At 45.0% G+C, this 72,089-nt stretch overlaps 12 non-coding genes across 12 annotated transcripts; all 12 read right to left on the bottom strand.

Moving 5' to 3' along the window:
• Window positions 1-1,301: 1,301 nt before the first annotated feature.
• On the bottom strand, window positions 1,302-1,384 carry trnal-uaa (transfer RNA leucine (anticodon UAA)). Its single transcript has one exon. It is a non-coding gene; the product is annotated as a tRNA-Leu (tRNA).
• Window positions 1,385-10,233: 8,849 nt separating this feature from the next.
• trnal-uaa (transfer RNA leucine (anticodon UAA)) lies at window positions 10,234-10,316 on the bottom strand. Its single transcript has one exon. It is a non-coding gene; the product is annotated as a tRNA-Leu (tRNA).
• Window positions 10,317-20,233: 9,917 nt separating this feature from the next.
• Window positions 20,234-20,314, bottom strand: trnas-aga (transfer RNA serine (anticodon AGA)). The gene has a single exon. It is a non-coding gene; the product is annotated as a tRNA-Ser (tRNA).
• Window positions 20,315-20,533: 219 nt separating this feature from the next.
• On the bottom strand, window positions 20,534-20,605 carry trnan-guu (transfer RNA asparagine (anticodon GUU)). The gene has a single exon. It is a non-coding gene; the product is annotated as a tRNA-Asn (tRNA).
• A 1,578-nt stretch (window positions 20,606-22,183) lies between these two features.
• trnas-cga (transfer RNA serine (anticodon CGA)) lies at window positions 22,184-22,264 on the bottom strand. Its single transcript has one exon. It is a non-coding gene; the product is annotated as a tRNA-Ser (tRNA).
• Window positions 22,265-24,139: 1,875 nt separating this feature from the next.
• On the bottom strand, window positions 24,140-24,220 carry trnas-cga (transfer RNA serine (anticodon CGA)). Its single transcript has one exon. It is a non-coding gene; the product is annotated as a tRNA-Ser (tRNA).
• Window positions 24,221-26,089: 1,869 nt separating this feature from the next.
• Window positions 26,090-26,170, bottom strand: trnas-cga (transfer RNA serine (anticodon CGA)). The gene has a single exon. It is a non-coding gene; the product is annotated as a tRNA-Ser (tRNA).
• A 1,873-nt stretch (window positions 26,171-28,043) lies between these two features.
• trnas-aga (transfer RNA serine (anticodon AGA)) lies at window positions 28,044-28,124 on the bottom strand. Its single transcript has one exon. It is a non-coding gene; the product is annotated as a tRNA-Ser (tRNA).
• Window positions 28,125-29,971: 1,847 nt separating this feature from the next.
• trnas-aga (transfer RNA serine (anticodon AGA)) lies at window positions 29,972-30,052 on the bottom strand. Its single transcript has one exon. It is a non-coding gene; the product is annotated as a tRNA-Ser (tRNA).
• Window positions 30,053-30,271: 219 nt separating this feature from the next.
• On the bottom strand, window positions 30,272-30,343 carry trnad-guc (transfer RNA aspartic acid (anticodon GUC)). The gene has a single exon. It is a non-coding gene; the product is annotated as a tRNA-Asp (tRNA).
• A 7,822-nt stretch (window positions 30,344-38,165) lies between these two features.
• On the bottom strand, window positions 38,166-38,246 carry trnas-aga (transfer RNA serine (anticodon AGA)). Its single transcript has one exon. It is a non-coding gene; the product is annotated as a tRNA-Ser (tRNA).
• A 6,449-nt stretch (window positions 38,247-44,695) lies between these two features.
• On the bottom strand, window positions 44,696-44,767 carry trnad-guc (transfer RNA aspartic acid (anticodon GUC)). The gene has a single exon. It is a non-coding gene; the product is annotated as a tRNA-Asp (tRNA).
• Window positions 44,768-72,089: the final 27,322 nt, after the last annotated feature.

A 72,089-nucleotide genomic window follows, 5' to 3' on the forward strand; every position in this document is an offset into this window, starting at 1 on the left:
CCCCAGTCTCAGAATTAATTGTTTCACTCTCCACCTTAACAAAGAATTCTCCCTTATTATGGTTACTCTTCCCCAAGGGGCCTCGCACAACAAGATTGATAATTAGTCCATTCTTATTACACATCAAGCAGTCTAGGATAGCCAGCCCTCTAGAAGGTTCCTCGACATATTGGTCGAGTAAACCATCCCGAATACACTCCAGCTGTCCTCCTCCACCGTATCGCTACCAGTTTGGTTAACCCAATCTATATGTAGATTAAAGTCGACCATGATAACTTCTGTACCTATATTGCACACATCCCTACTTTCTTGTCTGATGCTGTCCCCAAACTCACTACGATTGTTTGGTGATACACAACTCCCATTAGCGTTTTCTTCCCTTTGATATTCCGCAGCTCAAACCACACAGAATCCACGCGAATGTCCTTCCTTACTATTGCGTTAATTTCCTCTTCAACCAGCAATGCCACCCCACCTCCTTTTCCTTTCTGTCTATCCTTCCTGAATGGTGAATATCCCTGGATGTTGCGTTCCCAGCCTTCGTCACCCTGGAGCCATTTCTCCGTGATGCCAATACATCATATTCATTAATTGCTGCCTGTGCAGTTAATTTGCCCACCTTATTACGAATACTCCTCGCATCTAGGCACAGTGCCTTCAGGTTTGTTATCTTAACACACCTTGTCCCTTTAGAATTTGGCTGCAATGTGGCCCTTTTTGATTTTTGCCTTGGGTTTCTCTGCCTTCCACTTTTACTTTTCAGCCCCCATTTTACTTCCCTCTGTCTCCTTGCATAGGTTCCCATCCCACTGCCATATTAGTTCAACCCCTCCCTAACAACACGAGCAAACTCTCCCCTGTGGACATTGCTTCTGCCCAGGTGCAGAGCGTCCGGTTTTCACTGGTCCCAGCTCCCCCAGAACCGGTTCCAATGTCCCAGGAAATTGAACCCCTCCCTTCTGCACCACACATTCATCTGAGCTATCCTGCGATTCCTACTCTGACTAGCAGGTGGCAGTGGTAGCTATCCTGTAATTGCTACCTTTGAGGTCCTATTTGTTAATTTAGCTCCCAGCTCCCTAAATTCAGCTTGTAATTCCTCAGACAGAGTCAGTCAGACTCAAACACAAACACATAAAGAGCTCTCTTAACACAGAGAGTGAGAGGCACAGAAACATTGCATAATCCCATTTCTTTGTCAGTTGAGAATGTTATAAAATTATCGACATGGACAGATTCAACAGAATACATTCGGATATAACTGAGCAGGATGGGAGGAAATCGGTTTGAACTTAAAAATTTACCAGGAGTGGGGTTCGAACCCACGCAGTTATACACCCATTGGATTTTACGTCCAACGCCTAAACTACTCGGCCATCCTGGTTTTGTCAGCATTCGGATTTTGTCTCTGTGAGAATATGGGCTGCAGCTCCACTCTCACATAGACAGGTTTTCAATGAGCATTTTCAAATATTAATCGTAATATTGACACAGGGCAACTCTCCTATTCTTTTTTGAGCAATGCTCTGGGAACTTTCACATCCACCCGAGGGTGCAGATAGAGCTTCAATTTAACATTTCATCCAAAAGTCAACAGCTTCAACAATGCAAAATTCCCCAAGTACTGCATTTGAGTGTCAGCCAAGATTATATGCTCAAGTCTCAGGAGTTGGACTTCCACACACAACCTCCTGATTCAGTCGAGAATGCTGCCACTGAACCAAAGCTCACATCCGTATTACTTTCCCCAAGTCTTTTTATAACTTTCCAGGACACATCAAAGTAATATTCAACATTTTGAAAAAGCTTCATCCTCGTCGGGGAATTGAACCCCGACCTCGCGCGTGAAAGGGAGGGATACTAACTACTACACTAACGAGGAACTGACGGGCATTTATTTTGTCAGAGCAGGAATCGAGCTGTGAACAGAAATGGACACCATGAGAAGTCGACAGGCACATTGAGAGACAGAGACAAACCGACAAACAGGGAGAGACAGACAGCGAGATAGAGACAACGTGAGACAGAAAGTATGAGACTGAGAAGGAGAGGCAGACTGAGTGAGAAAAAGACTCAAACACACACATATACAGAGGGGTGTGTGTGTGTGCTCTATAAAAAGAGAGGGAAAGAGTGAGAGAAAGACAGTGACAAATAAAGTGACAAAGAGAGAGACAAAGAGGGAGGCAGATAGAGAGAAAGACAGATATAGAGAGAGATAGAGACAATAATTCGGTTCTGTCCTTACAAAGGAAGCAACAAAAAACCTTCCAAATGTACTAGGGGACTGTGAGTCTAGTGAGAATGAGGAACTGAAAGATATCCTTATTGGCGGGAAATTGTGTTATGGAAATTGATGGGAATAAAGGCCGATAAATCCCTGGGTCCTGATAGTCTGCATCCCAGAGTACTTAAGGAAGTGGCCCTAGAAATAGTGGATGCATTGGTGATCATTTTCCAATAATCTATCGACTCTGGATCAGTTCCTACGGACTGGAGGGTAGCTAATGTGACGGCACTTTTTTAAAAAGGAGGGAGAGAGAAAGCAACTAATTATAGACCGGTTAGCCTGACATCAATAGTGGGGAAAATGTTGGAATCAATCATTAAGGATGAAATAGCAGCCCATTTGGAAAGCAGTGACAGGATCGGACTGAGTCAGCATATATTTATGAAAGGGAAATCATGCTTGACGAATCTTCTGGAATTTTTTGAGGATGTAATGAGTAGAGTGGACAAGGGAGAACCAGTGGATGTGGTGTATTTGGACTTTCAATAGGCTTTTGACAAGGTCCCGCACAAGAGATTGGTGCACAAAATCAAAGTGAATGGTATTGGGATTAATGTACTGACGTGGATAGAGAACTGGTTGGCAGACAGAAAGCAGAGAATCGGGATAAACAGGTCCTTTTCAGAATGGCAGGCAGTTACTAGTGGGGTGCCACAGGGCTCAGTGCTGGGACCCCAGCTCTTTACAATATACATTAACGATTTGGTTGAAGGAATAGAGTGTAATATCTCCAAGTTTGCAGATGACACTAAACTGGGTGGCGGTGCGAGCTGTGAGGAGGATGCTAAGAGGCTGCAGGGTGACTTGGAAAGATTAGGTGAGTGGGAAAATATATGGCAGATGCAGTATAATGTGGATAAACGTGAGGTTATCAATTTTGGGGGCAAAAACACGATGGCAGAATATTATCTGAATGGCGGCAGACTAGAAAAAGGGGAGGTGCAACGAGACCTGGGTGTCATGGTTTATCAGTCACTGAAAGTGGGCACGCAGGTACAGCAGGCAGTAAAGAAGGCAAATGGTATGCTGGCCTTCATAGCTAGGGGATTTGAATATAGGAGCAGGGAGACCTTACTGCAGTTGTACAAGGCTTAGTGAGGCCAGACCTGGTATATTGTGTTCAGTTTTGGTCTCCTAGTCTGAGGAAGGACGTTCTTGCTATTGAGGGAGTGCAGCAAACCAGTTGCCAAACAGTTCTCTATTCACGTCAGTGCATTAATCCCAATACCATGCGCTTGGACTTTGTGCACCAATCTCTTGTGCGGGACCTTGTCAAAAGCCTATTGAAAGTCCAAATACACCACATCCACTGGTTCTCCCTTGTCCACTCTACTCGTCACATCCTCAAAAAAATCCAGAAGATTCATCAAGCATGATTTCCCTTTCATAAATCCATGCTGACTCGGTCCAATATTGTCAACAGACTGATTCCAGGGATGGCAGGATTGTCACATGAGAAGAGATTGGATCAACTGGGCCTTTATTCACTGGCGTTTAGAATGATGAGAGGGGATCTCATAGAAATATAGAAGATTCTGACGGGACTGTATAGGTTAGATGCGGGAAGAATGTTCTCGATGTTGGGGAAGTCCAGAACCAGGGGACATAGTCTAAGGATAAGGGGTAGGCCATTTAGCACTGAGATGAGGAGAAACTTCTTCACTCACAGAGTTGTTGACCTGTGGAATTCCCTGCCGCAGAGAGTTGTGGATGCCAGTTCATTGGATATATTCAAGAGGGAGTTAGATATGGCCCTTACGGATAAGGGGGTGAAGGGGTATGGAGAGAAAGCAGGAAAGGGGAACTAAAGGATTGATCAGCCATGAACATATTGAATGGCGGCGCAGGCTCGAAGGGCCTAATGGCCTACTCCTGCAGCTATTTTCGATGTTTCTGTGTTTCTAAAACAGAAAATGATGAAAATACTCATCAGGTTAGAGACAGGGACAAAGTGAGACAGGCAAAGACATGGGCAGAGATGATGGGAAAGAGAGAGACAGTCAGACAGAGAGTCTGAGAGAATCCCATTGGAACAGACATGGGCACCGTGAGAAAGAGACAGATTGAGAGACAGAGACAAACAGAGAAACAGGCACAAACAGAGTGAGTCAGAGAGAGGCAGACTCAGACTCAAGCACACAAAAACATGCACAGCTCTCTAAAGACAGAAAGGCAGAGACTGAGATACACAGATACATTTCACAAGTTCATTTCATGATCGGCTCAGAGTGTCACAGAGTAACAGAAAATTGTTGATTCAACAGATGAAAATCAGGTGTCACTGATCAGCATGGGAGGAAATCAGTGATAAATTAAAGAGGTTCGAGGAGTGGGGTACGAACTCTCGTGGGAAAATATCAGTGAATTTTAACGCCAACGCCTTAACCACACGGCCATCCTGGTCCTTCCAGTGTTTCGATTCTGTCTCTGTGAGAATCTGGGCTTCAACTCCACCCCACAGACACACACATACACATCGGGTTTCAGTGAGCATTTAGAAAAATGTTTTACTAATATTGAGACGGGGGCAACTCTCCTATTCTTTTTCGAGTAATGCTGTGATCGACCCGAGGGTGCAGACAGAGCTTTAATTTAACATTTCTTCCGAAAGTCAACAGCTTCAACAATGCAAAATTCCCCAAGTGCTGCACTTGAGTGTCTGCCAAGATTATCTGCTCAAGTCTCAGGAGTGGGACTTAAACACACAAACTCCTGATTCAGTCGAGAATACCGCCACTGAACCAAAGCCGATACCAAAGTTCACAACCGTATTATTTTCCTCAAGTCTTTTTAAAAATTTCCATGACAACCAAATTCATGATGATGATCTATACAGACAGTTACACATACACAGATATATATACATACAGATAGATAGACACAGACACGCACACACATAAGTGAAAATATACTCGCACCAACCGACATGCACAGATGTCTTAGACATATAGAGGGATAGACAGGCTGAATCACTGTCGCAACTTTGGCTGATTTTTGCGTTTTTAAATACTTTAGTATCGTGAATATTGCAGTTTAATAAAAATGATTTAAAAAATGTCAGTTTTGAAAGGTGTGGGACTTTATTCCACCTATCTCAGGATGAGTTTGGCAGAGACCTGGTGAAGTTGTGAAATGGAATGTAAAATGCTGAGAATCGTAGTCGGCAGGATACGACCGGCACAGGGAAAATACAGATTGATTTTCTAGTCCATCGCTGTAACCTCTTGCCCACCACTACTGACTCGTTATTTCTTCAAATGTTACTCAGATAAAACTCAGTCATCCACCTCTCTGCAGCAGATGACACAGAATTCTGAAGAAATCTCCTCTTCCTGTATTTTTACTGTTCTGCATTGCACTGGAACTTTTTAATATGAATCTATACCAAGAAACAGAAGTAAAATCCTGCATTTGGAAAAAGCTTCCTGCCCGTTGGGGAATTGAAACCCTGTCTTCTGCATAACAGGCCGGGATACTAAGCACTATACAAACGAATGTGGGTTTGGTCAGAGCAGGAATCGAGCTGTGAAGAGAACTGGACTCCATGAGAAGTAGAGAGACACATTGAGAGACAGAGACAAACCGACAAACAGGGAGAGACAGACAACGAGATAGAGACAACGAGAGACAGAAAGTGTGAGACTCAGAAGGAGAGGCAGACGCAGTGAGAAAAAGACTCAAACACATACATATACCGAGATATGTGCGTGTGCTCTATAAAGAGAGAGAGGGAAAGAGTGAGACAAAGACAGTGTTAATGACAGTGACAAGGAGAGAGACAGATAGAGAGAGAGCGACAGATAGAGAGAGAGACAAAGATATAAACAAACAATGATGGAAATACTCAGCAGGTTAGAGACAGGAATTAACAGCGACAGGCAAAGAGATACAGACAGGCAGAGGCATAGACAGACAGAGATGATGGAAAAGAGAGAGACATTCACCCAGAGAGATTGAGAGAATCCCATTCGAACAGAACTGGACACCGTGAGAAAGAGACAGACACATTGAGTGACAGAGACAAACAGGGAAACAAGGAAAGACAGACAGCGAGATAGAGACAGAGAGAGACGGAAAGTTTTAGTCTGAGAGGGAGGGTCAGACTGAGTGAGACAAAGACTCAAATACTTACATACACAGAGATGTGTTTGCGTGCTCCATAAAGAGAGGGAGGCAAATAGTGATGGAATGACAAGAAAAAGACAGAGACAAAAAGGGAGACAGATGGAGAGAAAGACAGATAGAGAGAGACATAGAAACAAAAACAGAAAATGATGGAATGACTCATCAGGTTAGAGACAGGGACCAACACAGACAGATAAAGACATGGACAGAGATGATGGGAAAGAGAGAGACGGTCAGACAGAATCCCTTTGGAACAGAACTGGACACAGTGAGAAAGAGACAGAGGCAGACTTCGAGAGACAAAGACTCAAACACATGCACAGCTCTATCAAGAGAGAGAGAAGCAGAGACTGAGCGACACAGATACATTTCATGATCTGCTTAGAGTGTCACCGAAACATGCAAATGCAACAGATGAAAATCGGGTATCACTGAGCAGCATGGGAAGTAGTCTCTGTTTAATTAAGCAATTACTAGGCGTGGGGGTCGAACCCACGCAGTTATAATTCCATTGGAGCTAAGTCCAACACCTTAACCACTCGGCCATCCTGGTCCCGGCAGAAACGGGCTTTGTCTCTGTCAAAATTTGGGCTTCAACTCCACCCCCACAGACACACACGCACACAGAGGTTTTCAGGGAGCATTTCCGAACATTTTTCATGATATTGACACGCGGGCAACTCTCCTATTCTTTTTCGAGTAATGCTCTGGGACCTTTCACATCCACCCGAGGGTGCAGGCGGAGCTTCAATTTCACATTTCATCCGATGGTCAACAGCTTCAACAATGCAAAATTCCCTCAGTCCTGCATTTGATTGTCAGCCGAGATGATGCGCTCAAGTCTCAGGAGAGGGACTTACACACACGAGCTTCTGAATGGAGCCACTGAAAAAAGCCGATACCAAAGATCACAACCGTATTATTTTCCCCAAGTTTTTAAAAAAGTTCCAGGACATACCAAATTCTTGGTGATGATTTCCATAGACAGTTGCACATACACAGAGACATACATACAGATAGACATACACAGACACACACACACATAAAATATACACGCATCAACATAGAAACATAGAAATTAGTTGCAGGAGTAGGCCGTTCGGCCCTTCGAGCCTGCACCACCATTCAATAAGATCATGGCTTATCATTCAACCTCAGTACCCATATCCTGCTTTCTCTCCATACCCCTTGATTCCTTGAGCCGTAAGGGCCATATCTCACTCGATTTTGAATATATCTAACGAACTGGCTTCAACAACTTTCTGCGGTAGAGAATTCCACAGGTTAACCACTCTCTGAGTGAAGACGTTTCTCCTCATCTCGGTCCTAAATGGCTTACCCCTTATTCTTAGACTGTGACCCTGGTTCTCCAACTCCTCAGCAACAGAAACATTCTTCCTGCCTCTCACTTGTCCAATCTCGTCAGAATTTTATATGTTTCTATGAGATCCCCTCTCATTCTTCTAATCTCCAGTGGATACCAGCAGAGTTGATCCAGTCTCTCATCATATGTCAGTCCTGCCATCGCTGGAATCAAGCTGGTGAACCCTCGCTCTGCTCCTTCAATAGCAAGAACGTCCTTCCTCAGATTTGGAGACCAAAACTAACAAAATATTTAACGTGTGGCTTCACCAAGGCCCTGTACAACTGCAGGAAGACCTCCCTGCTACTATATTCAAAGCCCCTAGCTATGAAGGCGAACATGCGATTTGCCTTCTTCACCGCCTGCTGCACCTGCATGCCCACTTTCAATGACAGATGTACCATGACACGCAGATCAAGATATACACAGAGTGTCTTAGACAAATAGACGGATAGACAGGCAGGGTCACTGTCGCTACTTTGGCTGGCTTTTGCGTTTTTCCGTCGAGAGTGCTGCCACTGAACCAAAGCCGATACAAAAGTTCACAACCATATTGTTTTCCCCAAGTCTTTTGAAAAAGTTCCAGGACATACCAAATTCATGGTGATGATTTCCACAGACAGTTGCACATACGCAGAGACATATATACAGAGAGACAGACACAGCGACACACACACACATAACCAGAAATATACATGCACCAACGGACACACACAGATGCCTGAGACATATCGAGGGATGGACAGGCTGAGTCACTACTTTGGGTGATTTTTGCATTTTTCTATCCGTATGTCTCGTGAATATTGCAGACTAATGAAAATGTGAAAAAAATATCAGTGTTGAAAGGTGTGGGACGTTATTCCATCTATCTCAGGATCAGTTTTGCCAAAACCTGGTTAAATTGTAAAATGGAATGAAAAATGCTGAGAATCGTAGGCGGCAGGATTCTAACATACGCGCAGAAAATCCAAAGTGTTTCTAGTCCATCGCTTTAACGACTCGGCCACAATTACTGCGTCTCTGGCATTTTAAATGTTACTCAGAAAAAACTCAGTCGTCCATCTCTGTGCAGCAGACGGCCACAGAATCCTGAAAAATTCTCCGTTTGCTAAAAATCTGGACGAGGCAATCTCATCTACCTGTATTTTTACTGTTCTATATTGCTCTGGAACTTTTTAATAAAATCTATACCAAGAAACAGAAGTAAAATTCGACATTTTGAAAAAACTGCTGCGCCATCGGGAAATTGAACGCGGTTCTCCCGCATAACAAGCGGGGATAATCACCACTATATGGACGAGGTTGCCTAGAGCAGTAATCGAGCTGTCAACAGAAGTCGACAGACACAGTGATCGATAGAGATAAACCGACAAACGGGGATAGACAGCCAGCGAGAGAGAGACAACGAGAGACAGAAAGGGTGAGACTGAAAAGTGAGGCAGACTCAGTGAGAATAAGACTGAAACACCTACATATACAGAGATGTGTGTGTGTGATCTATAAAGAGAGAGAGGGAAAGAGTGAGAGAAAGACAGTGATAAAGACAGTGACAAGGAGAGAGATAGATAGAGAGAGAGCGACAGATAGAGAGAGAGACAAATATATAAACAGAAAATGATGGAAATACTCAGCAGGTGAGAGGTTGGAACTACCAGCGACAGGCAAAGAGAGACAGATCGGCAGAAACATCGACAGACAGAGATGATGCGAAAGAGTGAGACAGTCAGACAGAGAGACTGAGTGAATCCCATTCGAACAGAACTGGACACCATGAGAAAGACACAGACACATTCAGAACCAGAGACAAACAGGGAAACAGGGAGAGACAGACAGCGAGATAGAGACAAAGAGAGACAGAAAGTTTGAGACTGAAAGGGAGGATCAGACTGAATGAGAAAAAGACTCAAACACATACATACACAGAGATGTATTTGCGTGCTCCATAAAGGGAGGGGGCAAAATAGTGATGGAATGACAGAAGAAAGGACAGGGACAAAGAGAGAGAAAAAGAGGGAGACAGATAGAGAAAAAGACAGATAGAGAGAGCGACAGAGAGACAAAAACAGAAAATAATGGAAATACTCATCAGGTTAGAGACAGAGACTAACAGAGACAGGCAAGGACATGGACAAACAGAGATAATGGAACAGAGAGAATGGGACAAAGAGAGGCAGTCAGTCAGAGAGTCTGAGCGAATACCATTGCAACAGAACTAGACACCGTGAGAAAGAGACTGATTGAGAGACAGCGACAAACAGAGAAGCAGGGACAGACAGAGAGGGTGAGAGAGAGCCAAAGACTCAAATACATACACAGCTCTCCAAAGAGAGAGAGCGGCAGAGACATTTCATTATCGGCGCAGAGTGTCACATAGTTACAGAAAATTGGAGATTTTGCAGATGAAATTTGGGTATCACTGAGAAGGGTGGGAAAAATCTCTGTTTAATTAAGGAATTACCAGGAGTGTGGTTCGAACCCACGCGGGTATAAACCCATTAGATCTTAAGTCCAAAGCCTTCACCACTCGGCCATCCTGGGTCCTGATCCTGTCAGTGGTTGGACTCTGCCTCTCTGAGAATCTGGGCTTCAGCTCCACCCCCACAGACACAGACACATCGGATTTCAGGGAGCATTTACGAACATTTTTCTCAATATTGACACGGGCGCAACTCTCCTATTCTTTTTCGAGTGATGCTCTGGGAACTTTCACATCCACCAGAGGGTGCAGATGGAGCTTCAATTAAAAATTTCAGCCCATGGTCAACAGCTTCAACAATGCAAAATTCCCCAAATACTGCATTTGAGTGTCAGCCAAAATGATGGGTTCAAGACTCAGGAGTGGGACTTACACACACAACCTCCTGATTCAGTCGAGAATGAAGCCACTGAACCAAAACCGATACCAAAGTTCACATCCGTATTATTTTCCCCAAGTTTTTAAAAAAGTTCCAGGACGTACCAAATTCATGGTGATGATTTCCACAGACAGTTGCACATACACAGAGACATACATACAGGTAGACATACACAGACACACACACACATAAAATAACCAAAAATAATCACGCATCAACATAGAAACATAGAAATTAGGTGCAGATATATGCCATTCGGTCCTTAGAGCCTGCACCATCATTCAATAACATCATGGCTGATCATTCAACCTCAGTACCCATTTCCTGCTTGCTCTCCATACCCCTTCATCCCTTTCGCCGTAAGGACAATATCTAACTGCCTTTTGAATATATCTAACGAACTGGCTTCAACGACTTTCTGCAGTCGAAAGTTTCACAGGTTAACCACTCTCTGAGTGAAAACGTTTCTCCTCAGCTCGTTTCTAAATGGTTTACCCCTTACTCAAAGACTGTGATCCTTGGTCCCGAACTCCCCAGCAGCGAGAACATTCTTCCAGCCTCTAAGCTGTCCAATCTCGTCAGAATTTTATATGTTTCTTTGAAATCTCCTCTCATTCATCTAAACTCCAGTGGATACCAGCCCAGTTGATCCAGTCTCTCCTCATATGTCAGTCCTGCCATCCCGGGAATAAAGCTGGTGATCCTTCGCTGTACTCCCTCAATAGCAAGGATGTCCTTCCTCAGTTTCGGAGACCAAAACTGAACACAATATTCCAGGTGTGGCCTCACGGAGGCCCTGTACAACTGCAGTAAGACCTCCCTGCTCCTATACTCAAATCCCCTAGCTATGAAGGGGAACATGCCATTTGCCTTCTTCACCGCCTGCTGCACCTGCATATCAACAATCAATGACTGATGTATCATGACACCCAGCTCAAGATATACAAAGATTGCCTTAGACAAATAGATGGATAGACAGGCAGGGTCACTGTTGCAACTTTGGCTGTCTTTTGCGTTTTTCAGTCGACGATACTGCCACTGAACCAAAGCCGATACCAAAGTTCACAACCGTATTATTTACCCCAAGTCTTTTTAAAAAGTTCCAGCACATACCAAATTCATGGTGATGATTTGCACAGACAGTTGCACATACACAGAGACATATATACAGATAGACAGACTCAGAGACACACACACCCATACACTTAACCAAAAATATACATGCACCAACAGACATGCCTTTGACATATAGAGGGATAGACAGGCTGAATCACTGTCACTACTTTGGCTGAATATTGCGTTTTTCTATCCGTATGTAACATGAATATTGCAGATGAATAAAAATGAGAAATAGATGTCAGTGTTGAAATGTGTGGGACGTTATTGCGCCTATCTCAGGATCCGTTTTGCAAAAACCTGGTTAAATTGTAAAATGTAATGAAAAATGCTTTGAATTGCAGTCGGCAGGATTCGAACCTACGCGCAGAAAACCCATCGATTTCTAAACCATCGCTTTAACCACTCGGCAACAACTACTGCGTCTCTGGCACTTTAAATGTTACTCAGAAAAAACTCAGTCATCCATCTGTGTGCAGCAGATGGCCACAGAATCCTGCAAAAAGTCTGGAAGAGGCAATCTCCACTTGCTGTATTTTTATTGTTCGATATTGCTCTGGAACTTTTTAATATGAATGTATACCCAGAAACAGAAGAAAAATTCGACATTTTGAAAAAGCTGCTTTGCCATCGGGGAATTGAATCCGGTTCTCCCGCGTAACAGGGGGGCATAATCACCATTTTACGGACGAAGGAACGTGTTGCGTCAGAGCAGTAATCAAGCTGCGAACAGAAGTCGACAGACACATTGATAGACAGACACAAACCGACAAACAGGGATAGACAGACAATGAGAGAGAGACAACGAGAGACAGAAAGGGTGAGACTGAAAAGTCAGTCAGAGACAGCGAGAAAAAAACTCAAACACCTACATATACAGAGATGTGTAAGTGTGATCTATAAAAAGAGAAGGGAAGAGTGAGAGAAAGAGAGTGATAAAGACAGTGACAAGGTGAGAGACAGATAGAGAGAGCGACAGATAGAGAGAGAGACAAAGATTTCAACAGAAAATGATGGAAATACTCAGCAGGTTAGAGACAGGAACTACCAGCGACAGGCAAAGAGAGACAGACAGGCAGAAACGTAGACAGACAGAGATGATGGGAAAGAGTGAGACAGTCAGACAGAGAGATTGTGAGAATCCCATTCGAACAGAACTGGACACCGTGAGCAATAGACAGACACATTGAGAACCAGAGGCAAACAGGGAAACAGGGAGAGACAGACAGTGAGATAGAGACAAAGAGAGACATAAAGTTTGAGTCTGAAAGGGATGATCAGACTGAATGAGAAAAAGACTCAAACACATACATACACAGAGATGTATTTGCGTGCGCCATAAAGAGAGGGAGGCAAATAGCGATGGAATGACAGAGAAAAGGACAGGGACAAAGAGAGAGACAAAGAGAGCGACAGATAGAGAGAAAGACAGATAGAGAGAGAGAGACATAGAGACAAAAACAGCAAATAATGGAAATACTTATCAGGTTAGAGTCAGGGACTAACAGAGACAGGCAAAGACATGGACAGACAGAGATAATGGGAAAGAGGAAGACAGTCAGACAGCGAGTGTCAGAATGAGAGAGACAAAGACTCAAACACACAAACACAGCTCTCGAAAGAGAGAGAGCGGCAGAGACCGAGCGACACAGATACATTTCGCAATTTCATTTCATTATCGGCTCAGTGTGTCATATCATTACAGAAAATTGCAGATTCAGCAGATGAGAATCGGGTATCACTGAGCAGGATGGGAAATATCTACGTTTAATTAAGGAATTACCAGGACTGGGGTTCAAACCCACGCGGGTATAAACCCATTACATCTTAAATCCAACGCCTTTACAACTCGGCCATCGTGGTCCTGATCCTGTCAGAGGTTGGACTCTGCCTGTGAGAATCTAGGCTTCAGCTCCACCCCCACAGCGACACACAGACACACAGGATTGCAGGCAGCATTTACGAACATGTTTCTTAATATTGACACGGGTGCAGCTCTCCGATTCTTTTTCGACTAAGGCTCTGGGAACGTTCACATCCACCCGAGGGGGCAGATGGAGCTTCAATTTAAAATTTCAACCGATGGTCAACAGCTTCAACAATGCAACATTCCCCATGTACTGCATTTGAGTGTCAGCCAAGATGATGTGTTCTAGTCTCAGGAGTGGGACTTAGACACACAACCTCCTGATTCAGTCGAGAATGGAGCCACTGAACCAAAACCGATCTCAAAGATCACAACCGTATTATTTTCCCCAAGTTTTTTTAAAAGTTCCAGGACGTACCAAATTCATGCTGATGATTTCCACAGACAGTTGCACATACACAGAGACATACACAGACACACGCACACACAATAACCAAAGATAAATACGCATCAACATAGAAACATAGAAACATAGAAATTTGATGCAGGAATATGCCATTCGGCCCTTCGAGCCTGCACCACCATTCAATAAGATCATGGCTCATCATTCAACCTCAGTACCCCTTTCCTGCTTTCTCTCCATACCTCTTGATCCCTTTAGCCGTAAGGGCCCTTTTGAATATATCTAACGAACTGGCCTCAACGACATTCTGCGGTAGAAAATTTCACAGGTTAACCACTCTCTGAGTGAAGAAGTTTCTCCTCATCTCGGTCCTAAATGGTTTACACCTGATTCTTAGACTATGATCCTTGGTCTCGAACACCTCATCAAGGGGAACATTCTTCCAGCCTCTAAGCTGTCCAATCTCGTCAGATTTTATATGTTTCTACGAGATCCCTTCTCATTCTTCTAAACTCCAGTGGATACCAGCCCAGTTGATCCTCATATGTCAGTCCTGCCATTCCGGGAATCATGCTGGTGAACCTTAGCTGTACTCCCTCAATAGCAAGGACGTCCTTCCTCAGATTTGGAGACCAAAACTGAACACAATATTCCAGGTGTGGCCTCACCAAGGCCCTGTACAACTGCAGTAAGACCTCCCTGCTCCGATACTCAAATCCCCTCACTATGAAGGCGAACATGCCATTTGCCTTCTTTACCGCCTTCTGCACCTGCATACCAACAATCAATGACTGATGTACCATGGCACCCAGATTAAGATATACACAGGTTGCCTTCGACAAATAGATGGATAGACAGGCAGGGTCACTGTCGCTACTTTGTCTTGCTTTTTCGTTTTTCAGTCGAGGATGCTGCCACTGAACCAAAGCCGATACCAAAGTTCACAATCGTATTATTTTCCCCAATACGTTTTTAAAAGTTCCAGGACGTACCAAATTCATGGTGATGATTTCCGCAGACAGTTGCACATACACAGAGACATATATACAGATAGACAGACACAGACACACACACACACACACATAACCAAAAATATACATGCACCAAGGGACATGCACAGATGCCTTATACATCTAGAGGGATAGACAGGCTGAATCACTGTCTCTACTTTGGCTGATTTTTGCGATGTTCTATCCGTATATATCTTGAATATTGCAGATATTGAGATATTGCATAAAAATGAGAAATAGATGTCAGTGTTGAAAGGTGTGCGACGTTCTTCCGCCTATCTCAGGATCATTTTTGCAAAAACCTGGTTAAATTGTAAAATGGAATGAAAAATGCTGAGAATCGTAGCCGGCAGAATTCTTCATTTGCAGGGAAAACCCAAAGGATTGCTGGACCATCGCGTTAACCACTCGGCCACAACTACTGCGTCTCTGGCACTTTAAATGTTACTCAGAAAAAACTCAGTCATCCATCTCTGTGCAGCAGACGGCCACAGAATCCTGAAAAAGTCTCCGTTTGCAAAAAATCTGGAAGAGGCAATCTCCTCTTGCTGTATCTTTACTGTTCGAAATTGCTCTGAAACTTTTTAACATGAATCTATACCAAGAAACAGAAGTCAAATTCGACATTTTGAAAAAGCTGCTTTTCCGGTGGGGAATTGAACCCGGTTCTCCAATGTAACAGGCGGGGATACTCACCACTATACGGACGAGGGTACGGGTTGCATCAGAGCAGTTATCGAGCTGTGATCAGAAGTCGACAGACACATTGAGAGACAGAGACAAACAGTAGAGACAGATGGCGAGAGAGAGAGACAACGAGAGACAGAAAGGGTGAGACTCAAAAGTCAGGCAGACTCTGAGAAAAAGACTCAAACACCTCCATATACAGAGATGTGTGTGTGTGATCAATAAAGAGAGAGAGGGAAAGAGTGAAAGTAAGACAGTGATAAAGACAGTGACAAGGAGAGAGACAGATAGAGAGAGAACGACAGATCGAGAGAGAGGCAAAGATATGAACAGAAAATGATGGAAATACTCAGCAGGTTAGAGACAGGAATTACCAGCGACAGGCAAAGAGAGACAGATAGGCAGAAACATAGACAGACAGAGATGATGGGAAAGAGTGAGACAGTCAGACAGAGAGACTGAGAGAATCCCATTCGAACAGCACTGGACACCGTGAGAAAGTGACAGACACATTGAGAACCAGAGAAAAGGACAGGGACAAAGTGAGAGACAAAGAGGGAGACAGATAGAGAGAAAGACAGATAGAGAGAGAGACATAGAGACAAAAACAGAAAATAATGGAAATATTTATCAGGTTAGAGACAGCGACGAACAGAGACAGGCAAAGACATGGACAGACAGAGATAATGGGACAGAGAGAGACAGTCAGACAGAGAGTCTGAGAGAATCCCATTGCAACAGGACTGGACACCGTGAGAAAGAGACAGATTGAGAGACAGAGACAAATAGTGAAACAGGGACAGACAGAGTGGGTCAGACTGAGAGAGACAAAGAATCAAACACACAAACACATACACAGCTCTCTAAAGAGAAATAGCGACACAGATACATTTCACAATTTTATTTCATTATCGGCACAGAGTGTCACATAGTTACAGAAAATTGGAGATTCAGCAGATGAAAATCAGGCATCACTGAGCAGGATGGGAAAAATCTCTGTTTAATTAAGGAATTACCAGGAGTGGGGTTTGCAGCCCCGCGGGTATAAATCCATCACATTTTACGTCCAACGCCTGTACCACTCGGACATCCTGATCCTGATTCTGTCAGTGGTTGGACTCTGCCTCTGTGAGAATCTGGGCTTCAGCTCCACCCCCACAGCGACACACGGAGACATTGGATTTCAGTGAGCATTCACGAACATTTTTCGTAATATTGACACGGGCGCAGCTCTCCTATTATTTTTCGACTAAGGCTCTGGGAACTTTCACATCCACACGAGGGTGCAGATGGAGCTTCAATTTAAAATTTCAGCCGATGGTCAACAGCTTCAACAATGCAACATTCACCAAATAGTGCATTTGAGTGTCATCCAAGATGATGTGTTCAAGTCTCAGGAGTGGGACTTACACACACAACCTCCTGATTCAGTCGAGAATAGAGCCACTGTACCAAAACCGATACCAAAGTTTACAACCGTATTATTTTCCCGAAGTTTTTTTTAAAGTTCCAGGACGTACCAAATTCATGGTGATGATTTCCACAGACAGTTGCACATGCACAAAGACATACATACAGATAGACATACACAGACACACATAATAACCAAAACTTTGCACGCATCAACATAGAAACATAGAGACATAGAAATTAGGTGCAGGAATATGCCATTCGGCCCTTCGATCATGGCTCATCATTCAACCTCACTACCCCTTTCCTGCTTTCTCTCCATACCCCTTGATCGCTTTAGCCGTAAGGGCCATATCTAACTCCCATTTGAATATATCTAACGAACTGGCCTCAACGACTTTCTGCGGTAGAAAATGTCACAGGTTAACCACTCTCTGAGGGAAGAAGTTTCTCCTCCTCTCGGTCCTAGATGGCTTACTCCTTACTCTTAGACTGTAATCCTTCGTCTCATACTCCCTAGCAACGAGAACATTCTTTCAGCGTCTAAGCTGTCCAATCTCGTCAGAATGTTATATGTTTCTGTCTGATCCCCTCTCATTCTTCTAAACTCCAGTGGATACCAGCCCAGTTGATCCAGTCTCTCCTCATATGTAAATCCTGCCATCCCGGGAATCATGCTGGTGAACCTCCGCTGTGCTCCCTCAATAGCAAGGACTTCCTTGCTTAGATTCGGGGACCAAAACTGAACACAATATTCCAGGTGTGGCCTCACCAAGGCCCTGTACAACTGCAGTAAGACCTCCCTGCTCCTATACTCAAATCTCCTAGCTATGAAGCCGAACATGCCATTTGCCTTCTTCACCACCTGCTGCACCTACATGCAACTTTCAATGACTGATGTACCATGACACCCAGGTGTCAAGATATACACAGGTTGTCTTCGAAAAATAGATGGATAGACAGGCAGTGTCACTGTCGCTACTGTGGCTGCCTTTTGCGTTTTTCTATCCGTATGTATCGTGAATACTGCAAATTAATGAAAGAAAGAAAAAAGCGGCTGCGTCGAAAGATGTGGGACGTTGCTCCATCTATCTCAGAATCAGTTTTGCAGTAAAGTGGTTAAATTGTGAAACAGAATGAAATATGCTGTGAAACATAGTCGGCAGGATTCAAACCTGCTCAGAAAAACCCAGATAGATTTTTTGTCCATTGTCTAACCCACTCGGCCACGACTACTGGCTCGCTGCATCATTAATTGTTACTCAGAAAACTTAGTCATCCATCGCTGTGCAGCAGACGGCCACAGAATCCGGAAAAAGTCTCCGTTTGCTAAAAATCTGGAAGAGGCAATCTCCTCTACCTGTATTTGTACTGTTCTATATTGCTCTGGAACTTTTTAACATGAATCAACACCAAGAAACAGAAGTAAAATTCTGCATTTTGTAAATGCTGCCACTGCGTCGGGAAGCAGAACCACGGTCTCCGGCGGAACAGGCGGGGTTACTCACCACGATACTAACGAGCATGAGTTCTATCAGAGGAGGAATCGAGCTGTGAACAGAACTTGACACCATGAGAAGTCGACAGACACATTGAGAGACAGAGACAAACCGACAAACAGGGAGAGACAGACAGCGAGATAGAAACAACGAGAGACAGAAAGTGTAAGACTGAGAAGGAGAGGCAGACTGAGTGACAAAAAAGACACAAACACACACATATACAGAGATGTGTGTATGTGTGATCTATTAAGAGAGAGAGGTAGGAGTGAGCGAAAAACAATGATACAGTCAGTGACAAGGAGAAAAACAGGCAGAGAAAGAGAGCGATAGAGACTAAAACAGAAAATGATGGAAATACTTCTCAGCTTACAGGCAGGGACTAGCAGAGGCAGGCAAAGACATGGACAGACCGAAATGATGGGAAAGAGAGAGCCAGTCAGACAAAGAGTCTGAGAGAATCCCATTGGAACATGCGTGGGCAACGTGAGAAAGAGACAGATTGAGAGACAGAGACAAACAGAGAAACAGGAACAGACAGAGTGAGTCAGACTGAGAGAGACAAAGACTCAAACATACAAACACATACACAGCTCTCTGAAGAGAGAGAGAGAGGCAGAGACCGAGCGACACAGATACATTTCACAATTTCATTTCATTATCGGTTGAGAGTGTCACATATTTACATAAAATTGCTGATTCAACCGATGAAAATCCGTATCACTGATTGGAAAGGGAGGAAATCCGTGTTAAATTAAAGAGGTACCAGGAGTGGGGCACGAACCCACGGGGGAAAAAAAACATTGAATTTTACGGCCAACGCCTTAACCACTGGGCTATCCTGGTCCGCTGGGACCCTACATTCTGTCTCTGTGAGAATCTGGGCTTCAACCCCAACGCCACATACAAACACATACACATCGGCTTTCAGTGAGCATTTACGAACATTTTTCACAATATTGACACGGGGGCAACTATCCGATTCTTTTTCGAGTAATGACCTGGGAACTTTCATATCCACCCGAGGGTGCAGACGGAACTTCAATTTAACATTTCATCCGAAAGTCAACAGCTTGAACATTGCAAAATTCCCCAAGTGCTGAACTTGAGTGTTAGCCAAGATGATATGATCACGTCTCAAGAGTGCGACTTGAGCATACAAGCTCCCGATTCAGTCGCTAATGCTGCCACTGAACCAAAGCCGATACAAAAGTTCGCAACCGTATTATTTTCCCCAAGTCTTTTTTATAAGTTCCAAACGTACCAAATTCATGGTGATGATTTCCACAGACAATTGCACATACACAGAGACATATATAGAGATAGACAGATACAGAGACACACACACACATAACCAAAAATGTACACGCACCAACGGACATGCACCGATGCCTTAGACATCTCGAGGAATAGACAGGCTGAATCACTGTCGCAACTTTGACTGATTGTTGCGATTTTTTAAACGGATGTATCGTGAATATTGCAGGTTCATAAAAATGAGAAACAAATGTCAGCGTTGAAAGGTGTGGGAAGTTATTCCACTTATCTCAGGATCAGTTTGGCAGAGAACCGGTTAAATTGTGAAATGGAATGAAAAATGCTGAGAATCGTAGTCGGCAGGATTCGAACCTGGGCGGGAAAACCCAATGGATTTCTAGTCCATTGCCTTAACCACTCGGCCACGACTACTGTGTCGCTGTCTTTTTAAACGTTACTCAGAAAAAACTCAGTCATCCATCTCTGTGCAGCAGTCGGCCAAAGACTCCTGAAAAATTCTCCGTTTGATAAAAATCTGGACAAGGCAATCTCCTCCACCTGTATTTTTACAGTTCGATATTGCTCTGGAACTTTTTAATATGCATCTCTTCCAAGAAACAGAAGTAAAATTCGACACCTTGAAACTACTGCCTCCCCGTCAGGGAATTGAACCCCGGTCTCCCGCGTAACAGGCGGGGATACTCACCACTATACTAACGAAGAACTGACGGGCAACAGTTCTGTCAGAGCAGGAATCGAGTCACTCTGAACAGAACTGGACACCAGGAGAATTCGACAGACACATTGAGAGACAGAGACAAACCGACAAACAGGGAGAGACAGACAGTGAGATAGAGACAACGAGAGACAGAAAGTGTGAGACTGAGACGGAGAGGCAGACTGAGTGAGAAAAAGACTCAAATATATACATATACAGAGATGTGTGTGAGTGAACTATTCAGAGAGAGAGGGAAAGAGTGAGAGAAAGACAACGATAAAGACAGTGACAAGGAGAGAGACAGATAGAGAGAGAGCGATAGAGACTAAAACAGAAAATGATGGAAATACTTCTCAGCTTACAGGCAGGGACTAACAGAGACAGGCAAAGACATGGACAGACCGAAATGATGGGAAAGAGAGAGCCAGTCAGACAAAGAGTCTGAGAGAATCCCATTGGAACAGACGTGGCACCGTGAGAAAGAGACAGATTGAGAGACAGAGACAAACAGAGAAACAGGGACAGACAGAGTGAGTCAGACTGAGAGAGACAAAGACTCAAACATACAAAACTCTCTGAAGAGAGAGAGAGAGAGGCAGAAACCGAGCGACACAGATACATTTCACAATTTCATTTCATTATCGGTTCAGAGTGTCACATTGTTACAGAGAATTGCTCATTCAACCGATGAAAATCCGGTCTCACTGATCAGAATGGGAGGATATCCGTGTTAAATTAAAGAGATACCAGGAGTGGGGGACAAACGCACGCGGGACAAACCCATTGAGTTTTAATGCCAACGCCTCAACCACTCGGCTATTCTGGTCCTGTGAGAAGCTGGATTCTGTCTCTGTGAGAATCTGGGGTTCAACCCCAACCCCACATAGAAACACATGCACATCGGCTTTCAGTGAGCATTTACGAACATTTTTAGTAATATTGACACGGGGGCAACTCTCCTATTCTTTTTCGAATAATGCACTGGGAACTTTCATATTCACCCGAGGGTGCAGACGGAGCTTCAATTTAACATTTCATCCGAAAGTCAACAGCTTCAACATTGCAAAATTCCCCAAGTGCTGCACTTGAGTGTTAGCCAAGATGATATGCTCAAGTCTCAGAAGTGCGACTTGAACAGACAAACTCCCGATTCAGTCGAGAATGCTGCCACTGAACCGAAGCCGATACAAAAGTTCGCAACCGTATTATTTTCCCCAAGTCGTTTTTATACGTTCCAGGACATATCAAATCCATGGTGATGATTTCCAGTGACAGTTGCACATACACAGAGACATATAAATAGATAGACAGACACAGAGACACACATATCCAAAAATTTGCACGCACCAACGACAATGCACAGATGCCTCAGACATCTCGAGGAATAGACAGGCTGAATCACTGTCGCAACTTTGACTGATGTTTGCGATTTTTGAAACGGATGTATCGTGAATATTGCAGATTAATAAAAATGAGAAAAAAATGTCAAAGTTGAAAGGTGTGGGATGTTATTCCATCCATCTCAGGATCAGTTCGGCAGAGAACCGGTTAAATTGTGAAATGGAATGAAAAATGCTGAGAATCGTAGTCGGCAGGATTCGAACCTGCGCGGGATAACCCAATGGATTTCGAGTCCATCGCCTTAACCACTCGGCCACGACTACTGTGTCGCTGACTTTTTAAACTTTACTCAGAAAAAACTCAGTCATCCATCTCTGTGTCGCAGACGGCCAAAGAATCCTGAAAAATACTCCGTTTGCTAAAAATCTGGACGAGGCAATCTCATCCACCTGTATTTTTACAGTTTCAAATTGCTCTGGAACTTTTTAATATGCATCTCTTCCAAGAAACAGAAGTAAAATTCAAAATCTTGAAACAACTGCCTCCCCGTCGGAGAATTGAACCCCAGTCTCCCACGTGACAGGCAGGGATACTCAACACTATACTAACGAGGAACTGACGGGTACCATTTCTGTCAGAGCAGGAATCGAGTCACTCTGAACAGAACTGGACACCAGGAGAAGTCGACAGACACATTGAGAGACCGAGACAAACCGACAAACAGGGAGAGACAGACAGCGAGATAGAGACAACGAGAGACAGAAAGTGTGAGACTGAGAAGGAGAGGCAGACTGAGTGAGAAAAAGACTCAAATATATACATATACAGAGATGTGTGTGAGTGATCTATTCAGAGAGAGAGGGAAAGAGTGAGAGAAAGACAACGATAAAGACAGTGACAAGGAGAGAGACAGATAGAGAGAGAGCGATAGAGACTAAAACAGAAAATGATGGAAATACTTCTCAGCTTACAGGCAGGGACTAACAGAGACAGGCAAAGACATGGACAGACCGAAATGATGGGAAAGAGAGAGCCAATCAGACAAAGAGTCTGAGAGAATCCCATTGGAACAGACGTGGCACCGTGAGAAAGAGACAGATTGAGAGACAGAGACAAACAGAGAAACAGGGACAGACAGAGTGAGTCAGACTGAGAGAGACAAAGACTCAAACATACAAAACTCTCTGAAGAGAGAGAGAGAGAGGCAGAAACCGAGCGACACAGATACATTTCACAATTTCATTTCATTATCGGTTCAGAGTGTCACATTGTTACAGAAAATTGCTCATTCAACCGATGAAAATCCGGTCTCACTGATCAGAATGGGAGGATATCCGTGTTAAATTAAAGAGATACCAGGAGTGGGGGACAAACGCACGCGGGACAAACCCATTGAGTTTTAATTCCAACGCCTCAACCACTCGGCTATTCTGGTCCTGTGAGAAGCTGGATTCTGTCTCTGTGAGAATCTGGGGTTCAACCCCAAACCCACATAGAAACACATGCACATCGGCTTTCAGTGAGCATTTACGAACATTTTTAGTAATATTGACACGGGGGCAACTCTCCTATTCTTTTTCGAATAATGCACTGGGAACTTTCATATTCACCCGAGGGTGCAGACGGAGCTTCAATTTAACATTTCATCCGAAAGTCAACAGCTTCAACATTGCAAAATTCCCCAAGTGCTGCACTTGAGTGTTAGCCAAGATGATATGCTCAAGTCACAGATGTGCGACTTGAACACACAAACTCCCGATTCAGTCGAGAATGCTGCCACTGAACCGAAGCCGATACAAAAGTTCACAACCGTATTATTTTCCCCAAGTCGTTTTTATACGTTCCAGGACATATCAAATACATGGTGATGATTTCCAGTGACAGTTGCACATACACAGAGACATATAAATAGATAGACAGACACAGAGACCCACACACACATATCCAAAAATTTGCACGCACCAACGGGCATGCACAGATGCCTCAGACATCTCGAGGGATAGACAGGCTGAATCACTGTCGCAACTTTGACTGATGTTTGCGATTTTTGAAACGGATGTATCGTGAATATTGCAGATTAATAAAAATGAGAAAAAAATGTCAAAGTTGAAAGGTGTGGGACGTTATTCCGTTCATCTCAGGATCAGTTCGGCAGAGAACCGGTTAAATTGTGAAATGGAATGAAAAATGCTGAGAATCGTAGTCGGCAGGATTCGAACCTGCGCGGGATAACCCAATGGATTTCGAGTCCATCGCCTTAACCACTCGGCCACGACTACTGTGTCGCTGACTTTTTAAACTTTACTCAGAAAAAACTCAGTCATCCATCTCTGTGTCGCAGACGGCCAAAGAATCCTGAAAAATACTCCGTTTGCTAAAAATCTGGACGAGGCAATCTCATCCACCTGTATTTGTACAGTTTCATATTGCTCTGGAACTTTTTAATATGCATCTCTTCCAAGAAACAGAAGTAAAATTCAACATCTTGAAACAACTGCCTCCCCGTCGGAGAATTGAACCCCAGTCTCCCACGTGACAGGCGGGGATACTCAACACTATACTAACGAGGAACTGACGGGTACCATTTCTGTCAGAGCAGGAATCGAGTCACACTGAACAGAACTGGACACCAGGAGAAGTCGACAGACACATTGAGAGATAGACAAACCGACAAACAGGGAGAGACAGACAGCGAGATAGAGACAACGAGAGACAGAAAGTGTGAGACTGAGACGGAGAGGAAGACTGAGTGAGAAAAAGACTCAAATATATACATATACAGAGATGTGTGTGAGTGATCTATTCAGAGAGAGAGGGAAAGAGTGAGAGAAAGACAACGATAAAGACAGTGACAAGGAGAGAGACAGATAGAGAGAGAGCGATATAGACTAAAACAGAAAATGATGGAAATACTTCTCAGCTTACAGGCAGGGACTAACAGAGACAGGCAAAGACATGGACAGACCGAAATGATGGGAAAGAGAGAGCCAGTCAGACAAAGAGTCTGAGAAAATCCCATTGGAACAGACGTGGCACCGTGAGAAAGAGACAGATTGAGAGACAGAGACAAACAGAGAAACAGGGACAGACAGAGTGAGTCAGACTGAGAGAGACAAAGACTCAAACATACAAAACTCTCTGAAGAGAGAGAGAGGCAGAAACCGAGCGACACAGATACATTTCACAATTTCATTTCATTATCGGTTCAGAGTGTCACATTGTTACAGAAAATTGCTGATTCAACCGATGAAAATCCGGTCTCACTGATCAGAATGGGAGGAAATCCGTGTTAAATTAAAGAGATACCAGGAGTGGGGGACAAACGCACGCGGGACAAACCCATTGAGTTTTAAGGCCAACGCCTCAACCACTCGGCTATTCTGGTCCTGTGAGAAGCTGGATTCTGTCTCTGTGAGAATCTGGGGTTCAACCCCAAACCCACATACAAACACATGCACATCGGCTTTCAGTGAGCATTTACGAACATTTTTAGTAATATTGACACGGGGGCAACTCTCCTATTCTTTTTCGAATAATGCACTGGGAACGTTCATATCCACCCGAGGGTGCAGACGGAGCTTCAATTTAACATTTCATCCGAAAGTCAACAGCTTCAACATTGCAAAATTCCCCAAGTGCTGCACTTGAGTGTTAGCCAAGATGATATGCTCAAGTCTCAGAAGTGCGACTTGAACACACAAACTCCCGATTCAGTCGAGAATGCTGCCACTGAACCGAAGCCGATACAAAAGTTCGCAACCGTATTATTTTCCCCAAGTCGTTTTTATATGTTCCAGTACATATCAAATTCATGGTGATGATTTCCAGTGACAGTTGCACATACACAGAGACATATAAATAGATAGACAGACACAGAGACACACACACACATATCCAAAAATTTGCACGCACCAACGACAATGCACAGATGCCTCAGACATCTCGAGGAATAGACAGGCTGAATCACTGTCGCAACTTTGACTGATGTTTGCGATTTTTGAAACGGATGTATCGTGAATATTGCAGATTAATAAAAATGAGAAAAAAATGTCAAAGTTGAAAGGTGTGGGACGTTATTCCATCCATCTCAGGATCAGTTCGGCAGAGAACCGGTAAAATTGTGAAATGGAATGAAAAATGATGAGAATCGTAGTCGGCAGGATTCGAACCTGCGCGGGATAACCCAATGGATTTCGAGTCCATCGCCTTAACCACTCGGCCACGACTGCTGTGTCGCTGCCTTTTTAAACTTTACTCAGAAAAAACTCAGTCATCCATCTCTGTGTCGCAGACGGCCAAAGAATCCTGAAAAATACTCCCTTTGCTAAAAATCTGGACGAGGCAATCTCATCCACCTGTATTTTTACAGTTTCATATTGCTCTGGAACTTTTTAATATGCATCTCTTCCAAGAAACAGAAGTAAAATTCAACATCTTGAAACAACTGCCTCCCCGTCAGAGAATTGAACCCCAGTCTCCCACGTAACAGGCGGGGATACGCACCACTATACTAACGAGGAACTGACGGGTACCTTTTCTGTCAGAGCAGGAATCGAGTCACTGTGAACAGAACTGGACACCAGGAGAAGTCGACAGACACATTGAGAGACAGAGACAAACCGACAAACAGGGAGAGACAGACAGCGAGATAGAGACAACGAGAGACAGAAAGTGTGAGACTGAGAAGGAGAGGCAGACTGAGTGAGAAAAAGACTCAAATATATACATATACAGAGATGTGTGTGAGTGATCTATTCAGAGAGAGAGGGAAAGAGTGAGAGAAAGACAACGATAAAGACAGTGACAAGGAGAGAGACAGATCGAGAGAGAGCGATAGAGACTAAAACAGAAAATTATGGAAATACTTCTCAGCTTATAGGCAGGGACTAACAGAGACAGGCAAAGACATGGACAGACCGAAATGATGGGAAAGAGAGAGCCAGTCAGACAAAGAGTCTGAGAGAATCCCATTGGAACAGACGTGGCACCGTGAGAAAGAGACAAATTGAGAGACAGAGACAAACAGAGAATCAGGGACAGACAGAGTGAGTCAAACTGAGAGAGACAAAGACTCAAACATACAAAACTCTCTGAAGAGAGAGAGAGAGAGGCAGAAACCGAGCGACACAGATACATTTCACAATTTCATTTCATTATCGGTTCAGAGTGTCACATTGTTGCAGAAAATTGCTGATTCAATCGATGAAAATCCGGTCTCACTGATCAGAATGGGAGGAAATCCGTGTTAAATTAAAGAGATACCAGGAGTGGGGGACAAACCCACGCGGGACAAACCCATTGAGTTTTAAGGCCAACGCCTCAACCACTCGGCTGTTCTGGTCCTGTGAGAACCTGGATTCTGTCTCTGTGAGAATCTGGGCTTCAACCCCAACCCCACATACAAACACATGCACATCGGCTTTCAGTGAGCATTTACGAACATTTTTAGTAATATTGACACGGGGGCAACTCTCCTATTCTTTTTCGAGTAATGCACTGGGAACTTTCATATCCACCCGAGGGTGCAGACGGAGCTTCAATTTAACATTTCATCCGAAAGTCAACAGCTTCAACATTGCAAAATTTCCCAAGTGCTGCACTTGAGTGTTAGCCAAGATGATATGCTCAAGTCTCAGGAGTGCGACTTGAACAGAGAAACTCCCGATTCAGTCGAGAATGCGGCCACTGAACCAAAGCCGATACAAAATTTCACAACCGTATTATTTTCCCCAAGTCGTTTTTATAAGTTCCAGGACATACCAAACATGGTGATGATTTCCAGTGACAGTTGCACATACACAGAGACATATAAATAGATAGACAGACACAGAGACCCACACACACATAACCAAAAATTTGCACGCATCAACGGGCATGCACAGATGCCTCAGACATCTCGAGGGGTAGAAAGGCTGAATCACTGTCGCAACTTTGACTGATGTTTGCGATTTTTGAAACGGATGTATCGTGAATATTGCAGATTAATAAAAATGAGAAAAAAATGTCAAAGTTGAAAGGTGTGGGACGTTATTCCATCTATCTCAGGATCAGTTTGGCAGAGAACCGGTTAAATTGTGAAATGGAATGAAAAATGATGAGAATCGTAGTCGGCAGGATTCGAACCTGCGCGGGATAACCCAATGGATTTCTAGTCCATCGCCTTAACCACTCGGCCACGACTACTATGTCGCTACCTTTTTAAACTTTACTCAGAAAAAACTCAGTCATCCATCTCTGTGTCGCAGACGGCCAAAGACTCCTGAAAAATTCTCCGTTTGCTAAAAATCTGGACGAGGCAATCTCATCTACCTGTATATTTACAGTTCCATATTGCTCTGGAACTTTTTAATATGCATGTCTTCCAAGAAACAGACGTAAAATTCGACATCTTGAAACAACTGCCTCCCCGTCGGGGAATTGAACTCCGGTCTCCCGCATGACAGGCGGGGATACTCACCACGATACTAACGAGGAACTGACGGGTACCAGTTTTGTCAGAGCAGGAATCGAGTCACTGTGAACAGAACTGGACACCAGGAGTAGTCGACAGACACATTGAGAGACAGAGACAAACCGACAAACAGGGAGATAGAGACAACGAGAGACAGAAAGTGTGAGACTGAGAAGGAGAGGCAGACTGAGTGAGAAAAAGACTCAAATATATACATATACAGAGATGTGTGTGTGATCTATGCAGAGAGAGAGGGAAAGAGTGAGAGAAAGACAATGATAAAGCCAGTGACAAGGAGAGAGACAGATAGAGAGAGAGCGATAGAGACTAAAACAGAAAATGATGGAAATACTTCTCAGCTTACAGGCAGGGACTAACAGAGACAGGCAAAGGCATGGACAGACCGAAATGATGGGAAAGAGAGAGCCAGTCAGACAAACAGTCAGAGAGAATCCCATTGGAACAGACGTGGCACCGTGAGAAAGAGACAGATTGAGAGACAGAGACAAACAGAGAAACAGGGACAGACAGAGTGAGTCAGACTGAGAGAGACAAAGACTCAAACATACAAAACTCTCTGAAGAGAGACAGAAACCGAGCGACACAGATACATTTCACAATTTCATTTCATTATCGGTTCAGAGTGTCACATTGTTACAGAAAATTGCTGATTCAACCGATGAAAATCCGGTCTCATTGATCGGAATGGGAGGAAATACATGTTACATTAAAGAGATACCAGGAGTTGGGGACACACCCACGCGGGACAAACCCATTGAGTTTTAAGGCCAACGCCTCAACCACTCGGCTATTCTGGTCCTGTGAGAACCTGGATTCTGTCTCTGTGAGAATCTGGGCTTCAACCCCAACCCCACATACAAACACATGCACATCGGCTTTCAGTGAGCATTTACGAACATTTTTAGTAATATTGACACGGGGGCAACTCTCCTATTCTTTTTCGAGTAATGCACTGGGACCTTTCATATCCACCCGAGGGTGCAGACGGAGCTTCAATTTAACATTTCATCCGAAAGTCAACAGCTTCAACATTGCAAAATTTCCCAAGTGCTGCACTTGAGTGTTAGCCAAGATGATATGCTCAAGTCTCAGGAGTGCGACTTGAACAGAGAAACTCCCGATTCAGTCGAGAATGCGGCCACTGAACCAAAGCCGATACAAAATTTCACAACCGTATTATTTTCCCCAAGTCATTTTTATAAGTTCCAGGACATACCAAACATGGTGATGATTTCCAGTGACAGTTGCACATACACAGAGACATATAAATAGATAGACAGACACAGAGACCCACACACACATAACCAAAGATTTGCACGCATCAACGGGCATGCACAGATGCCTCAGACATCTCGAGGGGTAGAAAGGCTGAATCACTGTCGCAACTTTGACTGATGTTTGCGATTTTTGAAACGGATGTATCGTGAATATTGCAGATTAATAAAAATGAGAAAAAAATGTCAAAGTTGAAAGGTGTGGGACGTTATTCCATCTATCTCAGGATCAGTTTGGCAGAGAACCGGTTAAATTGTGAAATGGAATGAAAAATGCTGAGAATCGTAGTCGGCAGGATTCGAACCTGCGCGAGATAACCCAATGGATTTCTAGTCCATCGCCTTAACCACTCGGCCACGACTACTATGTCGCTGCCTTTTTAAACTTTACTCAGAAAAAACTCAGTCATCCATCTCTGTGTAGCAGACGGCCAAAGACTCCTGAAAAATTCTCCGTTTGCTAAAAATCTGGACGAGGCAATCTCATCTACCTGTATTTTTATAGTTCCATATTGCTCTGGAACTTTTTAATTTGCATCTCTTCCAAGAAACAGAAGTAAAATTCTACATCTTGAAACAACTGACTCCCCGTCGGGGAATTGAACCCCGGTCTCCCGCGTGACAGGCGGGGATACTCACCACTATACTAACGAGGAACTGACGGGTACCAACTCTGTCAGAGCAGGAATCGAGTCACTGTGAACAGCACTGGACACCAGGAGAAGTCGACAGACACATTGAGAGACAGAGACAAACCGACAAACAGGGAGAGACAGACAGCGAGATAGAGACAACGAGAGACAGAAAGTGTGAGACTGAGAAGGAGAGGCAGACTGAGTGAGAAAAAGACCCAAATATATACATATACAGAGATGTATGTGTGTGATCTATTAAGAGAGAGAGGGAAAGATTGAGAGAAAGACAATGATAAAGACAGTGACAAGGAGAGAGACAGATAGAGAGAGAGCGATAGAGACTAAAACAGAAAATGATGGAAATACTTCTCAGCTTACAGGCAGGGACTAACAGAGACAGGCAAAGACATGGACAGACCGAAATGATGGGAAAGAGAGAGCCAGTCAGACAAAGAGTCTGAGAGAATCCCATTGGAACAGACGTGGCACCGTGAGCAAGCGACAGATTGAGAGACAGAGACAAACAGAGAAACAGGGACAGACAGAGTGAGTCAGACTGAGAGAGACAAAGACTCAAACAAACAAAACTCTCTGAAGAGAGAAGAGAGGCAGAAACCGAGCGACACAGATATATTTCACAATTTCATTTCATTATCGGTTCAGAGTGTCACATTGTTACAGAAAATTGCTGATTCAACCGATGAAAATCCGGTCTCACTGATCAGAATGGGAGGAAATCCGTGTTAAATTAAAGAGATACCAGGAGTGGGGGACAAACGCACGCGGGGCAAACTCATTGAGTTTTAAGGCCAACGCCTCAACCACTCGGCTATTCTGGTCCTGTGAGAACCTGGATTCTGTCTCTGTGAGAACCTGGGCTTCAACCCCAACCCCACATACAAACAGATGCACATCGGCTTTCAGTGAGCATTTACGAACATTTTTAGTAATATTGACACGGGGGCAACTCTCCTATTCTTTTTCGAGTAATGCACTGGGACCTTTCATATCCACCCGAGGGTGCAGACGGAGCTTCAATGTAACATTTCATCCGAAAGTCAACAGCTTCAACATTGCAAAATTCCCCAAGTGCTGCACTTGAGTGTTAGCCAAGATGACATGCTCAAGTCTCAGGAGTGCGACTTGAACAGACAAACTCCCGATTCAGTCGAGAATGCGGCCACTGAACCAAAGCCGATACAAAACTTCACCACCGTATTATTTTCCCCAAGTCGTTTTTATAAGTACCAGAACATACCAAATTCATGGTGATGATTTCCAGTGACAGTTGCACATACACAGAGACATATAAATAGATAGACAGACACAGAGACCCACACACACATAACCAAAAATTTGCACGCACCAACGGGCATGCACAGATGCCTCAGACATCTCGAGTGATAGACAGGCTGAATCACTGTCGCAACTTTGACCGATGTTTGCGATTTTATGAAACGGATGTATCGTGAATATTGCAGCTTAATAAAAATGAGAAAAAAATGTCAAAGTTGAAAGGTGTGGGACGTTATTCCATCTATCTCAGGATCAGTTTGGCAGAGAACCGGTTAAATTGTGAAATGGAATGAAAAATGCTGAGAATCGTAGTCGGCAGGATTCGAACCTGTGCGGGATAACCCAATGGATTTCTAGTCCATCGCCTTAATCACTCGGCCACGACTACTGTGTCGCTTCCTTTTTAAACTTTACTCAGAAATAACTCAGTCATCCATCTCTGTGCAGCAGACGGCCAAAGACTCCTGAAAAATTCTCCGTTTGCTAAAAATCTGGACGAAGCAATCTCATCGACCTGTATTTTTACAGTTCCATATTGCTCTGGAACTTTTTAATATGCATCTCTTCCAAGAAACAGAAGTAAAATTCAACATCTTGAAACAGCTGCCTCCCCGTCGGGGAATTGAACCCTGGTCTCCCGCGTGACAGGCTGGGATACTCACCACTATACTAACGAGGAACTGACGGGTACCAGCTCTGTCAGAACAGGAATCGAGTCACTGTGAACAGAACTGGACACCAGGAGAAGTCGACAGACACATTGAGAGACAGAGACAAACCGACAAACAGGGAGAGACAGACAGCGAGATAGAGACAACGAGAGACAGAAAGTGTGAGACTGAGAAGGAGAGGCAGACTGAGTGAGAAAAAGACTCAAATATATACATATACAGAGATGTGTGTGTGTGATCTATTAAAAGAGAGAGGGAAAGAGTGAGAGAAAGACAATGATAAAGACAGTGACAAGGAGAGAGACAGATAGAGAGAGAGCGATATAGACTAAAACAGAAAATGATGGAAATACTTCTCAGCTTACAGGCAGGGACTAACAGAGACAAGCAAAGACATGGACGGACCGAAATGATGAGAAAGAGAGAGCCAGTCAGACAAAGAGTCTGACAGAATCCCATTGGACCATCGTGACACCGTGAGAAAGAGACAGATTGAGAGACAAAGACAAACAGAGAAACAGGGACAGACAGAGTGAGTCAGACTGAGAGAGACAAAGACTCAAATATACAAAACTCTCTGAAGAGAGAGAGAGCGAGGCAGAAACTGAGCGACACAGATACATTTCACAATTTCATTTCATTATCGGTTCAGAGTGTCACATTGTTGCAGAAAATAGCTGATTCAACCGATGAAAATCCGGTCTCACTGATCAGAATGGGAGGAAATCCGTGTTAAATTAAAGAGATACCAGGAGTGGGGGACGAACCCACGCGGGACAAACCCATTGAGTTTTAAGGCCAACGCCTCAACCACTCGGCTATTCTGGTCCTGTGAGAACCTGGATTCTGTCTCTGTGAGAATCTGGGCTTCAACCCCAACCCCACATACAAACACATGCACATCGGCTTTTAGTGAGCATTTACGAACATTTTTAGTAATATTGACACGGGGGCAACTCTCCTATTATTTTTCGAGTAATGCACTGGGAACTTTCATATCCACCCGAGGGTGCAGACGGAGCTTCAATTTAACATTTCATCCTAAAGTCAACAGCTTCAACATTGCAAAATTCCCCAAGTGCTGCACTTGAGTGTTAGCCAAGATGATATGCTCAAGTCTCAGGAGTGCGACTTGAACAGACAAACTCCCGATTCAGTCGAGAATGCGACCACTGAACCAAAGCCGATACAAAAGTTCACAACCGTATTATTTTCCCCAAGTCGTTTTTATAATTTCCAGGACATACCAAATTCATGGTGATGATTTCCAGTGACAGTTGCACATACACAGAGACATATAAATAGATAGACAGACACAGAGACCCACACACACATAACCAAACTTTTGCACGCACCAACGGGCATGCACAGATGCCTCAGACATCTCGAGGGATAAACAGGCAACTTTGACTGATGTTTGCGATTTTTGAAACGGATGTATCGTGAATATTGCAGATTAATAAAAATGAGAAAAAAATGTCAAAGTTGAAAGGTGTGGGACGTTATTCCATCTATCTCAGGATCAGTTTGGCAGAGAACCGGTTAAATTGTGAAATGGAATGGAAAATGCTGAGAATCGTAGTCGGCAGGATTCGAACCAAACGGGATAACCCAATGGACTTCTAGTCCATCGCCTTAACCACTCGGCCACGACTACTGTGTCGCTGCCTTTTTAAACTTTACACAGAAAAAACTCAGTCATCCATCTCTGTGTCGCAGACGGTCAAAGACTCGTGAAAAATTCTCCGTTTGCTAAAACTCTGGACGAGGCAATCTCATCTACCTCTATTTTTACAGTTCCATATTGCTCTGGAACTTTTTAAAATGCATCTCTTCCAAGACACAGAAGTAAAATTCGACATCTTGAAACAACTGCCTCGCCGTCGGTGAATTGACCCCTGGTCTCCCGCATGACAGGCGGGGATACTCACCACTATACTAACGAGGAACTGACGGGTATCAGTTCTGTCAGAGCAGGAATCGAGTCACTGTGAACAGAACTGGACACCAGGAGAAGTCGACAGACACATTGAGAGACAGAGACAAACCGACAAACATGGAGAGACAGACAGCGAGATAGAGACAACGAGAGACAGAAAGTGTGAGACTGAGAAGGAGAGGTAGACTGAGTGAGAAAAAGACTCAAATATATACATATACAGAGATGTGTGTGTGATATCTATTAAGAGAGAGAGGGAAAGAGTGAGAGAAAGACAATGATAAAGACAGTGACAAGGAGAGAGACAGATAGAGAGAGAGCGATAGAGACTAAAACAGAAAATGATGGAAATACTTCTCAGCTTACAGGCAGGTACTAACAGAGACAGGCAAAGACATGGACAGACCGAAATGATGGGAAAGAGAGAGCCAGTCAGCCAAAGAGTCTGAGAGAATCCCATTGGACCAGACGTGGCACCGTGAGAAAGAGACAGATTGAGAGACAAAGACAAACAGAGAAACAGGGACAGACAGAGTGAGTCTGACTGAGAGAGACAGACTCAAACATACAAAACTCTCTTAAGAGAGAGAGAGGCAGAAACCGAGCGACGCAGATACATTTCACAATTTCATTTCATTATCGGTTCAGAGTGTCACATTGTTCCAGAAAATTTCTGATTCAACCGATGAAAATCCGGTCTCATTGATCGGAATGGGAGGAAATACGTGTTACATTAAAGAGATACCAGGAGTTGGGGACGAACCCACGCGAGACAAACCCATTGAGTTTTAAGGCCAACGCCTCAACCACTCAGCTATTCTGGTCCTGTGAGAACCTGGATTCTGTCTCTGTGAGAATCTGGGCTTCAACCCCAACCCCACATGCAAACACATGCACATCGGCTTTCAGTGAGCATTTACGAACATTTTTAGTAATATTGACACGGGGGCAACTCTCCTATTCTTTTTCGAGTAATGCACTGGGAACTTTCATATCCACCCGAGGGTGCAGACGGAGCTTCAATTTAACATTTCATCCGAAAGTCAACAGCTTCAACATTACAAAATTCCCCAAGTGCTGCACTAGAGTGTTAGCCAAGATGATATGCTCAAGTCTCAGGAGTGCGACTTGAACACACAAACTCCCGATTCAGTCGAGAATGCGGCCACTGAACCAAAGCCGATACAAAGGTTCACAACCGTATTATTTTCCCCAAGTCGTTTTTATAAGTTCCAGGACATACCAAATTCATAGTGATGATTTCCACAGACAATTGCACATACACAGAGACATATAAATAGATAGACAGACACAGAGACCCACACACACATAACCAAAAATTTGCACGCACCAACGGGCATGCACAGATGCCTCAGACATCTCGAGGGATAGACAGGCTGAATCACTGTCGCAACTTTGACTGATGTTTGCGATTTTTGAAACGGATGTATCGTGAATATTGCAGATTAATAAAAATGAGAAAAAAAATTCAAAGTTGAAAGGTGTGGGACGTTATTCCATCTATCTCAGGATCAGTTTGGCAGAGAACCGGTTAAATTGTGAAATGGAATGAAAAATGCTGAGAATCGTAGTCGGCAAGATTCGGACCTGCGCGAGATAACCCAATGGATTTCTAGTCCATCGCCTTAACCACTCGGCCACGGCTACTGTGTCGCTGCCTTTTTAAACGTTACTCAGAAAAAACTCAGTCTTCCATCTCTGTGCAGCAGACGGCCAAAGACTCCTGAAAAATTCTCCGTTTGCTAAAAATCTGGACGAGGCAATCTCCTCCACCTGTATTTTTACATTTCCATATTGCTCTGGAACTTTTTAACATGCATCTATTACAAGAAACAGAAGTAAAATTCGACATCTTGAAACAACCGCCTCCCCGTCGGGGAATTAAACCCTGGTCTCTTGCGTGTCAGGCGGTGATACTCACCACTATACTAACGAGGAACTAACGAATATCAGTTCTGTCAGAGCAGGAATCGAGTCACTGTGAACAGAACTGGACACCAGGAGAAGTCGACAGACACATTGAGAGACAGAGACAAACCGACAAACAGGGAGAGACAGACAGCGAGATAGAGACAACGAGAGACAGAAAGTGTGAGACTGAGAAGGAGAGGCAGACTGAGTGAGAAAAAGACTCAAATATATACATATACAGAGATGTATGTGTGTGATCTATTAAGAGAGAGAGGGAAAGATTCAGAGAAAGACAATGATAAACACAGTGACAAGGAGAGAGACAGATAGAGAGAGAGCGATAGAGACTAAAACAGAAAATGATGGAAATACTTCTCAGCTTACAGGCAGGGACTAACAGAGACAGGCAAAGACATGGACAGACCGAAATGATGGGAAAGAGAGAGCCAGTCAGACAAAGAGTCTGAGAGAATCTCATTGGAACAGACGTGGCACCGTGAGAAAGAGACACATTGAGAGACAGAGACATACCGACAAACAGGGAGAGACAGACAGCGAGATAGAGACAACGAGAGACAGAAAGTGTGAGTCTGAGAAGGAGAGGCAGACTGAGTGAGAAAAAGACTCAAACATATACATATACAGAGATGTGTGTGTGTGATCTATTAAAAGAGAGAGGGAAAGAGTGATAGAAAGACAATGATAAAGACAGTGACAAGGAGACAGATGGAGAGAGAGCGATAGAGACTAAAACAGAAAATGATGGAAATACTTCTCAGCTTACAGGCAGGGACTAACAGAGACAGGCAAAGCCATGGACAGACCGAAATGATGGGAAAGAGAGAGCCAGTCAGACAAAGAGTCTGAGAGAATCCAATTGGAACAGACGTGGCACCGTGAGAAAGAGACAGATTGAGAGACAGAGACAAACATAAAAACAGGGACAGACAGAGTGAGTCAGACTGAGAGAGACAAAGACTCAAACATACAAATCTCTCTGAAGAGAGAGAGGTAGAGACCGAGCGACGCAGATACATTTCACAATTTAATTTCATTATCGGTTCAGAGTGTCACATTGTTACAGAAAATTGCTGATTCAACCGATGAAAATCCGGTCTCACTGATCAGAATCGGAGGATATCCGTGTTAAATTAAAGAGACACCAGGAGTGGGGGACAAACCCACGCGGGGCAAACTCATTGAGTTTTAAGGCCAACGCCTCAACCACTCGGCTATTCTGGTCCTGTGAGAACCTGGATTCTGTCTCTGTGAGAACCTGGGCTTCAACCCCAACCCCACATACAAACAGATGCACATCGGCTTTCAGTGAGCATTTACGAACATTTTTAGTAATATTGACACGGGGGCAACTCTCCTATTCTTTTTCGAGTAATGCACTGGGACCTTTCATATCCACCCGAGGGTGCAGACGGAGCTTCAATGTAACATTTCATCCGAAAGTCAACAGCTTCAACATTGCAAAATTCCCCAAGTGCTGCACTTGAGTGTTAGCCAAGATGACATGCTCAAGTCTCAGGAGTGCGACTTGAACAGACAAACTCCCGATTCAGTCGAGAATGCGGCCACTGAACCAAAGCCGATACAAAAATTCACCACCGTATTATTTTCCCCAAGTCGTTTTTATAAGTACCAGAACATACCAAATTCATGGTGATGATTTCCAGTGACAGTTGCACATACACAGAGACATATAAATAGATAGACAGACACAGAGACCCACACACACATAACCAAAAATTTGCACGCACCAACGGGCATGCACAGATGCCTCAGACATCTCGAGTGATAGACAGGCTGAATCACTGTCGCAACTTTGACCGATGTTTGCGATTTTTGAAACGGATGTATCGTGAATATTGCAGCTTAATAAAAATGAGAAAAAAATGTCAAAGTTGAAAGGTGTGGGACGTTATTCCATCTATCTCAGGATCAGTTTGGCAGAGAACCGGTTAAATTGTGAAATGGAATGAAAAATGCTGAGAATCGTAGTCGGCAGGATTCGAACCTGTGCGGGATAACCCAATGGATTTCTAGTCCATCGCCTTAACCACTCGGCCACGACTACTATGTCGCTTCCTTTTTAAACTTTACTCAGAAATAACTCAGTCATCCATCTCTGTGCAGCAGACGGCCAAAGACTCCTGAAAAATTCTCCGTTTGCTAAAAATCTGGACGAGGCAATCTCATCGACCTGTATTTTTACAGTTCCATATTGCTCTGGAACTTTTTAATATGCATCTCTTCCAAGAAACAGAAGTAAAATTCAACATCTTGAAACAACTGCCTCCCCGTCGGGGAATTGAACCCTGGTCTCCCGCGTGACAGGCTGGGATACTCACCACTATACTAACGAGGAACTGACGGGTACCAGCTCTGTCAGAACAGGAATCGAGTCACTGTGAACAGAACTGGACACCAGGAGAAGTCGACAGACACATTGAGAGACAGAGACAAACCGACAAACAGCGAGATAGAGACAACGAGAGACAGAAAGTGTGAGACTGAGAAGGAGAGGCAGACTCAGTGAGAAAAAGACTCAAATATATACATATACAGAGATGTGTGTGTGTGATCTATTAAAAGAGAGAGGGAAAGAGTGAGAGAAAGACAATGATAAAGACAGTGACAAGGAGAGAGACAGATAGAGAGAGAGCGATATAGACTAAAACAGAAAATGATGGAAATACTTATCAGCTTACAGGCAGGGACTAACAGAGACAAGCAAAGACATGGACGGACCGAAATGATGAGAAAGAGAGAGCCAGTCAGACAAAGAGTCTGACAGAATCCCATTGGACCATCGTGACACCGTGAGAAAGAGACAGATTGAGAGACAAAGACAAACAGAGAAACAGGGACAGACAGAGTGAGTCAGACTGAGAGAGACAAAGACTCAAATATACAAAACTCTCTGAAGAGAGAGAGAGCGAGGCAGAAACTGAGCGACACAGATACATTTCACAATTTCATTTCATTATCGGTTCAGAGTGTCACATTGTTGCAGAAAATTGCTGATTCAACCGATGAAAATCCGGTCTCACTGATCAGAATGGGAGGAAATCCGTGTTAAATTAAAGAGATACCAGGAGTGGGGGACGAACCCACGCGGGACAAACCCATTGAGTTTTAAGGCCAACGCCTCAACCACTCGGCTATTCTGGTCCTGTGAGAACCTGGATTCTGTCTCTGTGAGAATCTTGGCTTCAACCCCAACCCCACATACAAACACATGCACATCGGCTTTTAGTGAGCATTTACGAACATTTTTAGTAATATTGACACGGGGGCAACTCTCCTATTATTTTTCGAGTAATGCACTGGGAACTTTCATATCCACCCGAGGGTGCAGACGGAGCTTCAATTTAACATTTCATCCGAAAGTCAACAGCTTCAACATTGCAAAATTCCCCAAGTGCTGCACTTGAGTGTTAGCCAAGATGATATGCTCAAGTCTCAGGAGTGCGACTTGAACAGACAAACTCCCGATTCAGTCGAGAATGCGACCACTGAACCAAAGCCGATACAAAAGTTCACAACCGTATTATTTTCCCCAAGTCGTTTTTATAATTTCCAGGACATACCAAATTCATGGTGATGATTTCCAGTGACAGTTGCACATACACAGAGACATATAAATAGATAGACAGACACAGAGACCCACACACACATAACCAAACTTTTGCACGCACCAACGGGCATGCACAGATGCCTCAGACATCTCGAGGGATAGACAGGCAACTTTGACTGATGTTTGCGATTTTTGAAACGGATGTATCGTGAATATTGCAGATTAATAAAAATGAGAAAAAAATGTCAAAGTTGAAAGGTGTGGGACGTTATTCCATCTATCTCAGGATCAGTTTGGCAGAGAACCGGTTAAATTGTGAAATGGAATGGAAAATGCTGAGAATCGTAGTCGGCAGGATTCGAACCAAACGGGATAACCCAATGGACTTCTAGTCCATCGCCTTAACCACTCGGCCACGACTACTGTGTCGCTGCCTTTTTAAACTTTACACAGAAAAAACTCAGTCATCCATCTCTGTGTCGCAGACGGTCAAAGACTCGTGAAAAATTCTCCGTTTGCTAAAACTCTGGACGAGGCAATCTCATCTACCTCTATTTTTACAGTTCCATATTGCTCTGGAACTTTTTAAAATGCATCTCTTCCAAGACACAGAAGTAAAATTCGACATCTTGAAACAACTGCCTCGCCGTCGGTGAATTGACCCCTGGTCTCCCGCATGACAGGCGGGGATACTCACCACTATACTAACGAGGAACTGACGGGTATCAGTTCTGTCAGAGCAGGAATCGAGTCACTGTGAACAGAACTGGACACCAGGAGAAGTCGACAGACACATTGAGAGACAGAGACAAACCGACAAACATGGAGAGACAGACAGCGAGATAGAGACAACGAGAGACAGAAAGTGTGAGACTGAGAAGGAGAGGTAGACTGAGTGAGAAAAAGACTCAAATATATACATATACAGAGATGTGTGTGTGATATCTATTAAGAGAGAGAGGGAAAGAGTGAGAGAAAGACAATGATAAAGACAGTGACAAGGAGAGAGACAGATAGAGAGAGAGCGATAGAGACTAAAACAGAAAATGATGGAAATACTTCTCAGCTTACAGGCAGGTACTAACAGAGACAGGCAAAGACATGGACAGACCGAAATGATGGGAAAGAGAGAGCCAGTCAGCCAAAGAGTCTGAGAGAATCCCATTGGACCAGACGTGGCACCGTGAGAAAGAGACAGATTGAGAGACAAAGACAAACAGAGAAACAGGGACAGACAGAGTGAGTCTGACTGAGAGAGACAGACTCAAACATACAAAACTCTCTTAAGAGAGAGAGAGGCAGAAACCGAGCGACGCAGATACATTTCACAATTTCATTTCATTATCGGTTCAGAGTGTCACATTGTTCCAGAAAATTTCTGATTCAACCGATGAAAATCCGGTCTCATTGATCGGAATGGGAGGAAATACGTGTTACATTAAAGAGATACCAGGAGTTGGGGACGAACCCACGCGAGACAAACCCATTGAGTTTTAAGGCCAACGCCTCAACCACTCGGCTATTCTGGTCCTGTGAGAACCTTGATTCTGTCTCTGTGAGAATCTGGGCTTCAACCCCAACCCCACATGCAAACACATGCACATCGGCTTTCAGTGAGCATTTACGAACATTTTTAGTAATATTGACACGGGGGCAACTCTCCTATTCTTTTTCGAGTAATGCACTGGGAACTTTCATATCCACCCGAGGGTGCAGACGGAGCTTCAATTTAACATTTCATCCGAAAGTCAACAGCTTCAACATTACAAAATTCCCCAAGTACTGCACTAGAGTGTTAGCCAAGATGATATGCTCAAGTCTCAGGAGTGCGACTTGAACACACAAACTCCCGATTCAGTCGAGAATGCGGCCACTGAACCAAAGCCGATACAAAAGTTCACAACCGTATTATTTTCCCCAAGTCGTTTTTATAAGTTCCAGGACATACCAAATTCATAGTGATGATTTCCACAGACAATTGCACATACACAGAGACATATAAATAGATAGACAGACACAGAGACCCACACACACATAACCAAAAATTTGCACGCACCAACGGGCATGCACAGATGCCTCAGACATCTCGAGGGATAGACAGGCTGAATCACTGTCGCAACTTTGACTGATGTTTGCGATTTTTGAAACGGATGTATCGTGAATATTGCAGATTAATAAAAATGAGAAAAAAATGTCAAAGTTGAAAGGTGTGGGACGTTATTCCATCTATCTCAGGATCAGTTTGGCAGAGAACCGGTTAAATTGTGAAATGGAATGGAAAATGCTGAGAATCGTAGTCGGCAGGATTCGAACCAAACGGGATAACCCAATGGACTTCTAGTCCATCGCCTTAACCACTCGGCCACGGCTACTGTGTCGCTGCCTTTTTAAACGTTACTCAGAAAAAACTCAGTCTTCCATCTCTGTGCAGCAGACGGCCAAAGACTCCTGAAAAATTCTCCGTTTGCTAAAAATCTGGACGAGGCAATCTCCTCCACCTGTATTTTTACATTTCCATATTGCTCTGGAACTTTTTAACATGCATCTATTACAAGAAACAGAAGTAAAATTCGACATCTTGAAACAACCGCCTCCCCGTCGGGGAATTGAACCCTGGTCTCTTGCGTGTCAGGCGGTGATACTCACCACTATACTAACGAGGAACTAACGAATATCAGTTCTGTCAGAGCAGGAATCGAGTCACTGTGAACAGAACTGGACACCAGGAGAAGTCGACAGACACATTGAGAGACAGAGACAAACCGACAAACAGGGAGAGACAGACAGCGAGATAGAGACAACGAGAGACAGAAAGTGTGAGACTGAGAAGGAGAGGCAGACTGAGTGAGAAAAAGACTCAAATATATACATATACAGAGATGTATGTGTGTGATCTATTAAGAGAGAGAGGGAAAGATTCAGAGAAAGACAATGATAAACACAGTGACAAGGAGAGAGACAGATAGAGAGAGAGCGATAGAGACTAAAACAGAAAATGATGGAAATACTTCTCAGCTTACAGGCAGGGACTAACAGAGACAGGCAAAGACATGGACAGACCGAAATGATGGGAAAGAGAGAGCCAGTCAGACAAAGAGTCTGAGAGAATCTCATTGGAACAGACGTGGCACCGTGAGAAAGAGACACATTGAGAGACAGAGACATACCGACAAACAGGGAGAGACAGACAGCGAGATAGAGACAACGAGAGACAGAAAGTGTGAGTCTGAGAAGGAGAGGCAGACTGAGTGAGAAAAAGACTCAAACATATACATATACAGAGATGTGTGTGTGTGATCTATTAAAAGAGAGAGGGAAAGAGTGATAGAAAGACAATGATAAAGACAGTGACAAGGAGACAGATGGAGAGAGAGCGATAGAGACTAAAACAGAAAATGATGGAAATACTTCTCAGCTTACAGGCAGGGACTAACAGAGACAGGCAAAGCCATGGACAGACCGAAATAATGGGAAAGAGAGAGCCAGTCAGACAAAGAGTCTGAGAGAATCCAATTGGAACAGACGTGGCACCGTGAGAAAGAGACAGATTGAGAGACAGAGACAAACATAAAAACAGGGACAGACAGAGTGAGTCAGACTGAGAGAGACAAAGACTCAAACATACAAATCTCTCTGAAGAGAGAGAGAGAGGTAGAGACCGAGCGACGCAGATACATTTCACAATTTAATTTCATTATCGGTTCAGAGTGTCACATTGTTACAGAAAATTGCTGATTCAACCGATGAAAATCCGGTCTCACTGATCAGAATGGGAGGAAATCCGTGTTAAATTAAAGAGATACCAGGAGTGGGGGACGAATCCACGCGGGACAAACCCATTGAGTTTTAAAGCCAACGCCTCAACCACTCGGCTATTCTGGTCCTGTGAGAACCTGGATTCTGTCTCTGTGCGAATCTGGGCTTCAACCCAATCCCCACATACAAACACATGCACATCGGCTTTCAGTGAGCATTTCCGAACATTTTTAGTAATATTGCGACGGGGGCAACTCTCCTATTCTTTTTCGAGTAATGCACTGGGAACTTTCATATCCACCCGAGGGTGCAGACGGAGCTTCAATTTAACATTTCATCCGAAAGTCAACAGCTTCAACATTGCAAAATTCCCCAAGTGCTGCACTTGAGTGTTAGCCAAGATGATAGGCTCAAGTCTCAGGAGTGCGACTTGAATAGACAAACTCCCGATTCAGTCGAGAATGCGGCCACTGAACCAAAGCCGATACAAAAGTTCACAACCGTATTATTTTCCCCAAGTCTTTTTTATAAGTTCCAGGACATACCAAATTCATAGTGATGATTTCCACAGACAATTGCACATACACAGAGACATATAAATAGACAGACAGACACAGAGACCCACACACACATAACCAAAAATTTGCATGCACCAACGGGCATGCACAGATGCCTCAGACATCTCGAGGGATAGACAGGCTGAATCACTGTCGCAACTTTGACCGAAGTTTGCGATTTTTGAATCGGATGTATCGTGAATATTGCAGATTAATAAAAATGAGAAAAAAATGTCAAAGTTGAAAGGTGTGGGACGTTATTCCATCTCTCTCAAGATCAGTTTGGCAGAGAACCGGTTAAATTGTGAAATGGAATGAAAAATGCTGAGAATCGTAGTCGGCAGGATTCAAACCTTCGCGGGAAAATCCCAATGGATTTCTAGTCCATCGCCTTAACCACTCGGCCACGACTAATGTGTCACTGCCTTTTTAAACTTCACTCAGATAAAACTCAGTCATCCATCTCTGTGCAGCAGATTGCCAAAGACTCCTAAAAAATTCTCCGTTTGCTAAAAATCTGGACGAGGCAATCTCATCGACCTGTATTTTTACAGTTCGATATTGCTCTGGAACTTTTTAACATGCATCTCTTCCAAGAAACAGAAGTAAAATTCGACATCTTGGAACAACTGCCTCCCCGTCGGGGAATTGAACCCCGGTCTCCCGCGTGACAGGCGGGGATACTCACCACTATACTAACGAGGAACTGACGGGTGCCAGTTCTGTCAGAGCAGCAATCGATTCACTGTGAACAGAACTGGACACCAGGAGAAGTCGACAGACACATTGAGAGACAGAGACAAACCGACAAACAGGGAGAGACAGACAGCGAGATAGAGACAACGAGAGACAGAACGTGTGAGACTGAGAGAGAGAGGCAGAATGAGTGCGAAAAAGATTCAAATATATACATATGCAGAGATGTGGTTGTGTGATCTATTAAGAGAGAGAGGGAAAGAGTGAGAGAAAGACAATGATAAAGACAGTGACAAGGAGAGAGACAGATAGAGAGAGAGCGATAGAGACTAAAACAGAAAATGATGGAAATACTTCTCAACTTACAGGCAGGGACTAACAGAGACAGGCAAAGACATGGACAGACCGAAATGATGGGAAAGAGAGAGCCAGTCAGACAAAGAGAGAATCCCATTGGACCAGACGTGGCACCGTGAGAAAGAGACAGATTGAGAGACAGAGACAAACAGAGAAACAGGGACAGACAGAGTGAATCAGACTGAGAGAGACAAAGACTCAAACATACAAAACTCTCTGAAGAGAGAGAGAGGCAGAAACCGAGCGACACAGATACATTTCACAATTTCACTTCATTATCGGTTCAGAGTGTCACATTGTTACAGAAAATTGCTGATTCAACCGATAAAAATCCGGTCTCACTGATCAGAATGGGAGGAAATCCGTGTTAAATTAAAAAAGATACCAGGAGTGGGGGACGAACCCAAGCGGGACAAACCCATTGAGTTTTAAGGCCAACGCCTCAACCACTGGGCTATTCTGGTCCTGTGAGAACCTGGATTCTGTCTCTGTGAGAATCTGGGCTTCAACCCCAACCCCACATACAAACACATGCACATCGGATTTCAGTGAGCATTTACGAACATTTTAATAATATTGAGACGGGGGCAACTCTCCTATTCTTTTTCGAATAACGCACTGGGAACTTTCATATCCACCTGTGGGTGCAGACGGAGCTTCAATTCAACATTTGATCCGAAAGTCAACAGCTTCAACAATGTAAAATTCCCCAAGTGCTGCACTTGAGAGTTAGCCAAGATGATATTCTCAAGTCTCAGGCGACTTGAACACACAAACTCCCGATTCAGTCGAGAATGCGGCCACTGAACCAAAGCTGATACAAAAGTTCACAACCGTATTATTTTCCCGAAGTCTTTTTTATAAGTTCCAGGACATATCAAATTAATAGTGATGATTTCCACAGACAGTTGCACATACACAGAGACATATAAAGAGATAGACAGACACAGAAAAACACACACACATAACCAAAAATTTGCACGCACCAACGGGCATGCACAGATGCCTTAGACATCTCGAGGGATAGACAGGCTAAATCACTGTCGCAACTTTGACTGATGTATGCGATTTTTGAAACGGATGTATCGTGAATATTGCAGATTAATAAAAATGCGAAAAAAATTTCAAAGTTGAAAGGTGTGGGACGTTATTCCATCTATCTCAGGATCAGTTTGGCAGAGAACCGGTGAAATTGTGAATGGAATGAAAAATGCTGAGAATCGTAGTGGGCAGGATTCGAACCTGCGCGGGATAACCCAATGGATTTCTAGTCCATCGCATTAACCACTCGGCCACGACTACTGCGTCGCTGCCTTTTTAAACTTTACTCAGAAAAAACTCAGTCATCCATCTCTGTGTAGCAGACGGCCAAAGACTCCTGAAAAATTCTCCGTTTGCTAAAAATCTGGACGAGGCAATCTCATCTACCTGTATTTTTACAGTTCCATATTGCTATGGAACTTTTTAATATGCATCTCTTCCAAGAAACAGAAGTAAAATTCGACATCTTGAAACAACTGCCGCCCCATCAGGGAATTGAACCCCGGTCTCCCGCGTGACAGGCGGGGATACTCATCACTATACTAACGAGGGACTGACGGGTACCAGTTTTGTCAGAGCAGGAATCGAGCCACTGTGAACAGAACTGGACACCAGGAGAAGTCGACAGACACATTGAGAGACAGAGACAAACCGACAAACATGGAGAGACAGACAGCGAGATAGAGACAACGAGAGACAGAAAGTGTGAGTCTGAGAAGGAGAGGCAGACTGAGTGAGAAAAAGACTCAAACATATACATATACAGAGATGTGTGTGTGTGATCTATTAAGAGAGAGAGGGAAAGAGTGAGAGACAGACAATGATAAAGACAGTGACAAGGAGAGAGACAGATAGAGAGAGAGCGATATAGACTAAAACAGAAAATGATGGAAATACTTCTCAGCTTACAGGTAGGGACTAACAGAGACAGGCAAAGACAGGGACAGACCGAAATGATGGGAAAGAGAGAGCCAGTCAGACAAAGAGGCTGTGAGAATCCCATTGGAACAGACGTGTATTTAGATTTACAGAAGGCATCGATGAGGTGCCTCACAAGAGATTATTATACGAGCAAGGATTAAGGATTTGTTAATTGACAGAAAACAGAGAGTAGGAATAAACGGGTGATTTTCGGGTTGGCAGGCTGTAACTGGTGGGGTGCTGCTAGAATCGGTGCTTGGGCCCCAGCTATTCACAATCTATATCAATAATTTGGATGAGGGGACCAAATGTCATATATCGAAGTCTGCTAAGGCTACAAAGCTATTTGGGGATGTAAGTGTGAGGAGGATGAAAAGAGGTTTCAAACGGATATGTACAGGCTCAGTGAGTGGGCAAGAACATGGCAAATAAAATATAACGTGAAGAAATGTTAAGTTAGACACTTCTAGTAAAAATAGAAAGGCAGAGTATTTTTTTTAAATGGTGAGAGTTTGGGAAACATTCTGTTCAGAGGGGCGTGGGTGTTCTTGTACACAAATCGCTAAAATTAATATGCAGGTGCAGCAAGCAATTAAGAAATCAATAGGTTTATTGGCCTTTATTAAAAGAGGATTTGAGTATTTACGTCTTACTGCAATTATACAGGGCCCTGGTGAGACCACACCTGGAGTATTGTGTGCAGTTTTGGTCTCCTTATCGAAGGAAAGATAAACTTGCTATAGAGGGAGTGCAATGAAGATTCACCAGACTGATTGCTGGGATGGGGGGATTGTCCTATGAGAGATTGAGTAGACTAGGCCTATATTCTCCAGCCTTTAGAAGAATGAGAGGTGAGAGATGAGACACACATCCCCTGAACAAATTTTTAAAAAGAGATGTGAGGTGCTTAAATTTAATCAAGGGCACCAGCTAAATTATTAGAGACACTCCCGGTCCTTCAGGGCCTGTGTCCAGGGGAGAAGCTGATGGGTTTATCTGATCATCTTTGGGTAAAATGTTGTGTTCATTGAGCTGAGCACCTCGTGCCAGCATCAAACACTCTCCAGTCGGGCACAGCATGGGTTAGATACAGATTGAACCCATTGGTCGCTCCTCGACACAGATACTGAGGGACAGGGAGTGTCTGGGACACTGACATTTCTCACTCAATAAGGTATAAATTGATCCTGTACGTCTCCCCATTAATCCTGGGCTCCACACGGCTCGAATCCTGCTCCTGTTGCCCTTCCTGTGACAGCACTGAGCTCAACCCAGCCCATAATGAGCAGGGCTCAGGGAGGGTGGTTGCTAGGCGCTGCAGTGATGTCACTAAGCAGGGCCATTCAGCCAAGCTGGTCCTCTCCTTGTCCCTTTAAAGGTGGAGAGCTGGGACATCCTGTCTCAACACACACACCCTGTTCATACTGAGAATCCCTAGGGAAGGCCCAAGGCCCAGAATGTGCAACACAACCAAGGGGGAAAGAGGAGGAGAGAAGGGGATGTAAATCAAGGAGTAGGGACTGAGGGCCACCAAGCTTCAGTTTTAGAGCCTGTAGAATTCAGGAGGGGGAAGAGTTAGTTAGAAATATAGAAACATAGAAAATAGGTGCAGGAATAGGCCATTCGGCCCTTCGAGCCTGCACCATCATTCAATAAGATCATGGCTGATCATTCACCTCAGTACCTCTTTCCTGCTTTCTCTCCATACCACTTGATCCCTTTAGAGGTAAGGGCCATATGTAACACACTCTTGAATATATGTAACGAACTGGCATCAACAACTCTCTGCGGCAGAGAATTCCACAGGTTAACAACTTTGAGTGAAGAAGTTTCTCCTCATCTCGGTCCTAAATGGCTTACCTCTTATCCTTAGACTATGTCCCCTGGTTCTGGACTTTCTCAACATCGGGAACATTCTTCCTGCATCGAACCTGTCCAGTGCCGTCAGAATCTTATATGTTTCTATTAGATCCCCTCTCATTCTTCTAAACTCCAGTGAATACAGGCCCAGTCGATCGAGTCTATCATCATAGGTCAGTCCTGCCGTCCCAGGAATCAGTCACGTGAACCTTTGCTGCACTCCCTCAATAGCAAGAATGTCCTTCTTCAGATTAAGAGACCAAAACTGAGCACAATATTCCAGGTGAGGCCTCACGAAGGCCCTGCACAACTGCATTAAGACCTCCCTGCTTCTATACTCAAATCCGCTTGCAATGAAGGCCAACATACCATTTGCCTTTTTCACCACCTGCTGTACCTGCAAGCCAACTTGCAATGACTGATGTACCATGACACCCTTGTCCCATTGCAACTCCCCTTTTCTTAATCTGTCGCCATTCAGATAATATTCTGTCTTCATGTTTTAGCCATCAAGTGGATAACCTCACATTTATCCACATTATACTTCATCTGCTATGCATTTGCCTGTCCAAGTCACCCTGCAGCCTCTTAGCATCCTCCTCACAGCTCACACCGCGATCCAGCTTAGTATCATCTGCAAATGTGGAGATATTACACTCCATTCCTTCATCTAAATCATTGATGTATATTGTAAATAGCTGGGTTCCCAGCACTGAGCCATGCGGCACCTCACGAGTAACTGCCTGCCATTCTGAAAAGTACCCGTTTATCCAGACTTTATGCTTCCTGTCTGCCAACCAGTTCTCTATCCACATCCATACTTTAACCCGAATACCATGTGCTTTAATTTTGCACACCAATCTCTTGTGTGGGACCTTGTCAAAAAACTTTTGAAAGTCCAAATACACCACATCCACTGGTTCACCCTTGTCCACTCGACTAGTTACATCCTCAAACAATTCTCGAAGATTTGTCAAGCATGATTTCCCTTTCATAAATCCATGCTGACTTGGACCGATCCCGTCACTGCTTTCCAAATGCGCTGCTATTTCATCTTTAATAATTGATTCCAACATTTTCCCCACGACCGATGTCAGGCTAACCAGTCTATAATTACCCGTTTTCCTCTCCCCCCTTTTTTAAAAAGTGGTGTTACATTAGCTACCCTCCAGTTCATAGGAACTGATACCGAGTCGATAGACTGTTGGAAAATGATGAGCAATGCATCCACTATTTCTCGGGCCACTTTCTTAAGTACATTGGGACTGTAGTTTCAGGATCCAGGGAGAGAACAAGGAGCAGATGGGGAGACTGGCGTGGCATCCAGCACAGTGAGGATGTCGGGGGAGGGAGATTGTGTCGGGTCGTGTATTAAGGGTGAAGGAGGGAGAAGAGAGGAAAAGTCAAAGGAGCAATTACTGCAGCAGTGTCCATCAATAGTGATAGAGAGAAGGTGGGGTCAGAGTGGGCCTGGACTGGCAGGTAAACTGTTTGTTTGCTGTGCGCAGCTCTCCTTCTGCCACAAATAGCCTCCTGTAGCCCAGTGACACAAACAGCCCATTAAACGCCTCCAATGTCCTTTGGTCTGGTGAGGTCTCCCTTTGTGAAACATCAGCTGTTGTTAAAGCTTCTCATTCTGAATCGCTTACAGTGAGACAGTATCCACTGTCCGTTTTATTCCATGGGCTTCATCTTTGCTGGTATTGGTAACACGCCCGGGATCACTAAACACAAAACCCAGTCTGTGAATCACTTTCAGCTACTGGACTTAGTATGTTCCCCACTGCACCTCTCTCACCTTCTATGTGTGAATAGAGCATCACGTCTGCAAAGCTGGTTTAAGTTTATATCCAGGCAGAAAATATAATTAAGAAAAGCCTGTACGCCGATGAGACAGTGCTCAGGTGCCAGTATGCTGCTGGTTTGCCCGGCATTTTGCCTGTAATGGAAGATAACTGAACATGTCTCCCAGTGTAACCTTTGCTGTAATGAAATGTGTCTTTTAATAAGCCTCATGTCCTTGCTCATGTCTGCTGCAATTGTGTAGAAAGGGGATGTGTGAAGTGATGGTGTTTGTATGGAGATGTGAAACAAGGAAACGGTATCTGTGTGTGGCAGTGACACAGCCTTGTGGTCACAGGCAGAACCATGCACCGATAGCCTTGTGGTTATGGTTTGAGCAGGGTCAGTTCATGAATGCTCAAGCTAAGAGGTGCCACAGATCGGGAGCAGAGGCAGTAAATCAAATCTACATGTAAATTCCGATGTAGTTTACTTCATGTATTCCTATTTTAATAGCTTTTTCTGAATGTGGCCTATGCCAAGTGCCAGGATATTGGATCAGGCCCACCATAGAAAATGAGTTTGACACCTTGAGGTAGACAATGTCAACCAGATTCCCCCATCCACCAACCGAACAACTTCTTTACAAACTCAAGCTAGCTTGTAAGACGTGACCATGTTTACCGGAATCCATGTTCAGTATCTCTAATGGCCCCTTCCCTTTCCCCATGATGGAAAACAGCATCTCTCAGGATCAAGCACCTTCCCGGTGATTGAGGTCACGTTGATGGGCCTTCAATTCCCGAGCTCTGACTTGTGCCCAATTTGAAAAATGGGAACTACGTGTGCTACCTTCCAATCTCAGGGAACAACCCATGATTCTACTGAGCTGTTGGAGATATGGGCAAGGGGCTAACAGAGCACCCATCCCATCTCTTTAAACACCCTTGGGTGGATATCATCCGCACCTTACACCATCAAGATTACCCCGCACGGTGACTTTGCTGACAGTGAAGTGTGATGAGAAAGACCAAAGTGCCGTTTGCCCCTCTCAGTGTGACCCTGAAGGACTGTGCCCATGCTGAAGTTCTCCCCCCATACAATCCTCCCCACAGATTGTCATCACTGAGCTCCAGCCAGATGATGCTAAACACTCCCGCATGGTAAAGACAAAAATCCACAGCAATATGTTGAAAGCAACACTAATTTATTTGTCTATATCGCAAATATTAAACTGCAGTCAAGTTACAGGAGTTATTAGCATCAGCAGAAACAAACCTCAACTGTCAGAATGAACATGGTTCAGTCGGGATGTGATTAACAGCAGCAATAATAGCAGAATCCCACCCCTGCAGTCACTTGTGAACTCTCTGGTGTTTCAGCAGGGTGGATGACTGAGTGAATCCCGTCCCACACTCAGAGCAGGTGAATGGCCTCTCCCCAGCGTGAATTCGCTGGTGCCTCAGCAGGTGGGAGGACAGAGCGAATCCCTTCCCACAATCGAAGCAGGTGAACGGCCTCTCCCCAGTGTGAACTCGCTGGTGTATCAGCAGGTTGGATGGCTGAGTGAATCCCTTCCCACAATCGGACCAGCTGAATGGCCTCTCCCCAGTGTGAACTCGCCAATGTGTTCCCAGCTTGAAACATTTCCCACAGTCCCCATATTTACACAGTTTCTCCCCAATATGACTGCACTTGTGTCTCTCCAGGTTGGCTGATCGGCTGAAGCCTTGTCCACATGCAGAGCACGTGTACCATTTCTCCCCACTGTGAACAGTGCTTTTTGCTTCCATGGTCAAAGGCCGATGATATTCCATTCCCGATGAATCGAGTGACTCCGTCATATCTTAATGTGATGTTTGGTTTGAGCCTCTGGTCGACAAATCTTCTCCTTTTAATAACCTGTAAAGTGAGTTTCAAACAGAAAAAAGGGTGGGTGAGAGAGAACCCATAAAAACACAAAGGCAGGTTCTGAAATTGAGCTGAATGAACCTGGCTATTTGTGCGGCCGCCAACAGAAAAAAAGTGACCACGAAAGCTGCCGGATTGTCATAATAACCCAACTGATCACCAATGTCCTTCAGGGAAGGGAACCCACCACCCGGTCTGGGCCTACACAAGACTCTGGCCTCTATGGGAGGAGGGAGGGGTGGTCAGGGCGAAGAGGAGGGAATTTAAACATCTGTAACTCGACCAGAACTTTGACAGAACCTCCCAAACCCACAACCTCTCCCACCTAGATGGACCAGGGCAGCAGGTGCATGGGAAATCCATCACCTCCAAGTTCCCCTCCAAGTCTCACACCATCCTGACTTGGGCATATATCGCCGTTCCTACATCATCACTGGGTGAAAATCCTGGAACTCCTCACCTAACAGCATTGTGGGAGGGCCTTCACCACACGGACTGCAGCGGTTCGAGAAGGCCCACCATCACCTTGTCAAGGGGCAAATGGAAATTGGAAATATATTCTGGCCCGACTGGTGACATCCACATCCCAAGAATGGATTAAAACAAATCTGTATATTGAAAGCCTCTACAGAAATACTTGTTCCTAAAACAATACTCTTCTACATTGTGCGGGCAGTGTCTGTTTCACAACCTAATCTCCCCTAGAATCCACCGCCGTTGATAGTCTCTCATCGGAAATTGTTGGTCCCGACTGGGCCCAGAGGTACTGGGGGTTAAACCCAGCAGCTTCTCCCCGCTCTCCAATCCAGCTCAAACTGATGCAACAAACCGACCCACACAGGAGGCCAGGGAGCGACTTCTGCATCCAGCGCCCACCCTGATACAGAGCGGCTCTGGATTGGTCGCTCCATATTTCCAGTATCGATGCACTGAAGATCAGCATATGAGGGAGAAGGGAATGGAGGCTGATGATGAGAGAGTTAGAACCATAGAATCAGAGAAGGGTTACAGCACGGAACAAGATCATTCGGCCCGTCGAGCCCGTGCCAGCTCTCTGCAAGAGCACCTCAGCTAGTCCCACTCCCCCACCCTTACCCCACAGCCCTGCAAATGTTTTTCTTTCAGGTACTTATCCAGCTCCCTTTTGAAAGCCGTGATTGAGTCTGCCTCCACCACCCTTTCAGGCCGTGCAATCCAGATATTAAACACTCGCTACGCAAAAAGGTTTTTTCTTGTGTCGCCTTGGGTTCTTTTGCCAATCACCTCAAATTTGTGTCCTCTGGTTCACGACCCTTCTGCCAATGGGAACAGTATCTCACGATCTACTCTGGCAAGACCACTCATGATTTTGAACACCTCTATCAAATCTCCACTCAATCTTCCCTGCTCTAAGGGGAACATAAGAAATAAGAATGGGAGTCGGCCATTTGCCCCTCGAGCCTGCTCCATCATTCAATAAAATCATGGCTGATCTAATCATGGACTCAGCTCCACTTCCCCGCCCGCTCCCCATAAACCTTTACTCCCATAAATCGCTAAAAAATCTATCTATCTTCGCCTTAAATATATTCAATGATCCGGTCTCCACAGCTCTCTGGGGCAAAGAATGCCACAGAATTAGAACCCTGAGAGAAGAAATTCCCCTTCATCTCAGTTTTAAATGGGCAATCCCTTATTCTGAAACTATGCCCCCTAGCTCTAGATTCCCCTATGAGTGGAAATATCCTCTCTGAATGCACCTTGTCAAGCCCCCTCAATATCTTATACGTTTCAATTATATCACCTCTCAGTCTTCTGAACTCGAATGAGTATAGGCGCAAGCTACTCAATCTTTCTTCATAAGTCAACCCCCTCATGTCAGGAATCAACCTAGTGAACCTTCTCTGAGCTGCCTCCAATGAAAGTATATCCTTCCTTAAATACAGAGACCAAAACTGTACGCAGTACTCCAGGTGTGGCCTCATCAAAACCCTGTACCGTTGTAGCAGGACTTCTCTGCTTTTATACTCTATCCCCCTTGCAACCTCAGCTGCTCCAGTTGTCCAGGTAACTGAAGTCCCTCATCCCTGGAATCATTCTCGTAAATATTTTCTGCACCCTCTCCAAGGCCTTCACATTATTCCCAAAGTGTGTTGCACAAAATTGGGCATAATACTCCAGTTGAGGCCGAACCAGTGTTTTGTACACGTTCATCATAATATCCACGCGTTTGTACTCTATACTTCTATTTATAAGCAGTGATACTGTCTAGTGTAATATAAACAGGGACAGGGTCTAGTGTAATATAAACAGAGGCAGGGTCGAATGTAATATAAACCGAGACATGGTCATGTGTAATTATAAACAGTGACATGGTCTAATGTAATATTTAAAATTACTCCTGGTGCCATGAGCTAGTGAGTACAGAAATAGGAGGATAGAGCAGATGAATGCGTGGCTGGAAAGATGGTACAGGAGGGAGGGCTTTAGATTCCTGATGCATTGGGACCGCTTCTGGAGGGAGGTGGGACCAGTACAAACCGGACGGGTTGCACCTCAACAGAGCCGGGACCAATATCCTCGTCCGGGGGGGGGGGGGTTGCCAGTGCTGTTGGGGAGAGTTTAAACTAGCTTGGCAGGGGAATGGGAACCTGAGAATAGATTCAGTCGGCAGGGAAGTAAAGCTGGAATTAGAAAGCAAAAATGTAGAAAGTGAGTTTGAAGGACAGAAGAAAAAAGCAGGAAAAACAGGTAAAAAAACAAATTTAAAAGTTATTTGTCTAAATGCACATAACATTCGTAGGAGAGAGGCGGGAGTCGAGAGAGGCAGCGGCCTATAAAAGGCTCAGCAGTCCGGGGGGAGTCGAGAGAGGCAGCGGCCTATAAAAGGCTGAGCAGTCCGGGGGGAGTCGAGAGAGGCAGCGGCCTCTAAAAGGCTGAGCAGTCCGGGGGGAGTCGAGAGAGGCAGCGGCCTATAAAAGGCTCAGCAGTCCGGGGAGCATCGAGAGAGGCGGGAGTCGAGAGAGGCAGCGGCCTATAAAAGGCTCAGCAGTCCGGGGAGCGTCGAGAGAGGCAGCGGCCTATAAAAGGCTCAGCAGTCCGGGGAGCATCAAGAGAGGCGGGAGTCGAGAGAGGCAGCGGCCTATAAAAGGCTCAGCAGTCCGGGGAGCGTCGAGAGAGGCAGCGGCCTATAAAAGGCTCAGCAGTCCGGGGAGCGTCGAGAGAGGCGGGAGTCGAGAGAGGCAGCGGCCTATAAAAGGCTCAGCAGTCCGGGGAGCGTCGAGAGAGGCAGCGGCCTATAAAAGGCTCAGCAGTCCGGGGAGCGTCGAGAGAGGCGGGAGTCGAGAGAGGCAGCGGCCTATAAAAGGCTCAGCAGTCCGGGGAGCGTCGAGAGGCGCGGTAGTCCAGAGAGGCAGCGGCCTATAAAAGGCTCAGCAGTCCGGGGAGCATCGAGAGAGATGGGAGTCCAGAGAGGCAGCGGCCTATAAAAGGCTCAGCAGTCCGGGGAGCATCGAGAGAGATGGGAGTCCAGAGAGGCAGCGGCCTATAAAAGGCTCAGCAGTCCGGGGAGCATCGAGAGAGGCAGCGGCCTATAAAAGGCTCAGCAGTCCGGGGAGCATCGAGAGAGGCAGCGGCCTATAAAAGGCTCAGCAGTCTGGGGAGCGTCGAGAGAGGCAGCGGCCTATAAAAGGCTCAGCAGTCCGGGGAGCATCGAGAGAAGCGGGAGTCCAGAGAGGCAGCGGCCTATAAAAGGCTCAGCAGTCCGGGGAGCGTCGAGAGAGGCAGCGGCCTATAAAAGGCTCAGCAGTCCGGGGAGCATCGAGAGAGGCGGGAGTCCAGAGAGGCAGCGGCCTATAAAAGGCTCAGCAGTCCGGGGAGTCCAGAGAGGCGTGACTTGTGCAGCTCCAGCTGAGAGAAGTCAAAAAAGAAGTACAAAGAAATCAAAAGGTGACGTCACAGCCAACGTGGTAAGTGATTGGCTGCTGATTGGTGAGTAGTTTTTCTTTTTCTTTTTAGTCAGTTACTTTTAACATTGTTGTCGGCAATTTAATTGTATCTAAGGGTTAAGTCATGGCAGGACAGCTCGGTCACGTGATATGCTCCTCCTGTACCATGTGGTAACACGGGGACAACACCAGTGTCCCTGACGACTATATGTGCGGGAAGTGTGTCCACCTCCGGCTAAATTAAAAAGTAGGACCTCAAAAGTAGTAATCTCGGGATTGCTACCAGAGCCACGTGCTAGTCAGAGTAGGAATCGCAGGATAGCTCAGATGAATACGTGGCTTGAGCAATGGTGCAGCAGGGAGGGATTCAAATTCCTGGGGCATTGGAACCGGTTCTGGGGGAGATGGGACCAGTACAATCCGGACGGTCTGCACCTGGGCAGAATCGGAACCAATGTCCTCAGGGGAGTGTTTGCTAGTGCTGTTGGGGAGGAGTTAAACTAATATGGCAGGGGGATGGGAACCAATGCAGGGAGATAGAGGGAAACAAAAAGGAGGCAAAAGCAAAAGACAGAAAGGAGATGAGGAAAAGTGGAGGGCAGAGAAACCCAAGGCAAAGAACAAAAAGGGCCATTGTACAGCAAAATTCTAAAAGGACAGAGGGTGTTAAAAAAACAAGCCTAAAGGCTTTGTGTCTTAATGCAAGGAGTATCCGCAATAAGGTGGATGAATTAACTGTGCAAATAGATGTTAACAAATATGATGTGATTGGGATTATGGAGACGTGGCTCCAGGATGATCAGGGCTGGGAACTCAACATCCAGGGGTATTCAACATTCAGGAAGGATAGAATAAAAGGAAAAGGAGGTGGGGTAGCATTGCTGGTTAAGGAGGAGATTAAGGCAATCGTTAGGAAGGATATTAGCTTGGATGATGTGGAATCTATATGGGTAGAGCTGCAGAACACTAAAGGGCAAAAAACGTTAGTGGGAGTTGTGTACAGACCTCCAAACAGTAGTAGTGATGTTGGGGAGGGCATCAAACAGGAAATTAGGGGTGCGTGCAATAAAGGTGCAGCAGTTATAATGGGTGACTTTAATATGCACATAGATTGGGCTAACCAAACTAGAAGCAATACGGTGGAGGAGGATTTTCTGGAGTGCATAAGGGATGGTTTTTTAGACCAATATGTCGAGGAACCAACTAAGGGGGAGGCCATCTTAGACTGGGTGTTATGTAATGAGAGAGGATTAATTAGCAATCTCGTTGTGCGAGGCCCCTTGGGGAAGAGTGACCATTATATGGTGGAATTCTGCATTGGGATGGAGAATGAAACAGTTAATTCAGAGACCATGGTCCAGAACTTAAAGAAGGCTAACTTTGAAGGTATGAGGCGTGAATTGGCTGGGATGGATTGGCGAATGATACTTAAGGGGTTGACTGTGGATGGGCAATGGCAGACATTTAGAGACCGCATGGATGAACTACAACAATTGTACTTTCCTGTCTGGCATAAAAATAAAAAAGGTAAGGTGGCTCAACCGTGGCTATCAAGGGAAATCAGGGATAGTATTAAAGCCAAGGAAGTGGCATACAAATTGGCCAGAAATAGCAGCGAACCTGGGGACTGGGAGAAACTTAGAACTCAGCAGAGGAGGACAAAGGGTTTGATTAGGGCAGGGAAAATGGAGTATGAGAAGAAGCTTGCAGGGAACATTAAGACGGATTGCAAAAGTTTCTATAGATATGTAAAGAGAAAAAGGTTAGTAAAGACAAACGTAGGTCCGCTGCAGTCAGAATCAGAGGAAGTCATAACGGGGAACAAAGAAATGGCGGACCAATTGAACAAGTACTTTGGTTCGGTATTCACGAAGGAGGACACGAACAACCTTCCGGTTATAAAAGGGGTCGGGGGGTCTAGTAAGGAGGAGGAACTGAGGGAAATCCTTATTAGCCGGGAAATTGTGTTGGGGAAATTGATGGGATTGAAGGCCGATAAATCCCCAGGGCCTGATGGACTGCATCCCAGAGTACTTAAGGAGGTGGCCTTGGAAATAGTGGATGCGTTGACAGTCATTTTCCAACATTCCATTGACTCTGGATCAGTTCCTATGGAGTGGAGGGTAGCCAATGTAACCCCACTTTTTAAAAAAGGAGGGAGAGAGAAAACAGGGAATTATAGACCGATCAGCCTGACATCGGTAGTGGGTAAAATGATGGAATCAATTATTAAGGATGTCATAGCAGTGCATTTGGAAAGAGGTGACATGATAGGTCCAAGTCAGCATGGATTTGTGAAAGGGAAATCATGCTTGACAAATCTTCTGGAATTTTTTGAGGATGTTTCCAGTAGAGTGGATAAGGGAGAACCAGTTGATGTGGTATATTTGGACTTTCAGAAGGCGTTCGACAAGGTCCCACACAAGAGATTGATGTGCAAAGTTAGAGCACATGGGATTGGGGGTAGTGTACTGACATGGATTGAGAACTGGTTGTCAGACAGGAAGCAAAGAGTAGGAGTAAATGGGTACTTTTCAGAATGGCAGGCAGTGACTAGTGGGGTACCGCAAGGTTCTGTGCTGGGGCCCCAGCTGTTTACACTGTACATTAATGATTTAGATGAGCGGATTAAATGTAGTATCTCCAAATTTGCGGATGACACTAAGTTGGGTGGCAGTGTGAGCTGCGAGGAGGATGCTGTGAGGCTGCAGAGCGACTTGGATAGGTTAGGTGAGTGGGCAAATGCATGGCAGATGAAGTATAATGTGGATAAATGTGAGGTTATCCACTTTGGTGGTAAAAACAGAGAGACAGACTATTATCTGAATGGTGACAGATTAGGAAAAGGGGAGGTGCAAAGAGACCTGGGTGTCATGGTACATCAGTCATTGAAGGTTGGCATGCAGGTGCAGCAGGCGGTTAAGAAAGCAAATGGCATGTTGGCCTTCATAGCAAGGGGATTTGAGTACAGGGGCAGCGAGGTTTTTCTACAGTTGTACAGGGCATTGGTGAGGCCACACCTGGAGTATTGTGTACAGTTTTGGTCTCCTAACCTGAGGAAGGACATTCTTGCTATTGAGGGAGTGCAGCGAAGGTTCACCAGACTGATTCCCGGGATGGCGGGACTGACCTATCAAGAAAGACTGGATCAACTGGGCTTGTATTCACTGGAGTTCAGAAGAATGAGAGGGGACCTCATAGAAACATTTAAAATTCTGACGGGGTTAGACAGGTTAGATGCAGGAAGAATGTTCCCAATGTTGGGGAAGTCCAGAACCAGAGGTCACAGTCTAAGGATAAGGGGTAAGCCATTTAGGACCGAGATGCGGAGGAACTTCTTCACCCAGAGAGTGGTGAACCTGTGGAATTCTCTACCACAAAGTTGTTGAGGCCAATTCACTAAATATATTCAAAAAGGAGTTAGATGAGGTCCTTACTACTAGGGGGATCAAGGGGTATGGCGAGAAAGCAGGAATGGGTTACTGAAGTTGAATGTTCAGCCATGAACTCATTGAATGGCGGTGCAGGCTAGAAGGGCCGAATGGCCTATTCCTGCACCTATTTTCTATGTTTCTATGTTTCTAAAATAGATGAGTTGACGGCACAAATAGATACACATGGGTATGATCTGATAGCCATTACAGAAACGTGGTTGCAAGGTGACCAGGACTGGGAACTAAATATTCAAGGATATTTGACAATTCGGAAGGACAGACAGAAAAAAAAGGAGGTGGGATAGCTCTGTTAATAAAGGATGAGATCAGTGCGTTAGTGAGAAACGATATTTGCTCAGAGGATCAAGATATTGAATCAGTTTGGGTGGAGATGAGGAATAATAAAGGGAAAGTCACTGGTGGGCAGAGTCTATTGACCCCCGAGCAGTAGCTACACTGTTGGACGGAGTATAAATCAAGAAATAATGGAGGCTTGTAATAAAGGAACGGCAATATTTATGGGTGATTTTAAACTTCATATTGATTGGACAAAGCAAATTGGCCAGGGTAGCCTTGAGGAGGAGTCCATAGAGTATATCCGGGATAGTTTCCTTGAACAGTACGTTGTGGAACCAACCAGTGAGCAGGCTATCTTAGATCTAGTACTGTGTAATGAGGCAGGATTAATAAATGATCTCGTACTAAAAGATCCTCTTGGAATAAGTGACCATAATATGGTTGAATTTCAAATTCAGCTGGAGGGTGAGAAAGTTGGTTCTCAAACTAGGGTCCTAAGCTTAAGTAAAGGAGACTGCAGAGGTATGAGGGCAGAGTTGGCTAAAATGGACTGGGAAAATAGATTAAAGAATGGGATGGTTGATGAGCAGTGGCAGACATTTAAGGAGATATTTCATTACCTGCAACAAAAATATATCCCAATGAGAAGGAGAGACTAAGAGAAGGGATAACCATCCATGGCTAACTAAGGAAATAAGGAAGGAATCAAATTGAAAACAAAGGCATACGGTGTGGCCAAGACTAGTGGGAGGCCAGAGGTTTATGACATTTTTAAAAGCCAGCAGAGAACGACTAAAAAAATGATTGAGAGGGAAGATAGATGATGAAAGTAAGCTAGCACAGAATACAGAATACAGTAAGAGTCCTTCATGGTAGAAGACACTAAAAACATCCCAGCAGTGGATAAGCGAGGGGCTATCGGTAGGGAGTTACGTAATACAATCACTAATAATGTAGTATTAGGTAAAATAATGGGACTAAAGGCAGAACAGTCCCCTGAACATGATGGCTTGCATCCTAGGGTCTTAAGAGAAGTGGCTGCAGAGATAGTGGAAGCATTGGTTGTAATCTACCAAAATTCCCTGGATTCTAGTGCGGTCCCAACAGATTGGAAAGCGCAAATGTAACTTGCCGATTTGAAAAAGGAGGCAGACAAAAAGCAGGAAACCATATACCAGGTAACCTAACTTCTGCCGTTGGGAAAATGCTGGAGTCCATTATTAAGGAAGCAGTAGCAGGACATTTGGAAAAGCATCATTCATTCAAGCAGATTCAACATGGTTTTATGAAAGGGAAATCAAGTTTACAAATTCGCTGGAGTTCTTTGAGGATGTAACGAGCAGGGTGGATAAGGGGTAAGCAGTGGATGTGATGTATTTGGATTTCCAGAAGGCATTCGATAAGGTGCCACCTAAGAGGTTACTGCACAATATAAAAGCTCACTGGGTTGGGTGTAATATATTAACGTGGATAGGGGATTGGCTAACTAACAGAAAACAGATGGTCGGGATAAATGGGTCATTTTCCAGTTGGCAAACATGACTAGTGGGGTGCCGCAGGGATTGGCGCTGGGTCCTCAACTATTTACAATCCATATTAATGATTTGGATGAAGGGACCGAGTTTGCAGTTGTTACAAAAATTGTGTGGAAGACACAAAAAATCTGCAAAGGGATACAGACAGGTTTAGTCAGAGGGCAAACATTTGGCAGATGAAGTATAATGTGGGAAAATGTGAGGTTATCCACTTTAGCAGAAATAATAGAAACGCAAATTATAATTTAAATGGAGAAAAATTGCAAAGAGCTGCATTACAGAGAGACTTGGGGGTCTTGTGCATGAAACACAAAAGTTAGTATGCAGGTACAGCAAGTAATCAGGAAGGCAAATGGAATGTTGGCCTTTATTGCAAGGGGGATAGAGTATAAAAGCAGAGAAGTCCTGCTACAACTGTACAGAGTAATGGTGAGGCCTCACCTGGAGTACTGCGTACAGTTTTGGTCTCCGTATGTAAGGAAGGATATACTTACATTGGAGGCTGTTCAGAGAAAGTTCACTAGGTTGATTCCAGAGATGAGGGGGTTGATTTCTGAGCATAGGTTGAGTAGGTTTAGCCTCTACACATTGGAGTTCAGAAGAATGAGAGGTGATCTTATTGAAACTTAATGATAATGAGGTGGCTCGCCAAGCTGGATGCAGAGGGGATATTTCCATTCATAGGGGAAACTAAAATTAGCGGAAATAGTCTCAGAATAAAGAGCCGCCCATTTAAAACTGAGATTTCTTCTCTGAGGGTTGTAAATCCATGGAATTAGCTGCCCCAAAGAGCTGTACTAGCTGGGTCTTTGAATATATTTAAGGTGGAGAGAGACACATTTTCAGCGATAAGGGAGTAAAGGGTTATGGGGAGCGGGCACGGATGTGGAGTCGAGTCCATGATCAGATCAGCCATGATCTTATTGAATGGGGAGCAGGCTCGAGGGGCCAAATGGCCTACTCCTGCTCCTATTTCTTATATTCTTATGTTATAGACTGCTTCATCTCCACTCCCAATTTTCCCCACCAATTCTAGCTGCGTACAGTTCGACACTCACTGGCTCCCCTCCCCCCTTGATGGTGCTGACTCTGGCTGAGTCCAGTTCTACAATCACTGGTTTCCTCTCCCTCTCCTCCAATAATGGTGCTAACTGTGGCTGGGTTCAGTTCTACACTCACTGGTTCCCCTCCCCTGAAGGTACTGACTCTGGCTGGGCTCAGTTCTACACTCACTGGTTCCTCTCCCCTGAAGGTGCTGACTGTGGCTGGGTTCAGTTCTACACTCACTGGTTCCCCTGCCCTGAAGGTCCTGACTCTGGCTGGGTTCAGTTCTACACTCACTGGTGCCCCTGCCCTGAAGGTCCTGACTCTGGTTGGGTTCAGTTCTGCACTCACTGGTGCCCCTGCCCTGAAGGTGCTGACTCTGGCTGGGTTCAGTTCCAGACACGAACATTCCAGCACCAAGATGGCCGCGCATGCACTCTGCTACTAACTGCATCAAGATGGCGGAACGCTGAACATACTTCCTGTACCAAGATGGCCGCTGTTACCTTGGGCCTGTGACCGGGAGAAAGCCTCGAAGCTGTAACCGCCGATATTCCGGTTATTATAGAAACATAGAAAATAGGGCAGGAGTAGGTCATTCGGCCCTTCGAGCCTGCACCGCCATTCAATGAGTTCATGGCTGAACATGCAACTTCAGTAACCCATTCCTGCTTTCTCGCCATACCCCTTGATCCCCCTAGTAGTAAGGACTACATCGAACTCCTTTTTGAATATATTTAGTGAATTGACCTCAACAACTTTCTGTGGTAGCAAATTCCACAGGTCCACCACTCTCTGGGTGAAGAGGTTTCTCCTCATCTCGATCCTAAATGGCTTACACCTTCTCCTTAAACTCTGACCCCTGGTTCTGGGAACATTCTTCCTGCATCTAACCTGTCGAAAACCATCAGAGCCCCTCTCATTCTTCTGAACTCCAGTGAATGCAAGCCCAGTTGATCCTGTCTTTCTTGATATGTCAGTCCCACCATCCTGGGAATCAGTCTGGTGAACCTTCGCTGCACTCCCTCTATAGCAAGAATGTCGTTCCTCAAGTTAGGAGACCAAAACTGTACACAATACTCCAGGTGTGGCCTCAACAAAGCTCTGTACAACTGTACTAACACCTCCCTGCCCCTGTACTCAAATCCCCACGCTATGAAGGCCAACATGCCGTTTGGTTTCTTAACCGCCTCCTGTATCTGCATGCCAACCGTCAATGACTGATGTACCATGACACCCAGGTCTCGTTGCACCTCACCGTTTCCTAATCTGTCACCATTCAGATAATAGTCTGTCTCTCTGTTTTTACCACCAAAGTGGATAACCTCACATTAATCCACATTATACTTCATCTGCCATGCATTTGCCCACTCACGTAACCTATCCAAGTCAATCTGCAGCCTGATAGCATCCTCCTTGCAGCTCAGGTCCCACTTCCCCCAGAACTAGTTCCAATGTCCCAGGAATTTGAATCCCTCCCTCTTGCACCACTGCTCAAGCCACGTATTTATTGTAACTACCCTGCTCCCTCTACTCTGATTAGCACGTGGCACTGGTAGCAATCCAGAGATTACTACCTTTGAGGTTCTACTTTTTAATTTAACTCCTAGCTCCCTAAATTCAGCTTGTAGGACCTCTTCCCGCTTCTTACCTATATCGTTGGTACCTACATGTACCACGACAACTGGCTGTTCACCCTCCCTCTCCAGAATGCTCTGCAGCTGCTCCGAGACATCCTTGACCCTTGCACCAGGGAGGCAACATACCATCCTGGAGTCTCGGTTGCGTCCGCAGAAACACCTATCTATTCCCTTTACAGTAGAGTCCCCTATCACTATAGCTCTCCCACTCTTTTTCCCAGTGCCGTCATGCGGTCGGTCAAGAGCTGCAGTTGGACATATTTCTCACACACATAGTAGTCAGGGACAGTGGAAGCGTCCCTGACTTCCCACGTAACACAGGAGGAGCATGACACATGTCCAAGCTCTGCTGCCATGACTTAACCCTTAAATTAATTTACTTACTAAAATTTACTTAAACACCAAACAGCTACTTATTGGTTGGCTGCCAATTAAACCAATCTAAAAGTCAGTCTAAAAGAGAGTTATACTTACCAGTCGAACAGCTAACCACTTACCAGCTTGGCTGCGACGTCACCTCTCGATTTCAAACCCTCTATCTTTGTCTACAACTGGTTGGGCTGGTCTCTGGGCCTCTGTCTCCTACTCTCACATTTATAATCAGCTGCTCTAGTGTCAGCACAGATAGGAAAAACAAGACAAAGCAGCATCTGCCACCCCTGCTTGCCCGAACTCACCCACTTCCGGGCTTGCAGTGGACACCGGTTGTTTATGAAGCCTCCCCGGCTCCCTGCTGGTCCATTACTCCGCTCCATCCCGCTGAAAAGGACACTTCTGAGGAGCCTGTCAAAAACATGTCTCCTCCGCCATTACACACACCGCGCATGCTCCAAACACAACCAGCCCCGCGCCTGCGCACTGAGCTCCTGTAGTCTGGGTGCAGCACATTCTCCCCCGCGGAGCATGCTGGGTACATATGACCATGAGAAATAGGAACAGGAGTGGGCCACCCAGAACCCCGAGCCTGCTCCCCATTCAATAAGGTCATGGCTGATCTGATCTGATCATAGACTCAGCTCTACTTTTTAGGAAGCTCAGGTTTGAAGACTAGAAGTATCATCTGTTAGTTGGGAAGGGACTGTCGTTTCTCTCCGTTCTGTTCCTTGTGGAAATATATCCTGCAGTATTCTGACTATTATGGGCTTCTGAACTCGCACAGATGTTCTGACCACTGGGCAGAATAATGCAACGCTCCAATCTATGGGTGTGGAATTGCTGCTGGCAGGTATCAATCAGTCACATGCTGATTGCCAATTTAGGTCTAAGAGCAAAGCAATTTGAGAGTTGTTCAACCATGATTGGACAGCAATTTCAGTCCAATTGTATGGGTCGACATTTAACAGACAGAACCTTCTCCAGGCCAAAGCCTGGACCCATGTAAACCATAAAGCCACACCAGACTTCTAAGCTGCTATTCTGAAGCGTGAGACAGAACAATCAATGAGTTACTCAAGCAAAATGTTGACATTTCTTTGAGCGCAGAAGGGTGCTCAAGAATAGACCTGGTGTCTCGCTGTACAGATTACAGAATCAGACATCAGTACCTCGCTACTTCTTACAGTTGTCTTATTTGTTTCCACTGATGGTGTAGTTGGTATAGCTAGTGTGCAGCTGAGCCCAAGAGGCGAGATAGTCCCAGGTTCAATCATTGCTTTCTGCAGAGCTAGCTGGTCTCAGACAGCAGTTTGGAGATACAGTTGGTTTCGGTGCCCCTGGACTCAGGAAACTAGAATTTCGGCCAGATCCACTGATCCCTACTTGCAAGAAAACTTGTCAAATTTGGACTCGGTTGTGATACCCCTGGTCAAGTTCCTTTCGGACATTTACTGAAGGATTGCCACTTGGGAAAGTAGCATACGGCATCCATGTGCTGTCAAACTGTCCCCAGCACGAGTTAGCACCTTGAGGGGACAGGGTAGGACAGTGAAGAAATTGCCTTGTACATTTAAGGAAAATAGGATCCAATGTCAGGATTGAGTCAGATGGCATTTTCTTTTCAGACTTGTTAGCCAAATGTTGGAACAAAGTCTCCACCAAGTGCAGCTCTCCACCAGCTGGAGTGGCGGCTGTCCTGCAGGAGCCGCTGCTCAGGAATCCGTACTTCCACGATCAAGGTTTTAGGTGGCAGACGGACGAGAGGGCTGTGGCTGGCGAGGTGACCATGGTCAGGGACCTGCTGGATGGTGGAGGAGCAGGCTGGATGGCGCCAGACATGCTGGCATGGCGCCTAAATTCGGCCGATGTCCACTGCTTGGCCGATGCCATCAAGTCGCTAAAAGCAGCTCTGGGCCCTGACTCTGTTAGGTGTGTCGAGGAGGCTCAAGCACGTGGGGAGATCCCGTCCAAACTGACCCCCATCTGGACGGAATTCCTCATCGGCGCCAAATCCCAGAACCTCCCTCGGGAGCCGGTGCCTCACAACTTGAGCCGCCTCAAGGAAATCCCCTCCATGCCTTTCAGTTCCGCGCGGTGGGGTTTCCTGTACGGGCTGCTCCTGCACACTCTCAACCTTGTCATCCTCGTCTGCCATCCGGACACGCCATGGCGTACCATCTTGCCATCCGGAGGAGGCGGTGGTCCCCGATGGAGTGCACTCTACGCAGGAGTCCTCCCGCTATTTATCGGGAACTTGGCCTGGAGGGTGGTGCACGGAGCAGGCCCGTGCAATAAATTTTTAAGTCGGTTCATGGGCTCTCAGGCCGCCTGCAATTTCTGCGGTCTGGAAGCGTCTATGTTCCACGTTTTAAGTGAATATACGAGGTTGCAGCCCCTGTTCCATTATTTAAATGAGCTGCTCCTCAATTTCTGGCTGCACTTCAGTCCCACACTCCTGATCTTTGGGCACCCTGTGCGGAGGGGAGCGGGTAGGTCCGAAGGCCTACTTGTAGGACTGCTCCTGGGCACTGCCAAGGGTGCCATCAGCCGGTCCAGGCAGCGGGCGTTCGAGGGGGTCGTTCAGCCTGACTGCCTGCCTCTCTTCCGTGCTTACATCTGGGCCACGGTGTCCCTGGAGATGGAGCACATGGTGTCCACTGGTACGCTCACGGCCTTCCCCGAGAGGTGGGCACCGGAGGGACTGGAGTGCATTGTCACCCCCGGCAACCAAATTTTAATTTGATTTTATATGTCTTAAAGTTTAATTTGTTTTAATTGCTGGGTTTTAGTGTCCCCCTCCCCTTTGATAGGGGGCACTTGTAAATTATCGTTTTACTACCCAAAAAAAAACAACAAAAAAACCCCACAAAAATCACAAAAAAAAGGGTACGTGAAAAGTGTTTGGAGTGTCCCCCAGATTGGGGGGCACTTGGATTAATTTATTATGTTTTCCCCAAAAGAGTTGTTAGCCAAATGTTCCCACGTGGATATGTCGACTAGTTCAAAGAGTCAATAACGAAAAGGAAATCTAACAAAAAAGAATCGAGCTCTGATTATGACGATACTAGTCTACTGATGTACAACCAACCACTCAATGGCACCTCGATGCAGGTAGACAGCTGAGCAGTGTCCTGGAAATGAATTGTCCAACTTAACCCTGTGTTGAAAAAAAAAGTCTTATTCTTGTCTCCAGTGGCCAAAGGTTCATCAACACTCTATGACCATTTGATGCTGCAGATCTCATCGAAATAATGTATCAATTTTTTCAGATAGGTTTCAGCCCTCAGCAAGAGGACCTAATTGCCCTGAAATGTGTAGGGATGCAAGGCTGAAGAAGTAACATGCAAAATAAGCAAGCTCATACTATCCCAGCAGAATGTTTGTGATCTGTGTTTGTGTCGAGTTACAGGTACCGAAGTGTTGGTACAGGTGCCAAGCTGCTTGTGTTTAAAAGATCATTTCAGTGTCTCATTGCATTTTATTGCAAGGATAGTGTTACTGATCTGTAGGGAAAGCCAAGGACTTTAACATGTTACCATTAGGTCATCAACTTACATTTCATTAAATTTTACAGCACAGAAGGAGGCCATTCAGCCAATCACGTGCCGGCTCTTTGAAAGAGCTGTCCAAATTAGTCCCACGACCCTGCCCTTTCCCCCCCATAGCCTTGCAATTTTTTCCATTTCAAGTATATATCCAATTCCCTTTTGAAAGTTACTATTGAATCTGCACCAGACTGATTCCCGGGATGGCTGGACTGACATGTGAGGAGAGACTGGATCAACTGGGAATTTATACATTGGAGTTTAGAAAGATGAGAGGGGATCTCATAGAAACATATAAGATTCTGAAGGGACTGGACAAGTTAGATGCGGGAAGAATGTTCCCGATGTTGGGGGAGTCCAGAACCAGGGGACACAGTCTTAGGATAAGATGTAGATCATTTAGGACTGAGATGAGGAGAAACTTCTTCACTCAGAGAGTTGTTAACCTGTGGAATTCCCTGCCGCAGAGAGTTGTTGATGCCAGTTCATTGGATATATTCAAGAGGGAGTTAGATGTGTCCGTTACGGTAAGGTGATGAAGGGGTATGGAGAGAAAGCAGGAAAGGGGTACTGAGGGAATGATCAGCCATGATCTTCTTGAATGGTGGTGCAGGCTCTAAGGGCCGAATGGCCTACTCCTGCTCCTATTTTCTATGTTTCTATGTTTCTATGATTCCCTGCCCACTCCCCGGAACACTTTACTCCCTTATCGCTCAAAAATCTGGCTATCTCTACCTTAAATATATTCAATGACCCAGCCTCCACTGCTCACTGAGGCAGAGAATTCCACAGATTTACAACAGTCTGAGAGAAGAAATTCCTCCTCATCTCAGTTTTAAATGAGCTGAGCAAAAAGGCTGCATTTGTGACTCGAACAGGATTTACTGTGATTGCTTTGGGCACTGAACCATGTTCATTCTGGCACCTCATGTTTGTTTCTGATGATCTTAATAACCCCTTTACCTGAGCTGGAGATTAATATTGTGTATAAATGTTGAATACATTATCTTTGTTTCAGACACATTGTGTCGAATATTTGATTCCTCCATGATCAGAGGAGACTAATTGATGTTCTGTTACTGACTCTTCCATTTTAGTGCTTTTTATTAATCTAACTTATATCACTTCTCACCTAGTTCGCCTTCTATCAAACCCCAAACTTGTTCCATTTGAGTACATGGGTTGTGATTGTTGTAGACTTAACTGCAGTGTCTCACCTTAAACTCAGCTGAAATCCTTTGAAGCACCCCTTTATTGAACCATCGTGCATAAGGTTTGAAATCTGTTACTTTCTGTAACCCATTTTTGGAACCGATTGGATTTTAAAAACTCATCCATGCATTTTGCACGTGATAGCCTGTGAAATATTCTGATATTTGTAATTGTCATTGCCACACTCTCCGTTCCCGAGTGACAAACTCCATCCCTCTCCCCAACTTCTGTCTGAGCCTGAACCAGACTATTCGCAACCTTGGTTTCATACTTAACCCTGAAATAGGTTATTTGATCAGATATCAACAGCATAATTAAGAGTGCCTATTTCCACCTCTGTAACATCATCCGTCCCCGCTCTTGCCTCAGCTCATCCACTGCTGAAGCCCTCATCCATGCCTGTGTGACTTCTTGACTTGACTATTCAAATGCACTTCTCCCACATTCTACTCTACATAAACTAGTGTTAATCCAAAATTCGGCTGCCCATGCCCTAACTCGCACCAAGTCCAGCTCACCCATCAGCCCTGTGCTCACTGACCTACATTGGCTTCTAGTTGAGCAACGCCTTGATTTTAAATTCTTATACTTATTTTCAAATCCCTCCGTGACCTTGCCCCTCCCTAGCTCTGTAAATTCCTCCAGCCCCACAACCACCGCTGACACCCGCTCACCCATGAGATATATGGCTTCCTGAGCATCCCTGATTATAATTGGTGGCTGTGCCTTCTGTTGCCCAGGCCCCAAGTTCTGGAAAACCCAGCCTAAACCTTGCTGTCTAACCTGTGCGGTACCTGCCCTGGCAGTTCTTGATGGGATAGTGCAGAGCAAGCTTTTCTCTCTTATCTAACCTGTGCTGTATCTTCCCTCTGAGTGCTTGATGGGACAGTGTAGAGTGAGCTTTACTCAGTATCTAACCCGTGTTGTTCCTGCCCTGGGAATGTTTAATGAGACTAGCGGGAGTTTTACTCTGTATCTAACCCGTGCTGTACCTGCAATGAGAGTGTTTGATGGAGCAATCTATGGGGAGCTTTACTCTCTGACTGACCCGTGCTGTGCCTGTTGTGTGAGTGTTTGATGGGACAGCGTAGAGGGTGATTAACTCTGTATCTAACCTATGCTGTACCTACCCTGTGAGTGTTTGGGACAGGCTAGAAGGAGACTTAACCTTTAATAACCCATGCTGTGCCTACCTGGGAATGTCTGGTGAGACTGTGTAGAGGGAGCTTTACTCTGCATCTAACCTGACTTGTCCTCCTCCTCATCATCATCATCATCATCATAGGCAGTCCCTCGGAATCGAGGAAGACTTGCTTCCACTCCTGAAGTGAGTTATTTGATGTCTAAACAGTCCAATATGAGAGCCACAGACTCTGTCACAGGTGGGACAGATAATCACTGAGGGAAGGGGTGGGTGTGATTGGTTCGCCACATGCTCTTTCCGCTGCCTGCGCTTGATTTCTGCATGCTCTCGGCATTGAGACTCGAAGTGCTCAGCAACTTCCCGGATGCACTTTCTCGAATTAAGGTGGTCTTTGGCCAGGGAATCCCAGTTGTCAGTGGGGATGTCGCACTTTATCAGGGAGGCTTTGAGGGTGTCCTTGTAACGTTTCCGCTGCCCACCTTTAGCTCATTTGACATGAAGGAGCTCCACATAGAGCACTTGGTTTGGGAGTCTTGTGTCTGGCATGCGAACTATGTGGCCTGCCCAGTGGAGTTAATCGAGTGTGGACAGTGCTTCAATGCTGGGGACGTTAGCCTGGACAAGGACGCTGATGTTGGTGTGCCAGTCCTCCCAGGGGATTTGTAGGTTCTTGCAGAGACATTGTTGGTGATATATCTCCAGTGACTTGAGCGTCTACTGTACATGGTCCATGCCTCTGAGCCATACAGGAGGGCGGGTATTACTACAATCCTGTAGACCATGAGCTTGGTGGTACCTGCCCTGCGAACGGTTGATGGGACAGTGTAGAGGGAGCTTTACTCTGTATTTAACCCATGCTTTACCTACCCTTGCAATGTCTGGCAGAACAGTGTAGAGGGAGATTTTCTCTATATCTATCCGATGCTATATCTGCCCTGGAATGACTGGACAAGTTAGATGGAGATGTAGTCTGTATCCAACTTGTGCTGTACTTGCCCTGGGAATGACTGATGGAACAGTATAGAGGGAGCTGTATCATCTTTGTTTAACCCATGTTGTACTTGCTCTGGGAATGTTTGATGGGACACTGTGGAGGGAGCTTTACTCTGTATCTAACCCATGCTGTACCTTCCCTGCAAGTGTCTGATGGGACAGCGTATTGAGATCCTTACTGTGTACCTACTCATGTCCGTCATACACCGTAGTGGACGAAAACCACACTGTGACTCCGGGAGGAGTTTCTCAGCCACAGGGAGAAGACGGTTTGGGAGGATTCTAGTGATGGCTTTCCCAGTGGCTGATAACAG

This window comes from Pristiophorus japonicus, chromosome 23, assembly GCF_044704955.1.
Source record: "Pristiophorus japonicus isolate sPriJap1 chromosome 23, sPriJap1.hap1, whole genome shotgun sequence".
NCBI classification, from domain to species: Eukaryota; Metazoa; Chordata; class Chondrichthyes; family Pristiophoridae; genus Pristiophorus; species Pristiophorus japonicus.